This window comes from Gracilinanus agilis, chromosome 4 (genome assembly GCF_016433145.1).
Source record: "Gracilinanus agilis isolate LMUSP501 chromosome 4, AgileGrace, whole genome shotgun sequence".
Taxonomy (NCBI): Eukaryota; Metazoa; Chordata; class Mammalia; order Didelphimorphia; family Didelphidae; genus Gracilinanus; species Gracilinanus agilis.
Window position 1 is genome coordinate 474,892,448 of NC_058133.1, and position 71,503 is coordinate 474,963,950.

Below are 71,503 nucleotides of genomic sequence, written 5' to 3' on the forward strand. Positions count from 1 at the left end.
AAAGGAGATTCCCAAATGGGATGGAAAATGGTTTAATATTACTTGTGAAATCCTCCATTCATTTAACCACTCTGAATCTCTTTCCTTTTTTGCACAATGGAAATATCTACTTCCACAGGAATATTGTGAGATCAAATGAGATGTCTGTTAAGTATTTTGTACTGACAAAATGCCACGCAACAATCATTCATTAATGTATCTCTTGCCTTCCTTACTTGGCTTGGGTTGCAAAATGAAACCACAATCCAGAAATGGGAGGAAATAAGTGTATGATGGCTAGCTACTCTATAGTAGTGGCCATTCACCATTACCATATTCCAGATCAATTATACAAGGTTCTTCCAATAGGATGAAGTGGAAGGGAACATCAAAAAGGATAATATAATCAGGATTTATTAAATCCCCAAGAAGAGATAAACAAAGGTTCATACCTGACTTTTTTTTTTTAATTCTTGCCCTTCTGTCTTAGAATCCATATTGTATATTGTATATTGGTTCTAAGGCAGAAGAGTGGTAAGGGCTAGGCAATGGGGGGTTATGTGACTTGCCCCCAGGGTCACACAGCTAAGAAGTAGCTGAGGTCAGATTTGAACCCAAAACCTCCTGTCTCTCAAGCCATCTGTCTCCTAATACCTGACTTCTAAAACTTTATACTTTTAAAAGAAAACAGATGAAACCTAGTTAAGTAAAAATATTGGGCAGTATCAACAAATATTAAATATTTGATTGTCAGAGAAGTCCAAGGTACTACTGTATAAGACAGTGTACTAAGAGCTGAGGAGAAATATATGCTGGATATGGCATGGTTCCTATTGTTAGGAAGTTACAATTAGTAGACTGAAACAAAACATGAACATAAACAATGAAAGAAGAATGAAAAGGAAATGACAGTTCATAAGAGAGAGGTCTGTCCCAGGAACGACAGGTAGAAATCAGTGGAAGCTACATGGAAGGGAAGGGGCTTAAGCAGTCCTTTTTATTTCAGTAATTAAATTCACAGGATTACCTGGACTGGACCCTAGGTCATCTTGTCCAAAATCCACATTTTGTAAAGAAACTGTGGCAACAGAAGGCAAGAGCAATCAGCTAGCAGGTGTGGAAGCCCATACATTAAAGTGACCAGGACCTGAACTAGTAGGTGGCAGGAGAAATGGGACAAATAAAATCAAAACACAGGTATTATTTCATAGGTAGAACCAAGTTAAAGTGGTTGAATGGGCATAAGTGAAGAAAACAATTTTGACTATGTGATTGTGAGTCTCAGGAACAGGAATGGTTTGTAGTGATGACAGAAACAGAGAAGTCAGCAAAGGATAGCAAACAGACACTGTTGGGCTTAAAGTAACTATAGGACTTACAAGTAGAATGTAAGTTCTTAGTACATAGCAGATACTTAAGAAATGCTTGATTGGTAGTTAGCTATATGGGGCTGGAACTTGGATGAAATGTCAGGTCAGAGATGTGTCATCAGAGTAAGAACAGTTGAAGTCACAAGACACAATCAGTTTGAAAAGGGGAAAACAGCATAGAACAACGTTAAGGACTGAGCCTTTCAGAATGTCTTGAGTTTAGGAGGTAGAGGAACAAAGCCCAAAGGGAATGTCTCAGTTGATTTTTCCAGAAGGTATTTATCAAGGTGGGTACTAGTGATACTTTAAAGTAGTTTTAGGAAAAGTCAGATTTTGTAGTTTACTTCTGAAATACTCATTTTTCATGTCTTTTAAGTCTTTTAAATGGTCAACTACCTCTATGAAGTAGTTCCCAAATCTACATCAAATCCTCCTTATCTCCACCTGGATATGCCACTAGTATTTCATACTCCACATGTCCAAACATCCTATCCCCTTCTTTCCATCTGTTCAGGAAGTCACCACCCTTCTGGTCACCCATATTTACAACTTAGGATCAATACTCTTCAGTCACCCTCCATATTGCTTCGAACTCAATTGATTCTCCCTCTCTATCCTTCACACCTGCCCCTCTCTATAGTCACACTAACTTGGATCTTCTTCACTAGCCTGGACTTTTTAAAAGCAGTTCAATTTGTCTCCCTACCCACAGCCCCTCACCTATCTATTCTTTACCAAATGGATATTCCTGAGGTATAGGTCTTGCTGTGTCACTAACCTGTCCAAGAAACTTCAGTGGCTTTTCTTCCTAGCATAAAATACAACTTCCTTTGGTATTTCTACAAGCCCTTCCTAAAGGGCCTATCATTATAGCCTGATTAAACATCACAACCATCACAAGCTCTATTTTCCATATTGGTCTATGTACCATTTCCTGTATATATTCCTTTTCTCATTTGTGGGTAAAGGCATCCTTCATTTCTGAAATGCTCTTTCTCATTCCTGCCTCTTGAACTTGGACCTCCAAGCAGACTTCTAGGATCAGCTCACGCTACCTCATACAAAATGGCTTTCCTGATTGTCTCAGTGATTGTTAGTATCTAGTATCCCCTCAACAAAGTATGTTGTATTTATTTCATATTCACTTATCAGTGCACAATTTTTCCCTCTTGAATATGTAAGTTCCCTGAGGAGAGTATTACATTTTTTCTTTGTATTCCCATCAAAAAGCACAATTTTGAGGCCCTTAAGAAATGCTAGTTGATAGAGATGGGAGGTCCTAGGTTTGAATCTAGCCTCAGACACTTCCCTGCTGTGTGACCTTGGGCAAGTCACTTGACCCCCCATTGCCTACCCTTGCCACTCTTCTGCCTTGGAGCCAGTGCACAGTATTGACTCCAAGGCAGAAGGTAAGGGTTTAAAAAAAAAAAAAAAGAAATGCTAGTTGAATTAAAGTCAAAGAATAAATAATGTTGAAAAAGATCAACAAAGTCCAGCAATAAATACACACCGGCTTCACCACCATCACTCCTTTCTAGGAGAGGAGGGGAATTATTTCAACAAGAATGATATCATACAGGATAAACAAAGGATCCAGCTTTATTCACTGTCAGAATTTGGGAAAGAAGTGGAGCCCTACATAGAAAAAAGTCCAGTGGGGGGGGGGGGAATCACACTGGAAAAAAGGGCAAATCTGAGGAAGAAAGGGGTGGCTCAGGCCCAAGGGGCAACAGTTCCTCTGATTGGTCCAGAAGACAGGGAGAGTCTCAGAGGAGCATGGTAGATTGTAGAGAAATTTGGCCCTACTGAGGAAGAGGACCCCGCAGAGGACCACGAGGAGGTACTGGGGGTCGGGGAGAAGGCCGAGGTGGAGGAAGAGGTCCTCTCTGATAGCCATAGGGTGGAGGTCGAGGGGGACCGCTGTATCCATGGGGGGGCATTAATGGAGGAGGTCCTCGCATCCCATGGGGGGGCATGGGGCCTGGGTGACCTAAGTGAGAAAAAGAGAGAGATTAGAGAAAACAAGAAGCATAAAATACATCAATGTATGATATATGTGCACAAATATTTGAGGGGAAAGGATCTTAGAAAGGAGAAAGTATGAGATGTGATGGGAGGGAGTGAAATTCACTCACCCATGGGAGATCCAAAAGGGGGTCCTCGGGGTGGCATTCCCATAGGAGGGGGACCAGGATGAGGCATTCCTGGTGGTGGTCGAGGAGGAGGCTGTCCCCCTGAGCCTGGGGGCCCTGCATGGGGGTGTCCCAAGCCATGGGGACCATGGTGGGCGAGCTGCATCTGAGACATGCCTAGACAAGAGAAAAACAAATTAAATGGAGGGGGGGAAAGAGCTAAGATAATAGAAAGGAAAAGAGGAACAGAAACTCAAGGGTCTAAGAGAAAAAAGTAGAGGGGTAAGATTCATGCAGAGAATAAAGTTGGTAGGAAATGGGCCTTATCCATACTATCTTCTTCCAAGAGAAATACAAAATCTGAGGAGTTAAAATATATAAAATATCTCCTGCTCTCACAAGTTCTCCCTAAGAAATCATGTACCATCTCAGAATTAGAATTAGGAATTAGGGGGCTGAAAGGATAGGAGGAACAAGGGAGGAACCATGGGTACAAGATATGGACAAAAAGAGAAAGAAGGAGAACAGTAGTCAAGACATAAGCCTCTCCATTTCCCTATATGTCCTATTTGTTCCAAGCAGAGGACACCTACCAGGATGAGGCATCCCGCCTGGTGGGAATGGATGGGGATGTGAGTGTCCATGTCCAGGATGTCCAGCTCCAGGGGTTCCTGCTGATGGAGGGCCATGGGCTCCAGCTCCAGGAGGCATAGGTGGGGGAGGCATTGCTGGGGGTATTCCTGGAGGAAGGGCTCCAGGAGGTGGCACTGGAGGTGGGAATGAGCCTGGTGGGGGCATACCTAAGAAGAAATTGGGGAAAAAAAAAAAAAAGAAGTTTGTATGGGAAAAAGGTCAAGTCCCAAAAAATCAGTCTCACCAAAGCCTTATCTCCACCTATCACCTAAAAGAATGAACCTTCCTTCTCCACAAATTACATATACAGTAAGAGGCAATTTAAATGAAACATCTACATCCTCCCCCAAGAAACTCTACCACATTTACTCTCTCAGAGCCTTCCAACTCCAGAATCCCATCTCTTTTTCCTTGCTATATAATGAGGATCTGTTCTCTCTTGGTCCCTCCAACCTTTACACTGCCCCTCATTCCCACAAACCCAGCTCTTATTTTACCTGGTGGAGGAAGCCCAGAACCCAGAGAAGAAACGACAGGATTAGGGGCAGAGGGTGGGGGTGGTGCATCAGCAAAGAGCTGATGAGGCCGATCTGCCTGAGACAACGGGTTCTGTGCTGCCAGAAGTCGCTCAGCTGCAGAGCCATGACGTTCACCCTTAGAGTCCTTCTTGAAGGCATAAGATACTGTGATAGGTCGATTACATAGGTATTGCCCATTCATGGCTTCAATTGCTGCATCAGAAGCATCAAATGATGCAAAATTAATAAAGGCATAGCCCTTGGAGTTTCCTGTGTCAGGGTCCCGCATTATCTTGGGAGTCTGCAAGATAACCCCAAAGGCGCTGAAAGTATCATAGAGCAACTTCTCATCAATCTCAGGATCTAAGTTCCCTATGAAAATGTTGGCCCCCACATCTAGGTTCTTGTTGTGAGCTGATGCTTTGTTCACGCGTATTGGCTTCCCATACAGCTTGATCATATTCATGATCTTAATGGCATAGTCAGCATCCTCCTCACTCAGGAATTCCACAAATCCATAGCCTGGAGAAAGTAATGGATAGAAGGCTAGATTAGAAGGTGTGTACTATCTAATAAGAGTCAAAAACTAAGACCTAACTTGCCCCCATCCACCCCCACCAAAAATAGGCCCAGCATTTACACATGCAAAAGAGAAAACAGTCAGGGTAAAACAATAGCATGTTCTTCATCATAACAGAGAAATTCAAATTCAAATAAACTACATGCTAGAGAAAGTTTCAAAGAGACTGAGAAAGTAACATACCCACACTTGACACTTGCATAGGCTTTTACAATTTACAAAGTGAATTCAGTTGTTATTCCATTCAAGCTCCTAATTGGACAACCTTATATATGGGCAGCTAGGCGGTGAAGTGGAGTGCCAGGCCTAGAGTCAGGTACACTAATCTTCCTAAGTTCAAATCTGCCTAGTATGAACCTGGACAAGTCATTTAACCCTGTCTGTCTCCATTCCTCATCTGTAAAAGGAGCAGGAGAAGGAAATGGCCAATATATGCCAAGAAAACCCCAAATGGGGTCGGGAAGAGTCTGACACGGTGAACAACAACAAACAACATATTTTGAGGTTGGGAGCACTGAAGCTCCAGCAGGAGCCTTCACATGCCCCCTCCTTACCTTGGTGCTGACCCGTGACCCTGTCTTTGGGCATGTGGGTGTTGACCACGGGTCCAGCCTGTAGAAAGAGTTCCCACAGCAGAGGCTCACTGACTTTCTCGTCCAGGCCCCCCACATACACGGTGGCATCTGGGGTGGGAAGGAGAAACGGAGGTAGATCAGGGGCGCGAGGAAAGGGCCGAGGAAAGGAGCCCGAGGACTGGGGGTGCTTGCCTTGGTCGAGAAGGGAGAGCGGCGCGGCCGGCCGAAGTGAAGGACCAGCGGGAGCCGACCACAGAATGTGCGGCTTCTCTCATGGGGAAACAGCGAACCTTACAAGGCCCCTCCGCCGCCTCCGGAGGCTTTCCAAAGGGCAGGGGAACGGGGACGTGGGAAACCCGAGGAACCCTCCTTTCCCGCACCCTCGGCCAAACAGACTGCTATCCGGGCGCGGAGACCCCTCCGAAGCGGCGACGCCCCTCCCCTCCCCCTCGCCCCGGGCCCTCTAGACAAGCGGAGCTCAGGCCTGACCGGGCGCGATCCGGGGACTCCCGCTGTACAAACTCACCCTGATTCCGTTCGGAGATGGGCCCGGCCGCCATACTGAAAGTGCTCCCGCCGTCTCCAAGCAGCGGATCCGTACCCTGAACGTTTCCGGTTCCGGGGCAGCGGTAGGGGAGGGGCTGCCGGGGGAGGATGGGCGAGAGACGCGGCAGCGACCATCTTGGAAGCACCGAGCGGTAGCCGCCATGTTGGCTGAGGTGGCTTGAGCAGCCTGAGGGCGTGCTGGGAGTCAGTCACGTAGTGTCTGGGCGGAAGCGCCAGCGAGAGCCCGCTCGCACGTGATTTGAGGGAGATAATAAATAACTGTTTCTTCCCCACCCTACTCCCGACCACGAACCACAGAAATCTAAACGTAATAAAGCTTTATTTTTCAACATAACTAATCACATGGTCATAACAAGCTGACTTCTCAGTTTAACCCCGAGAAAGCTGTGAGGACGATCCCCAAACCAAGGTTAAATGTGGTCAAGCCCTAGAGAAGCGGCTCCCAGCTCACCAGTACCAAAAGGTTCCCTTTCGTCCTAACATGGAGGCGCCCCACTGTTGCCATGGCAACAAGGGTCCTCCCTTCCCGAGTGCGTAGGCATCCAGGGATGAGGCGAGGAAGTGCGGTGGGGAAACGGGATGGGGATGGGGGGAAGGAGTGGGTAGGGGTTGAAGCTGGAAATAGCTTAGAGGTCATCTAGTCCAAACTGTCGTTCTACAATTGGGTAAACTGAGTCCCGGAGAGGTTTAGTCACCCTGAAGGGGCCCTAAAGTTGGCATTTGTGCAAAAAGCTGCAGCTTCTAGTGCTGCTGCCACCACCTCTGCCCCCATGCCTTTCCTCAGGTTTAGAGTCGTCCACGGCCCCTCCCTCCACCTCAATCTTTCCTGCAGCCAAAGTCACTGCCCCCCAGCCACAACCTGGCTCCTGGTTCTTCCATACCAAACCCACCTACTCCTCTTGTTAGCTCTGCCCTCCATCGGTTCCCACCCATGTGAGGTCTGGACAAAAGGCCCTTCCCTCTGATGCCCTGCCTGGAGCCTTAGCTGGCACACAGGGTGCCATACCCCCTGCTCGTCCTGACATCCACCTTGTGGCCTCCACTTTGGGAGAGATGTTAAAGTGCCAGATGCTGTGGTCCAGCGCCAGGAGACAGCAAAGGTGCAGATGGGTCTAGAGGCAGGAAGAACTGGATTCCAATCCAGCCTCAGCTATGAGACTTTGGGCAAGTCACTTTAAACTCTATGCCTATTACAGTAAACAAGTATAATTCTGTAAATGGGCTATAAATGGAGGTTTATAACAGCACCTACTGCACAGGTTTGTTGTAAAGATCAAAACGAGCTAACATTTGTAAAGCACTTGGCACTGGGCCCAGAACATGGTAGGTAGTATATAGAAATGCTTCTTCCCTTCCAATCTTCTCTGGATATAAGAGTACAGTAGAAGGATGGGCATTAAACACTCCGTAACTTCTTTTCTGCTTTTCCTACATGAGGGAGCAAAGGGAGCTAGTACCAAAAACCCTGGTCTGGGCATCAGATGTAAAGGTCAGCCCTCTGACCTTTGTCTGTCTGTCTGTCTGTCTGTCTGTCTGTCTGTCTCTCTCTCTCTCTCTCACACACACACACACACACACACACACACACACACACACACACACATATCCTTGGTTAATGCTCTCCCTCTTTGGACCATTTGATCTTTCTTTTTCTGTCCCTTGGACTTGAGCACAAAACTGCTCATCTGTCCCAGTTCTAGAGAAAGTAACTAGCATTAAGCACTGAGGCCTTGCCCAGAGTCACCCAGTTAACAATGAATAGTGGTGTGACCCTTTAAGCCTTGCCATACATGAAGGTTTACATACATTATCTCATGTAAGCCTTGTTTTAAGCTGCTACCTCAAGTAGTCGCCTCCATTTACAGGATGGAGCAACAACTAGTATCAAAGGTAGGATTCAAACCAAGGCCTTCCTGCCTCAAGTTCTGCATTCTATCCATTCTGTCAAGCTGAGACATCACATGCACATGGGGCACATTGTGTATATTCATCGCTTGTATTTGACCTGATCATTCAGCTAGCATTTATTAAGTAATTATGTGTTGAGCGCTATGCTAAAAGTTAAGGATATAAAGAAAGACAAAAAACTCTCAAAAGAGTTCATAGTCTAATGGGTAGACAACATGCAAACAACTATGTACAAATAAATTATATACAGAATAAATTGGGGGTGATCTCAGAAGGCACTAAAATTAATAACTGGGGAAAATGTCTTGAAGAAAAGAGTTTAGCTTACTTCTAACTCAAAACATATTCCACTATCCCATTAGAAATTTGGTTGGATTCCCTCAAGTTCCTAAGTGTGTATCATGTTCACATCAAACTATTTCTGTAACAATGCAAATGACTCCATATTGGGATTTAAGGAATAAACTCTTTGTCACCCAATCCAGAACTATCCCTATTCCATTTGTTTTCCTCAGCTAAAGGCTTGGTCCTTTACTACTTCCCAGGAACTTCTCAATCTTGCGGGAGACCTAAGATTTGAAACTCCAAGAATTTAGATCTTAGCTTACTTCTCATAGTTTGAGCTTGACCCCAACACAATTGAAACTCTTCTACATTATTCCCTAAAAAGTCACAGAAAAATCTTTCTAATCAAGACCACATATTACTATGTACATGGCCCCACCTGTAATTGAGACCCACCATAATTTTCACTTGGTCCTTTCTCCCCATTGTCTGAAACTGATATTTGGTGTTGGATAATAAATGGCCAATCCGTTGGATGAAGAGATATCTCTGCTCATATATCATTCCCACAGCACAGGACTTTTTAGGCCTGTTTTCCCAACCTTAACCTACCACTCATTCCCACATTTCTCTCTCAGAAGCAAAACCCACAGCTTGTATGAATATTGTTCATTTATGGTTTCTGTAAATAGAATGCCACCACAAATAAATACTTAGAAATGGAGGAATACCTCCCCATCCCCCTCAGAGGGCTGGGGCCAGATTATGAAAGAGCTGGTTTTAAATTTGACCCCAAACATTTAACTAGTTTTGTGACTCTGGGCAAGTCACTTAAACTCAGTTTCCTCTACTATAAAACTGGGATGAAAATAGCATCATCTACTGTGCAGGTTCATATGAGAATCAAATGAAAAAATATTTGTAAAAAGTGCTTAGCATAGTGCCTGCCATATAGTAAGAGCTATTCCCTTTCTTCTCTTCTTTCTCCATTTATTTCCATGGGGAACTGTAAAGAGAAGAATTAGAAATTAAGAATGAGAGGCAGGCAGGACAATTAGGAGGAAGTTGCTGGGGCCATGTTGGTAAGGGTCCCAACCAGCTGCTTTACTTCAAATACTACACAACTATAAACCCTCAAAGGATGGGGATGGTCCTTAGGAGAAAGTAGGTTAATCCCCTAAAAAATAATTATAAGAAAAATAATTTTCAGCACAAAACTGCCTCTGGGGAATTAGAGGAAGGAGCAAGTGTCAATGTTGGGATTGACTAGAATTATAGTGTTTCAGAGCTGGAAATAGCTGCAAACATATTCTAGTCAACATACACTATCCCAAATGTCTTAGTACAATTTTAAGCCCTTAAAGCTTAAATCAGACTTAGGATACCTGGTACAAAATAATATTACTTTACAGATTAAGAAAATGAGGTCAAGAAAAGTGATTTGCCCAAGGTCACACTGATTCAGAGCCAAGACAAGAATACTCAGCTCTCTTGAGCCTTAGTCCTATGCTCTTCCCAATACACCGAACAGACAGCTAGCTCATTTTAGAATAAGACTAGATCTCTAAGGTCCCTTCCAGATCAAAATCTGATCCTGGGCATATGGGTTGTGGGGAGGGCAAGAACATAAGTTGAATCCTGTTAAGCTTGTTTGGTAGTTAGAGAAATTAGGAGGGTGGAGGTTAAGGCAAAGTGAAGATCTGTCAGATCAAAGAAACCTCTGATCTTAGAATAAGAAGCCGTTTTCCTCTGCCCTGTCTAACTCAAGGGGAAGAAGAGGGTCAGACATCTCATCGAGATGGAGTCGGGGGAGTATCTGGGTCTTTGGTCTTCGTATGATCACTGGTTGATGACCTTGATGACCATGTCCTCAGCAGGCCCTGGAGCAGGGCCAACTCATCCAAGAGTCCAGAGATTGTTGGGGCTGACAGACCTCTCTAAAGGGGAAATGAAGACAAAGAAAAGATCATTGTAAGTTTGTGTGGCCACCCCACCTACCCAAACCCTTCACTATTTCTAGTATCTCCTCAAATCGTCTTGAAGTTCTAGATTTCACCAGACTGTTCCAGCATTATGATATCTTATATAAAGATGTAAGTATCTTACATTTAATTATTGCTTCTCTGAATAAGCTTTCAAAGGATGTTTCATTTCTTGTCTTTGTCTTTCTGGTGCCTGGCACATAATAGGTTGCTTGTTGATTGATCGCTTAACCTGCCTTCCCCACCAACAGCCCTGCCCAATTCCTTCTTTTGACCTCTACTTGCCGCCCTACATTTTTGCCTTACCTGGACCTCAGGCCGTCCCCTCAGGTAGCAGCGTCTCCAGAGTCTGATCTGGGGCCCAAGGAATCCAGGTAACAGAAGCCCCGGAGGCAAAGGGGAGGCCCCCCAATGAGGAGGGAGTCCCCACTCTTGGTCAGCCAGGCTATCAGAGGATGTATTGTGTCGAGGGAGCCATCGTGAAGAGGACATCAGTGAGGAAAAACCATCCCGCCAAGGACAAAGCTGGTTCAGTGGGGTCAGAGTCCCCCGAGAAAAAAGGAATATGGATCGAGGAGGGCCAGGAGCCACTGAAGTTGGCTACAGAGAAGTGGGGAGTCACCTCATTACCAAGCAATTCAATCCATTTAGAGTTTCTGCATCTTTCTCTGGCTTCATATACCCTCCCCACTGATTAGGGCTAAGACTTCAAAAGGACAAATGGAGGAAATACCCAATTTGGAGTGGCTTCTTCATAGGCTAAGTGAGAAACTTGAGAGCAAGGAAGAAGATAACCAAAATGCTTTTCATCTCTCTCTAGAGTTTTTGTCCCCATAGGGGAAGCTTGGGACCATGAAAGTCAGGAGTGAAAACACAAAATATTGTTTCCTCCCTCCCAGTTCTCTCCTCTACCTCCCTTACAATGAGACTTACCTGTTCTCTAGAGGAACAGGAATCTGAGTGGTGTGGTTCATAGCAGGGATTATAGAATTGTAGTATCTGCTGATGACTATATCGCAGACTCCAGTCCCATACTGTCAGTGGTCTGGGGACAAGGTCTCCAACTGGAGGAGCCTGAGGAGATCCTGGTGTATAAACCTGGGTATAAGAGCTGAACTAAACAGAAGAAGAAGAAAAAAAGGATGACCAGGTTTCCAAAACTCTCCACTTTCAGCTCAGATCAAAGGAGTAGTCTGCTAAAACAATGCTTATCCACACCACCCCTCACCCCCTCAAAAAAGTTCTTGGAGTTTTGGTGACTAGAGGGCTCTTTCTGACAAAGCTCATGCAGTCACTGATCAGGCATCTTCCCTTTCTTTCTAGCCTCCTCTCATTTTCTTACCATCCAGCAAAAAAGCACATGATTAAAATTCAGAGAGTAGCCAAGGAAGAGCCAAGAGAGAGCACCGCTGACCTGCCCATTCTGCTTTCCTCGTTCCCAGGGGGTGTCTCTCAGGAAAGTAGGGGTGTCAGGAACCCGGACACTATCATGAAGGGCGAGGAGGAAGAACTCAGAGAATTCAAACTCCGATGGAAACTGATGGAGCAGCTGCCAGAGGCAATCAAGGAAAAGAAGGAACACTGGGGCCTAGAGTTGGGGGGTTTAAAAGTTAAAGGATATTATTAGAGAGCAGTGATAAGGATTAGAAAATAAAGGGGCATTCAGAAAAGAAGAGGACAGAAATTTCAAGGGGAGAAAGGTTAGGACAATTGGGAAGCAGGGAGTGTTGGGAGGCTCTTAGACTCTAGACCTTTTCCTGCCCACATCTGTTGAACACTTTTCCAAGGCCATCCGCCTCATTTTGATGATCTCCTCCTCTAATCCAAATCAACTTCACTATTCCCTTACCTTTTCAATTTGGTCTAATTCCCTCTCACCTCCTCACTTCCCCCAGACCCTCCCAGACGAGTCAGGAAGGGATGTCCAGATGCCACCCACTCTCGTTGGACAATGGTCTGGAGACCATGCAAGGTCCGAGCTCCAGGATCAGAGAGCAGCTGAACAAGTGAAGAGAGGAGGCCATTGAGGTCACGGTCACTTTGTTCTGGGAGATAAAGAGAGAGATCCACGGGTCAGGTAGAGAGAAAAGACATTATGAAGTTGAGAGGGAATGGATGCAAGTGAAGGGGCCAGAGAAGAAGAATAAAGGATAAATAAATCAAGGGAAAAGGAAAAGCCAGACACAGAAAAAGCTAAGATGAAGGCTGAGTAAGGCTTGATAGAGCATACAGAATGAAGGAGAAAGAGATGAAAGTACAGGTATGGGAGAAATTCAATTTTTCCTGCTTTCCTGTTGTGCTTCCTCATGCCCAACCGAAACTGATGCAGGAAGGATAGGAGATCCCAAGAATAACTTCTAAGTTGTTGGACAGAAGAGAACGGAACTTGGGAGAGAGCAGATGGACCTCGGCGTCCTTCCCTGGAAAGACTCTAATCTTGTGCCATAGACAGAAAGGCAGAGGAAGAGCTAGGAAAATCCAGAGACTCACCTTGAAGGACTACAGACCGGACCCTGGAAGTCACTAGCACTGAGATGTCACTGGCCTTTCGAAGACAGGACCTGATAAGAAGAGAGTTAGAAAAGTTCTGCTGGTCATCATGGTGAAGCTGGGAAATTGATTTTAGCATCTTGCCATCTTTTTCTGCCAGGAAAACGAAAATGGGAAGAAGCAAATAGCTAAGTCTGGAGGGAGTCTAGAGTTCACAGAAGACTATGGAGGGGGTCTAAGTTAATGGAAGACTGGAGCAAGGTATACAGATTATAGGAAGGGATGATCACCTGACATGGTCCAGCCATCTTGTTCCCTCCAGAGCTGAAAGCCATTTCTCCTCAGCTACAGTAGCATCTGCTTGAGAAGAGTCAGAGGAATGAAGAGGATCAGGAAAGTGGAAGATTCAGGAAGATTCAGGTTCAAAGGGTTAAGAAGAATAGAATCAGTGATCAGAAAGAGTAAGAGGGTCTTCAGGATCCCACTGAGGGACCCCATCCTTTTCAAAAAACAAAATGGTTAACTGATCGTTGGGACAATGGTCACATTCCAATTAGGTCAAAGAAGTCAACCTCACCTGGCAAGCAAAGGGCCCGAAGCCTCAAGTGGGCAAGCTGGATATCTGCAAGGGTGGGTAACTCATCCACGGCATCCACCAGGACAATATCTGAATGCCCAGCTTGGAGTAGTAACTCCACTGCCCTGTGGGTGCAAGGAAGAAGCATGAGGAACTTTGGCTGTCCTCAGACTCTCAACCCCTGATTCCTCCCCCTCAAACCTCTCTCGTACCTGATATCCTCCCTGTTCGGATCACTGGCTTCATAAAAGCCACTGGAGCGGAGAAGATCACTGCCTCCAGGGTGATGCCAGGATAGGCGCTACGAATGGAGGTTTCGGGTCATTATAGGGAAGAAAGACTCCTTGCCCCCCCTTCCCACTTGTCCCAGAGAGCCCCAAACCCACTACCCTGACCCCGATCCCCACACTGACCGGTCCACGGCCCTGATGGAAGTGAGAAAACGCCTTTCTGACTTCACTGTCCAATGTCCGTCGAGGGACCCAGAAGTATCGAGGGAGACTGTGGAGTTGAAGGTTGGTTCAATGACCTCATAACATGTCAATTGTGTTATAATTTGAAAGGAAAGGTCTCTAGAGGGGTCTCAGGTTGTAAGAGAATGATGCGTTAAGGGGCTACCAGGAAGGTATCTCCGGGAGGCAGAGCTTGAATGTTTAGCCTCAGTTTGGTTAAAGATTGGCTGCGCATGCCTACTAGGAGGTAGAGATGTGTGGCTGGTGGATTCACCTGGTAGATACATCAAACCGCTCATTTACTGTGCTGACCCTCCAGCCTCTGGCCCCTTGCCTCCTCCGTTCAGCCTCCCAGTCCTCAGGAGTCTCTAAGAGAGGCACAGGGGGCTCCCTGGAGCCCAGACCACAACCTAGAGAAAGGGAAAAAGAGAAGTACCAATGGGCTCACCCTCTGTCTCCAACCAAACTGGATCCCCACTCCCTGTTTCCATCAACCTCTTAGCTTTCCTCTATCCACCCCAAATCATTCTTCACCTCCCCAAGATCCTCCTTCACTCACAAGCTTTGCTCAGAATCATTCCTTCATAATGTTGGGCTGGACTGTTCTGCTCTCTAGCCTGGACAATCGCCATGGCCACCTGTGCAAGAAATAACCACCCCACCCCCTTTGGCTTAGACCAGAACGGTAAATAGAAGGGAACAGGATTTAGGTTTCTTCCCATTTCTTATCAGAGTAAAATAACAGCCCCTATTGAACTATGAGCTGGCTAAGACATATGAAGAAGAGTTAGAAAAGTCTGTGGCAGGGGTTCTTCACCCGGGGTCTACAAGCCCACATTTTTCAGGGGATCCACAAACCTGGATCTGCATTAACCTCTAACTGAAAGTCTTCATTTACTTCAACTATGAATTAAAGGGAGAAAAAAAAGCACTTTTATCTCACAAGGGGTCCAAAGGTTTTACTCCTCTGGCAAAGGGGCTCATTAATACAAAAAATGTTAAAAAAAAAAAAAAAAGTCTGGTCTAAAGGATAGATAAGAGAAATCCCTATTCGGGATCAAATGGGATAACAGAAGTAGAATGCTTTGCAAACCTTAAAGCACTAGGTAAGTGCTAGCTATTTTAATAATAATAATAAGCAATTAATTATACCCCAAGGGATTTTGATGGAGTTGCCTGGTAAAGGGAGTAATAGGGAAGGAGTGAGTCCTTTTAGGGATTATAGGGGTGTCTTACCCTAAAGGCAAGGGGCTCCAGTCCCCCATCTCCAAAGCCAACTCTCAGAAGCCGGAAGTCTCGTCCATGAATTAGAATTTCATCAGGAATGAACTTGAGCAGAGACCCTGGACGAAGAATCTGGGGCCTGCCTGGGCCATTTACTGAAGTCAAGTGTCAAGGGTCAGAAAAAAGTACACCAAAGAAACAAGGGGCTCTCTCTACCCCAGGGAAAGTCTTCCAGCCCCATCCTACTCCTACCCCAGGAGACTAGAGAGAGGGGCTCTCCTCCCCCTTCTAGTTGCACCCTGCCACCCAGCTTCTAGAAAGGGGCTACTCTTTTCAATTACCAGCTTCCAACCGGCCAATGTTGCTGAGAGAAAAATCATAGTCACTGTTCAGTACGGAGTCCTAGGGGGAGAATGAGGCAGAGGAGATGTAAAAAGGACACTCTCCTGACATCTAAGTTCCCTTCCAATTCTAAATCCATGATCCTATGGTTTTTTTCCCCAGAAACTCCCCCACCCAGAGGCTGTCAGATCCTGATCCTCCCAGACCAACTCTAAAAATTACTCCAGCAAAAGGCACCTGTGCAAAAGCTTTCTGCCTCATCCACTCCAAAACAGGTTTTATTATTATTAATGAATTATTATTACTTATTAATGCTTCTTGCCTCCCCTTCTTATTTTACTCCACCTGTCCCCTTCAGATTTTTATCCATCTCACCTGTCTCGCTTGCCAGCCTTGGGGGCAGAATAATACTCTTAGGTTGGTACACATCAGAGTCCCAGGCAGTTCAGGTTCTAGTCCCCTTCTCACGCCTGGTGCCCAAGCCAAGACCCTTTCCCCTAATGAGGAAGGAGAAGAGTGGGGAGTGAATGAATCCTATAGGGTGAAAGTATTCCCTTCTCAACAACCCTCCTTCCACCTTCCTTAAGCACACAACCTTCTCCCCCTTCTCCCCTCTACAAGAACAAAAAGGATGCTGAGGGAAGGAGAAGTTTCTTCCTCAACCCGAGCTCCTTGAGAAAACAAGGGGCCATTGAAAGGGTCTTTCATTCCTTCATACATGCCCACCATCTTGTAGGTGAGTAAGGGAACCTGAAATCCAAGCTCACAGTGAGCCTCTGAACAGAGAAGGGGATGTTCTGAGCAAGGAAAGGGGGGATCACAGTGGGATGAAGACCTGCAGGAGGAGGGCAGGGAAGATCGAAAATTGAGGACATCTCCTAGAGGCAGGAGTATTGAAGAGCCCTCGGTACCTGGAAGGCATCGAAGAGCTGGGCAACTGCTAGTCTGTGGACTCCTTGGCTCATCCATTCGGCTCACCTGCATGGACTTCGGACGTAAGTGCTGAAAAAAAAGTTAATTACAGAGCTTATCCCCGTCCCCCACTTCACCATTTCCCCAGCCCCCAAGTTGAGGGGTGGGGCAGCATGCAGAGTCTAGGGTGAGGGGTACAACCACCAGTTCTTTCCCAAGCCAGTCTTCAGATATTCAAAGGAAACTTCGGGGTGGGTGGGAGTGGTGGCTGGCAAGCAGCATAAGGAGAAGAACTGGTTAATGGATAATGAAAGAGTGAACTTGAGACTCAGAAGACATGCAGAGACATTGGGAGATCCAGCCACATTCAGCTTGAACTTATACCCAAGTCAGATACACCCTCGGTTTCAGAGCTCCCACCCTAGCCTCCCTGCCACCCCCTTGCAGCTCCCCTTCCTCTTACCCCCATCTCTGGCTCCTTCTGTGGTGGAATGTTGAAACTCCGGCCCCGGCCCCCCCACCACATCTCCCTGGCTCCATTCAGGGGAACTGAGGGATGAGGAGGGGGTGAGGGGTGGCTAGGGAGACTCAGAGAAGTCTTGGCCCAACTGAAAGAAGGTTGAGTCCTGGGGAAGGGAAGAGATGGGGACTGTGGGGTGGGGAGGGGAGAAGGCAAAGAAGCAGCTTTGGACAGAATTCTTTTCTGGGGTAAAGGAGAGAGGGCTTTGGTTAGGGAGGGGGGAACAACTCAGGGTACTCTGGAAACTTCAGACTACTCCGGAGATTGTTGGGGGGGGGGTTTGGAAATGAGATGCCCTGCCCCTTAAAGGGGAATACACATGATTTGCGGAAAGTTTGGAGAAGAATTTTAAGAGAGTAGGCTGGAAAAATAATTTGAAGAAAGAGAGAGACAGACAGAGAGAGAGAGGGAGAGACAGACAGAGAGACAGAGACAGAGACAGACAGAGAGAGAGAGAGAGAGAGAGAGAGAGAGACTGACTGAGACTGTGTGAAGACTTGCTCACTTCTGTCTTCTTCCTACTGACCAGCCCAGAGAATCCTTGACGGAAGCCAAGGGGAACCCAGACAATAAAACAGAACTATATGAACTCATAATTTAGCCCACTTCTTTTGTGGGGTGAAAGTGTCTCACTCAATCTGGGCTCCTTCTTGAGGCACAATTCTTTTGCATGTCTCTGTGTGCAGCCCTGTGTTCTGAAGCACCCCTCCTTCCCCCAAATTTGACAAGAAGTTGCTATGGGTGAGGGAAAGAGGTTGTGCCCCTGGAGATTTCCCATCAGGCTCAGAGACCCAAGGATGGGATATCAAGGGAGACTAAGGCAGAAAGAAAAAAGAATATACCCTGACTGTGTGGTTAGTCATACAGAAGTGGGGGATAAGGACTGAGCCAAGGAGATAAAACAAACTCACGTGTGGGACAGACTGTTCCTCCCCCCAGGTCTTCCTTTCCCAGTACCCTGCAACCAATTGGGAACTAGAGCAGCCTTCAGACATCCTCCCCCTTCCTCCCCCTCCCAACTGCTGTACACTGGATACCCCCACAATCAATGATTCATGTTCTGGGCAGTGTGGGCTGAGGGCCAGGAAACCTCTCCATACAAGTGGGTCGAGGTCCCTGGGGACAGGCTCTGGGGCAGGGAATTGGAGGGGCTGGAGATGGATGGAGAAAAGTGGGCACATGGATCCAAGATGAACATAAAAATAAGATGCAAAATGAGATTTAAATGAGTGGCTATTTTGAGTCCCTAGAAACAAATAACACAAGTTGGGAAACAGGGATTCTGAAGCCCGGGGTTTTTTCCATGCCACCCCATCTCTCCTACTTGTCCCCTCCCCTTTTCTCTCTTCGACCTTAAATGTTTCCTGCCTTGGCTACAGTTGTGGAAATCCTGAAGCTATTATGGAGCCTGAGACAAGGAGTCAGTTTGGGGGGATTGACTCCACACCTGCACAAATGCTGGCAGTGCACTTGCTGTGGCTCTCAAATCTTCAGAGTTGCAGGAGGCACCAGAGTCAGTTTCTTGAAGGTATCAGTGAAGAAAGAGGTACCAAATACTTGTGTATTTCTCACCTCCCACACCTAAAATGCCCGTCTGTACCCCTCCATCCTCCCAAGGCTGTCCACCAGCAGTAGCTCTATCCTTATAAGGGGAAAAGCTGCTCCAGGGAAAGAAGAGGAAGAGCAAGGAATCATGGTAAAGGTGGTGGTGGGGGTAAGATTAGCCACTGGCCAGAAATAGAAAGAAAACAAGGCTGGGAGTGAACAGCAGCACTGTGTCTGGTGATTTTTGCCTCCCTGCAAGATGAAGTCTGGTTGTCGGAACCCAGAGGACACGCTACTCTCCCGTCCCCATCCCCACTCCCCAGGTACCACCTACTACCACTTTCCCTGGTCCTTCTCTAGTCACATCCGAGCGGAGAAGGGGGAGTGGGAGGATGAAGGGGGTGGAGCTCAGTGAGTCATCTGATGAGTCACAGACCCAGATATAAGCACAGAAACCAGGCCAGACCAGCCTGCCCCCACCCAATCACTATCGGCCAGCTCCAGTTTTCCCTAGTCTAGGACACTGTCCCCCTTCCCCCTCTTAGTGTCTAGAAGAGTAGGGATGGAAGGACACGAAACTGGGGAGATTATAGAATTATTTGACTCAAAGTCACAACCTCAGGCTTTAAGTGATTGTCCTTTCTCCAGCTGAAAAGTGAGATTGCTGGGCCTGGGTGACTCATTCTGGAGCTGCTGTGCACTTGACTACAGGGAAAGGCAGGAAAAAATAACAAAGTGGTATGAGGAAAAAGTGAGCTGCCCAGTGAAGGTCATGATTCAGCTGTGTGTGTTGGGGTGAGGGGGGTCCATCCCCTAATGTAAAATAGTTGCATTAAGCTTCCACTTTTCTACTTGGACCAAACTTTACCTCTCTTTGCTTCTGAGGAGGAGGAAGAATGAACTCTTAATCAGAGAAATTTATCCTCCACTAGAACCCTTCCCACTCTCCCATCTTCCACCATTGCCGAAACCAACCTGGAGCTACTATAATGAAATGTGCCTTACTTTGGGATAGAGCTAACCCCTTACTTCAGCCTACTTTGTCAAGTACATCCATCAAGGGATCTCTAGCCTATCTGCAAATGTGTGGCTGGTTGGAGAGGTTATAGAGTGACTTATTTAAGACCATTTCTTATGTACCAAGGTACTGGGAATCTGAAGAGTGACATCCCATTTTCTGAACACATGATCCAAAGCCATTTGCTTTTTAATTTTTTTAATTTTTATTGGTCTGTGAGCTCTAGGGTTTGCATAAATAAGGAATCAGTAAGGGGGAGAGAAGGTAGCACCTGTCCCCCCAACCCCACCCCTTTCACCTCTGGCTCTTTTACAGCAATGAGTTTAGGAGAGATTTGACACCTCCCCCCTTACTCCCATTCCCCAAATTGTCCATTTTAAAACCCTTTTACAGATTTTTGTCAATTAAAAGCTAAACCAACTAAATTAAGAGGGAAAAAAAATCTGGATTAAATCTCATACAACTCTCAAGCACAATCAGCAGGGCAATGAGGGAATTTTAAAAAGAGGAGATACTAGAGGAATTCTAGGACTGTTCCTACACAACATCCTAGAATCACATGGATAAGATCAAGTAAATGAGAGGGTAAATAGCAAGGGTCATAGGTCAAGAGGAAAGGAAAATATAACCTTGAAAAGCTCTTCATTCTCAGAACCCCTGAAGCCCTGTTCTGCAAGAGTATAAGTGCACTTGTAAGACTGAAAGATGGGGGCATCCCTAAATTTGGTTAAAGAATTTCTGCTTTCCACATATACACCCCTCTCAAATTCAAGTGAGCTCCAGAGATTAAGACAGGGCACCCACCTTCACACCCAAAATACTAGTGATACTTCCCACCCACCCCCACTTTCTAAAGGCCTTCCTGCTAGAGAACAAAAACCCACTGTCATGTTCTCGTGGATATCATGATCCCATCCTCTCCCTCCCCCCCAAAATCTTTCACCCATCTTCCCCTGTAGAAAAATAGCTATAACTCTCAGGACCCCTCCTCACATTAAGGGAGGGGGAGTCTCTTAATGCCTCTATAATTACCTTTTTCCATTTAAAAAAATAACTTAATTTTTAAGAAAAATCCACAGGGTTTGAAGGTACCCAACCTACATCCCAACCCATCCTCAGTCTGCAAACTTGAGAAACTTTTTTTTTTTTGAGGGGGTGAGGAAAGGGAATAAAATTTAAATTACATCTTTATTGAAAAAATACAACACATGCCATGGAGAATTTTGTATTCATTTCATTTCTGTTCTCTTTCAAATTTAAAAACAAAATGGTGTCAAACTAGAATCTAACTAGAGTTCAAATTCAAAAGAACTATAGGGTACTTTTTGTTTGGAGGCAGGGATGAGGCTTGACGTTTCCTTAGGTTTTTTTTTTTCTCTTGGGATCTGCCTCCATCTCTCTAGGTCAAGCCTACACTATCAGTTTAGGAAGATGACAGAGGAACCATGAAAAAAACACTGGGAGGGGGGGAGTGTGTGTGTGTGTGTGGGGAAATGGCCAGGCAGGAGGAGACATGAAAATTTCAAGGTCAGATTCTCCACCAGGGAAACACACCCCATTTGTCTTTGGGTACTTTTGCTTATTTAAAACCAAATAACGATTTTTTTCAAGAGTCTAAGATACAAGAGCCAGAGGCAGTAATGTTCCAGAAAACAGCAAAGTCAGACTGACAAGAAGGGTCTTTGTAACTGAGAAATGGAAGGAAAATAGAGAAATACTTCATCTAGCTATATGCAACCCTGACATTTAGAAGTTTTACTCCCCCTTCCCCAACCACACTCATCATATAGTGGGGTAAAGAACCCCTCTTAATACAAATTCTCCAGCTGCATCTGCCAGCAGAAAGCCCTTATCTTTGCCCCCTAGGTGTCAGGGGGGAAAACTTGGAATAAAAACAGGGAAGACTCCATCTTAGAGCCTGGGAGGTGAGAAAGCATCTCAGAAACTCCAAAATAGAGAAAAACTAAGTTTCCACCAGCACTCCAGATGCTAGCTGTAGTTAGTTATTCCTCTTCTGTGAACAAATCCAGGAATGGATGCAATTGCATAGTTGACATCTTTAAGAAAAGTCAAAGTGAAGATGGGACCAAGAAAGGTCCTAGTTTAAAGCTTTTGGAAGTGGTCAGGGCCAGAATCACCTCTGTCCTGGCTTGTGCTTTGTGCAAACTGCAAAGGTCCCCTACCCCCATTCCCAAGGAGAGGGAGTTGAGGGGGCCAGGGAAAGGGATTAATCAAAATATTAATCAGTTCGCTGGGAGGAAAGTCTGTGGTTGTAACTCCAAAATGCCATGCTTCCCTAATTCCACTTCTTGTACAAATTACCTCCACCTCTAAAGATCTCTTCAGTCCTATTATCAAAAATATCCTTTTGTAAATTATTTTTATTTATTTTCATTTAAAAATAAACTACCCAGAAATCTATGGTCAGCTGTGGCTCAACAAAAGAAGCCTAGATGTTAAGTTCACTCCCCAGAAGTGAAGAGGAAGGAGAAATGGCCACACAATTAGAAAAAGAAATCTTTTTGTGTTTTTCTTCTTTTTAAAACAAGTTACTTCATAAAATAATTTTTCATTCTACTTTAAAGCAATGATATAGGATGGGAATAGTAGGTTTACGGTTTTTTAGGGTTTGTTTTTAAACAGTCTTGCCAGTTATCTCCCTTTCACCCACCAAGTCAAGCCCATAGTCCCACCCAATAACTTTCGTTATTGATATGGCCAAAAATCATGATCTCTATAAGCTATCTCTGCAAAATCCATCCAGAGAAAACCCCAAACAAATAGAAGTTGGTCTTCTGCCTAAATCTCTCCACAAAATGCTTTAAAACTAAGATAATTAAAATTAAAAATAAATCATGACCCCATCAACTAGCAGCTACCTGAACCCAGCTGAACTGTGACCCAGAAAAGGGTAGGAAAGGACAAGCAACAATCCTCCCAAACTGGAATAAATGACACAGATTTTGTAAATTTTTTTAAAAGAGGAAACAGAACCATAGGAAAATTTCCTTCCATCTATCAGTAATAATAAACTTCGTGATTTCAACTAAATACTGCCCCTTTTCCCCAACCCAACTAGTCATTTGTCTTGTCCTGCTAGCTTCTTCCAGGGAGAATTTCTGCCCCAGTCTCTCTACCTGAATCCAAACCACTTGTTAGTTTATTTTAATCTCCACTCTGGCATACTTTTCCAACCTACGAAGAGCTTTGGTCTTTTATTCCACCAACTTCAAGTCTACTAGCCTTATGATGTCCCAATAGCTAACTGTCCCTTCTTCATACCCCAACAGGGATAAGATGGGTTAGTAGGTGGAATCACAACAATGTCCCCATTTGCTTCTCCAACCTGGACAAACCCAGTTCCATGGAGGCTTCCACTGTCTTCGAGGAACTGCCTTAGTCCCCCTTACCCAGCCCTGGCCAGCTCCTAGCTGCCTGGGCTAACCATCCCCCCAACACCCTGATGCCTGGGTCGGCTCCCACAGAAGTTATTGCATTAGCCCCACCACAGTGGGCTGGGTCATGATGAGCCAATCAGTTGCGATTACCTCTCTTTGTTTTGCCCCCTTTACCCTCCCAGCTTCCAACCCCATTCAGAATCTGTGAACCAACAGCTCTCCACCCCTTTCTTGTTCCCTCCGCCTCAGTTCCTCCCGGTAGCAGCAGGAACAGAAGTTGCTGGTCTCAGGGTGTCCGTAGAAGCTGCAGTTCGGTTGTTTGCACTTGGTCTGGGTCAGAGGAAGCCCCAAGTCTTCTACAGTTCCCCCACCCCATCCACCATCACCATCTGGCTCGGGGGGCTCCCTGTAGCCATTACTGTAGCTGTCCGCCACACGAAAGGGGGAGGGTAACAGTGATTCCCCTTGGTTTCCATCCACAGAATGACTGTTTCTCTCCAAGGAAGGAACTGGGTCCTGATTGGGGTAGGGCCGACCTGAGGTGCACTGTCTAGGGAAGGTAGCATAAGAGGGGAGTCCTCCACAGGGACCGCCTGCCACCTGCCTCCCAAGGTCCTGGCAATGGACACCCCCTCCAGCAGGCCTAGGGATAGTGAAGCTCCCAGGGTGGTTGGGAGAGAGTGAAGCTTTGGACTCTGGTGGGGAGGGGTTCAGGAGCTCTTCTTCCCCATCTGGCTCTGGTTTCTTTGCTGGGGGGGGTCCACTTCCACCCCCTCCATTCATTTTTCTCTCTGCCTCTTTTTGCTTCTGTTCAGCCTGGAATCTTTCTTCGGCATCTGCCAGGTAGCGCTGGATCATCTCCTCCTGATACTGGTGTCGATGACTCATCTTCAGGTTTCCAGCAAAAATAAACTTGCGTTCCCCCTGCATTGCAATTCTCATAATGCTCAAGCTCAGCCTCACCTCCTGGCTATACTTGCTCCCTCCATCTCCTGGAGACTCAGGTATAGGCTTTTCAGATCCACTGACATCCCCAGATGTATCCTCCTTGCTGCCCTTCCAGCCCTTAAGCGATCCTTTCTTCTTCTTCTCCAGTGTGTCATTGCCACTGGGTTGCACCCCAGGCCCCACCCCAATCCCAACAGGCTTGGCACCCTTGCCGTGCATTAGGCCCCCCATGTTCTTCTTGAGTTTACTGCCCAAGGTCTTGCCAAAACTGCCCAACTTGTTGGCGACTGAATCTGCTCTCTTCTTATCTTTCTCCCGATCTCGCTTTGGCTTCTCTTTCCGCCCACCTCCCCCATTGCTGGTGGAGTTGCTGCCAACTGATTCCTTGTCAGATTCCCCAGATTCAGGGGTAGATCGGGGTTCATCCCCAGCTGAGGCTGTGGGAGACTCAGGTTGAGCCAAAGGAGCCTGGGAAAGACAAAAGCAGGAGATTTATCCCACATTTCCACCTACCTCCTTCCCATCCCTATCCCCAATTTCCTCAGCAATTTTCTGCAATGGAGGTAGAAAGGGTTAGTTTGTCCTCTTTAGTTAATCACTGAGGATTGTAACTGTTGTGACAGGTAAGGAGCTGTTCCTAATTTTTTTTTAAAACCCTTACCTTTTGTCTTAGAATCAATACTGTGTTCCAAGAAAACTTGCCCAGGGTCACACAGCTAGAAAGTGTCTGAGGCCAGATCTGAACCTAGGACCTGGTTCTTAAATCACTGAGTCACTCAGCTGCCCCACTGTTCCTAGTTTTTAACTTCAATCCCACCAACCATATTTGGACCTCCTGGGTAGCCCAGTCTCCTGCTAGAGCCTAGATGTTCCTAAAGGATTCTAAACACCTGGCTTGTCTGTGTATAAGTGATGGTAGGGCTAAATTTACATGTATCTTCCCCACTCTGACAATCTTTGCCTTTTCACATCCTAAAAGAAAGCTTTGCTTGACTAGCCCCAACCATGTTGGTTTATTCTTTACTTCTTCATTTCATTACTTATATACTGTTTTCAGCCCATCAATATACATTTTTTTCATATGCTTCAGATTATGTTCTAAAACTGAGACTAGAAGCTTCTTGAGATCAAGAACTGTATCTTGTCCCTCCAAAATTCAATACAAAGTTCTCAACTAGCTGGGGGGTCCAGGCCAAAGTATGGACACCTTTAAGATCAACACCAACAACAATGAAGCCAAATAAAATGTTTAATTGTTGGGGGGCATATGGAAGAAAATGGACTGGAAAGCAGAGAGGCTAAATGTGCTTTATGTGCCCCGTCCAGAGCTAAACAACTTTCTCCCATCTAACCTAGGTTTCTCCTACAGCACTGGGTTCTTCCACTGGTGAAAGATGAGGCCTGATCATAAGGATAGGGAAGTTCACCTGTGTATCAGAAGGTAAAGAGATCCATTTCACATTCATGTAGCTATGGAGCAGGTGTAATTTTGCTTCCAGGGACAGGGTCACACTGAAGGAAGAAAAAAAAAAAGGAATATAAAAACAAGGTGAATGGGATTATAGTCTCAGCGTTTTTCAAATTCATAACAAATAAAAAAAATTTTAAAATAATAAAGTGAAAGACAAGTATATATATATATATATACACGGAATTGTACTAGGTCAGGTGAACTAGGTCATCACTCAGATGTGGGGTATATTAAGGGACTAGGGGAAAGATTTGAGTATTGTTCTAAATTTATTCTAAATTCTCAATTCTTCAGATTCCAGGGTGGGGGCTAGGGGGAGCACAGTGTTTAGAGAGCTAGAAAACCTATTTTATTCTTCCTCTATTTTATTCATATGTTCTCCAACCTTGTGGGTAGAGGGCTACAAAAACAGACATGAGAGATTTGGGATTTTGCTTCTCTTGTTATTTAAATTAAGGCCATGAACCTACACTGGACGATTTTGGCTATTTTTAATCCACCCTCATTTTTCTCTTTGTTGGGGCAGACAAATTATAAAATCACCTAAGCAACACTACAGTTTTAGTATTAGCCTCCAGCCCTCCATCTACCTGAAGAGATCTGGGATACTGCAGGCAGTATTGTAGAGCCCTTTTCAGTTGGGCAGACTTATTGCAGAGGTGCTGAGGAGTATGTAGAGATATTTGTGAAGGTCTCAGAAACAGAGAGAGAATCTATTTGCCTGACCTGGCCAGCTTGATGTTGTCACTTTCATCCTTGCCCCACTCCCAGCTCTTTCCAGGGTCCACCGAAAAGTGCAAGGGTAGCAACTTGTGTTCAGAGTCTGTGAGTGGGATCACTGCTGGGGAAGGAGAGAGAAGCAGGGAAGCAAAGAAACAAGTCACTGAGAAGCCTCGGAGTAACTAGACACGTAGCAGCCTGCACTGAAAGGAAAAGTGAATAATTACCATATCTACCAGACTAGTCTCCACTCAATTATCTGTTTTTGGGGGGTTTTTTTTGAGTTAACTTCTTCCTGCCTCAAAGAGCCGGCTGCCCACAGTCAGTGAATAATCAATGGGGATCGCTTACTGCCTCTGAATTAGCCTGTCAGGCAGTTTGTATTGAGAGAACAAACTCATTTAGACATAAATTTAAGCAAAATGCATTTAATAAAGTCCCATAACCCAATTACTCTGATGTATAGGGTTCTGTTCCATGAGGGAGTAGGAAGTTCGACTTTGATAGCATACTGGATGCCCCAATGTCCTTAAGACTTTTAAAGCCTGATCTAATATTCACTTCTACTGCCAAGAATCGCTTTAGCTGAAGCTTTTCCTTAATCTCTCATTTCAATTCCTCCAAAAGGAAATGAGGTATTGTAAAAGAAGGAAGATGGAAAGAGGCCAGAGACACAGACACCATCATCATCACCTTGCTCCTTGGAGTTCTCTTTCTGCTCCATAGACACCAGGGCAGAGAAATGAGCCTGATCATAGGCTAATACCAGGGGTGATCGATGACACCTGCTGGCTGGGACCTCCAAGGGCAGATAGATCCCCCCAAAGGGAATTGGGGCAAATGCTGTAGGAAAAACATCAAGGAAAAAACCATTAAGTCTATTAATTCGCTTTGCCTAGGACCATGGTGGTAAACCTACGGCACGCATGCTAGAGGGGACACTCAGTGACATGCACCATCACCCCAGCACAGAGTTTGCCAGAATTTATTAGAAAGTCAGAGGGAGACAGGGCCAGGCTGTTCAGCTCCCTCTCTCCATGAGCACAAGAGGATATTTCTTACATGACATGCCCCTCTGCCCAGCAGCCCAATGTGAGCACTTCCTCCCTCCCCTATCTAGGGGTGAGGGAGCAACTCCCATGTGGTGTGAGGGTGCAGTCTGGGCACTCAGCCTCTAAAAAGTTCACCATCATTGGCCTAAGAGATACTTTCTGCTACTACCTGGGCATCCCCACAAAGACTAGTTAATATTTGTCTCTCCCAGAAAGTCTTCACTTATTCATTCCAACCAGTCTATTTCTTCTTAGTATTTGTATTCCTCAGTGTGTCACATGTTCCCATCTCCCCTGCCCTCTCAAGGACTCAGCATCTACCTCTCTATAGAATTCATTTTAGAGCACAGATTAACTAAATGACTCACCTTCTCCACCTGAGTCCCTGAGCATGGTGTCTGCCACTACAACAATTGGCCTTTTAAGCACATGTGCAAGGACAAAGACATGGAACTCCTCTAGGCTCTCATATACGGGCTCTTCTGAGCTCTCCACCCTGAAATCACAGGAGCAGAAAAATCAATCTGTGAAGACTGAATACTCTTATTAAGACATGAAATGAAAATATTAGGGTACAGTGGCAAAGTTCTGGACTAGGATTCAAGATACCTTTTTTCTAGACCTGGTGTGACTTGAGGTGAGCCACATCACATCTGGAAGCTTCCCCCCACTCTTCTCAATAAACCAATGGTCAGGCTGGATTCTCTACAGTCCCCTCTACAGCCAGCAGCATTCTATGATTTGAGAGTTTTCCTCCTTCCCGAGTTATTGTGGTCTAAGCTTAAATGTAGCTCAGTCTAGCAGGTTCAAGATTCCCACCCCCACCCCCCATTCAACTGCAATAGGCACTAGTGAACCATAAAAATCTAATTAAAACTATTCTAATAAGTGAAGAATAAAAACATATCACAAAAATAAAAAAGGATATAAAACACAATTCCCTTTTGGTTAGACACAGAGAAAACTCCCAGCAGGCCAACTGAAAAACATTTAACTTTTCCTCACCTTCAGGGAAATCCTTTCATAATTCAAACCAATAGGTAAGAAAAAGTCTGGTGGTGGCCAGCAGGAAGGGAGGGGGTTGGGGTGAGAGGGGTGGGGGTGTGCTGAGGACCTTCCCCCTTCCCCCTTCCCCCACCCCCCACCACCACTAGCACAAGGCCTTGGGGTCAAAATCCCAATTTTTTTCTGGGATACCTTTAACCATCAAAACAACTTCAAAACAATACTAGGAACTAAGGAAAAGCCTCTAACTCAATATAAAACCTTTAGCAATATCAACAATTTAAAACAAAGAAAAAACACGATCAGGGATAGTTCATGAACATTTTATGGGATACAATAATAAGTGATGTCCAGGGAAAACTCAATGAAAATAAAATGGTCAAGAGAATGTTGTGTCTTATGTTATCACTGGTGCCCATCATAGGTCTCTTGTATGCAATCTGTCTGGAGGCCTAAGCTAAAACCACAACTTGATTCTGGTTTAGTGTTTCCAGGCCTGCCAACCAAAACCTCTCTTTAGAAGCCCCAAAAGGGGAACAGTTCCAAGTTTTGTCCTTTAAAAACATCTGAGGGTCTATCAGAGTTTTTCATAGGAGATGGTTAAAGACTTCCCTTCACTTTTATCCAGGGGCCGGAATCACTGTTAAGGTTGCCCAAAACTGTTGTCCCTACATTTAAGTTCCCATTCCCCAAAAGATACACTCTTAGTTCACAATTTTTGGCTACCAAAGAGGAATCTGCTATAAATATTGATATACAGATAGCTTCTTTTACACTTAATTTCTTTGGAGTATAGGCCTGGTAGAAGTGTGGTTGGGACAAAGAATATAAGCACAGTGTTTCCTTCTGAGAATGGTTCCAAACTGCTGTCCAAAATGGCCAGACGGATTCACAGCTCCACCATATTAGTGTGCCTCTTTTCTGACAGCCCCTCCAAAATCTGTCATCCTTGCCAATCTTATTGGTGAGGTGGGAATCTCAGAACTGTTCTAATTATTAATGAGTTAGAATATTTCCTCATAAGGTCATCTGGATTTCTTCCTCTGTTCATATATAATTTGGCCATTTTTATACGGAGGGAGTAAATATTACATATTTGAATCGGATTCAAATATATCTTACTGCATATATGAGACCATTATCAGAGTAACTTGCTGCAAAGATTTTTCCCAGAGGCTCATTTCCTTTATAATTTTTACATTAGATTTGTGCAAAACTTTTCAAATTTTATTGAGTGTGATCCTCTCTATTACTTTTAATCATGAATTTTTCTCCTATTCATAGATCTGAAAAGTACTTTTTACCTTGGTCTTCTAATTTATTTTTTAAAGATATAATCTCTTAGTTAGATTATGTAGCCATTTGGAGTCAATCTTGTTATATGTATAAAATGCTGGTTTAAAACTTATTTTCAGCCAGAGTGCTTTCCAGTTTTCCCAACTGTTTTTGTCCAATAGTGAGTACTTACCAGAGTAATTTAGGTCTCTGAGTTTATCAAACACTATTCTCTATGTGTTTGTTTGCTTCTATATGTTGGACATCTAATTTCTTTCATTGATATCTCTCCTGTGCTCTCCTCTCTCTCTTTCTCTCTGGCTTTCAGTCTTTCTCTCTTTTAACTAGTACCAAGTCATTTTAATGATCACTGCTTTTTATTAATACAGTTTAACATCTGGTACTGATAAACCTACCTGTCTTCCCTTCCTACTTTTTTTCATTATTTGTTCTTGAGATTCTTAACCTTTTGTTCCACATATGAATTTCATTATTTTTTTTCTAGCTCTAAACTATTCTTTTGGTAGTTTGGCTCTGGATAAGTAAAATGATATAGGTGGTATTATCATTTTTATTATATTGATCCAACCTACCCATGAGAAATTAAGATTTCTCCAATTAAATGTCTGTTTCTGCAATGCATTTTTGTCATAGGATTCAGACACTTCCCCAAATTTTATGGCTTCTATAGTTATTTTGAATGGAATTTCTCTTTTTAGCACTGGATTTTGTTGATAATATAAAGGAATGTTGACAGTTATGTGGACTTATTTTATAATCCTGAAACTTTGTTGAAATTACTTTAATTTTTAGTTGACTTTCTAGGGGGTTTCTAAGTAAATCATGTAATTATTTGTTTCCTCTTTGCATATGCTTATTCTCTCAATTTCTTTTCCTTGAATTATTGCTAGCTAAAACTAGCATTTCTAAAACTATGTTAAATAGTAGGGGTGTTTAGTGGACACTTGCTTTATCCTTGATTTTATTAGGAAGGCTTCTAATTTTTCTCCATTAAATATATTTGCTCTTGGACTTAAATAGTTATTTAAAATATTAAGGAAAGTCCACTTATTCCTATACTTTTTGTTTGTTTGTTTTAAAACCCTTACCTTCCATCTTAGAGTCAATACTGTGTATTGGCTCCAAGGCAGAAGAGTGGTAAGGATAGGCAATGGGGGTCAAGTGACTTGCCCAGGGTCACACAGTTAGGAAGTGTCTGAGGCCAGACTTGAACCTAGGACCTCCCGTCTCTAGGCTTGGTTCTCAATCCACTGAGCTACCCAGCTGCCCCACTATACTTTTTAATAGAAAAGGTTGTTGGGTTTTGTCAAAAATCTTTTCAGCATCTATTGTGGTTTTTATTATATATGTATTATTAACATGGTATAGTATATTTAGCCTCTACTACATTGAATAAACCTTACATTCCTTGAATAAATCTAACATCATAATTTTTCTAATATGTTATAACCCATTTGCTAATAATACTTCATTTTTTAAATTGTCGATGTTCATTACTAGTTCACTTTCTCTGTTTTGCCTCTCTGGGATTTAGGCATGAAAATCACATATTGAATGATACTGAAAGGAAAAGTGCTTTCTTTTCTTATTTTTTCAAATAGTTTTTGTAGTAATCAATTACCCTTTGAATACTTAACAGAATTTACTTGTAAATCCACATGTTATTGGAAGTTTTCTTCTCCTCTGAGAGTATATTCAGGGCTTGTTAAGTTTCCTTTTCTGGTATTAAGTTATTTAGAGTTTGTTCTTTTATTAAACTGGGTATTATTTAATTTTGAAAGTATTCATATATTTCCTCTAAGTTATCAGTTTTGTAAGCATATAATTGCAAGAAATAGTTGGTTTTTTTTAATATTTTTTTTAAACCCTTGTACTTCAGTGTATTGTCTCATAGGTGGAAGATTGGTAAGGGTGGGCAATGGGGGTCAAGTGACTTGCCCAGGGTCACACAGCTGGGAAGTGGCTGAGGCCGGGTTTGAACATAGGACCTCCTGTCTCTAGGCCTGACTCTCACTCCACTGAGCTACCCAGCTGCCCCCAGGAAATAGTTTTTTATAATGTCCTTCATTTCCTCTTCAATTGTCTAGTTCTCTTTTTTCATTTTTAATCTAAACAATTCAGCTTTCCTCTTTCTTTTTAAAACTTCAGGTTAGCTAATTGTTTTATCTATTTTATTTACCACCCCCCCCATGAAAAAGAAAAAACAGCTGAGGTTTTATGAATTTCATGGTTTTTTGTTTACAATTTTATTAATCTCTTCCTTAGTTTTGAAATTACAAGCTTTTTAATTTATTGCTTTTAAAGTTTTTAAAATTCCATACCCAATGATTTGTTCTCTTTTTCCTGACAAAAAGTCTACAAGAAATGTCATTTTCCCCTTCAGGATTATTTTAACAATATTCCATGTCTTGTTATCATAATTTCCTTGACGAAATTTCTAAAAATATCCTGATAACTATTTTAGCAAAATGGGATTTCCCTTGTAATCTCACATGTTTTATTTTACACATTTGAAAACAATATTCTGAGGAGGGATCCATAGGTTTCACCAGCCTGTCTAAAGGATTCATGACTCTATCCCCCTCTCAAAAAGGTTAAGAAGTCTATCTTAGCTGGAGGAAGATGGCCACTATTATCAATTTGCCAGTCAAAGGCAGGTCAAGATCCATATAGGTGTATACTTACACTGATAGTTCAAAGGTACAAACATAAGTAATTCGACGAATAGGAGGCATAAAAATGCCTACATGTAAAATATAGATTCTCTGAACCCCCAAAAATTCAATAAGCCTTTATGTTTCCTTTTTAATTGGTCAATTAAGCAAGTGTCAATAGTTTGTTGTGAACTACATCATCAGGGTTCTCCCTATCTAATGTATCCCTAAGAATGTAACTGAATGGGTTGGCCCTTAAATTTTCTTTGCACTCCTCATCTTTGATATGTGCCATTATCCATCCAATCTAAGGCTTCTGCTGCAATGGACTCATCTGGCCAAGTTTCATTTCTTCATTAATATAATAGTAGAATGCCCTCAGTAAATAGAGTTTTTTTTTTCAGGTCTTTGCTCAGTCAGTCCACCATTATTACATGCCTGCTAAGTACTAAATATTGTCCTAAGCACTAGCCTAATAACAGGCAGGCACCTAAACATCTAAGGAGATTATTAGATACTAGTAGTCAGGTTATAATTGTACCAAGAGTCTGTTAACAGCTTCAAAAGGATAATCCAATTACTATTGGAGATTTTGAGGGACAAAACATGACAGAAGATGGATATGGGTATTAAGACTCCCTGTTTGGGTTTTAGTTGTGGTAGCTAATTGTGGGGGGAGTTTATCATGGATATGGATATTATGAATTTTGGGGGATCAGTACCAATCTAGGATCTTACAGTAGCTTTTATGACAGTTATTGTGGGAAGAGCTAAATGAAAGTCACTGAAGTTGCCTGAAACATCCCATAAAGTTAATACTGAAAAATCCTGGAGGACAGAGGAAAGGCATTTCCTCACTAGGAATGGAGATGAAGGAAGCTGGCATACTCCATTATACAGATTCCCTTTTTAATACCTCTGTGCTCCCAGTGGTGAAAGCAGAAAGAACCTGGTGATTAAGAGCAAAATACTGGTTAGTTGAATAAAGTAGTTATGCTAATTGCAACAGCTGTCAAGATCAGGAGATATAAATGATGACACTGTGGTGACTGCTTCAAGTCCTGGAATAGTACAGAGCCTTCTAAAGGAAATCCATAACTCAAGATAATCCCCATAGTTTAACAATTTGTGCAGAAAAAGCAAAGACACCAAAAGAATTCTCTTATGCAAGACTATACAATACAGCTGAATGAAAAGCCTATCAAGTAAGTCCCTCAGTACATACATTTTGGTTAGATTTAGATTTGGAAATTATACAGCTGCTCCCTGAAATAAATTTTACCTTTTTAATAAATTTAGACAATGGATAATGCAGCTAGGTGGAATAGAGCAGCTGGTCTGAAGTAAGGAAGACCTGAGTTCTGATCTGGCCTCAGACATTTACTAGCTGTGTGATCCTGGGCAAGTCACTTAACCCCATTTGCCTCCATTTCCTCATCTCTAAAATGAGCTGGGGAAAGAAATGGCACACTACTCCAATCTCTTTACTGAGAAAATCCCAAATAGGGTTACAAAGAGTTGGACAGGACTGAAACAACCGAAAAATAGCAACAACCACCACCATTTAGATCTATTTATATTGCAGAAATAGGGTAGTAGAGAAAAGACCCTGGCGCCAGGAAGATGTAAGTTCAAGCCCTATCTCTGACATATACTCTCTTTGTAACCCATGGTAAATTATTTAACTTCAAAATGCTATAAGCAACTCTCTAAGACTGCATTTTCCAGAGAAGATACCAATTTTGCATTGATAGAGTTTTTTCATCAGGAATTTCCTATGCCAATGAAATTACAGGTTCAGTCCCTATTCTTATTCAAGAGGTGGTACTATATAGCTATGAATCACAAAATACCCTAATTTCCAAAGAGTCAAAACTGCTGGTGAGTGGAAGGGCAATGGAGAGCTAAGCAGTGAGTATAAATCAGAAGCAGCATATTACATACAAGCAATGACTTATAAAAATATCCATTATGATCTAAGAGAAATATGATCAGAATAAAAGATGGGAATATTGGTTTATGTTGTTAAAGGGAGTAGCCACATCAATAAGATCGAATGATTTAACTATTAAAGTAGGTCAGTCCACAAACACAAGACAGGCTCTGTCTTTCTCTTTCTAACTCATCTATCTAACTAGTCCTCTCTCTCATTTACTCCTACTAAGCTATAAACTCCTGGAAGGCAGAGGCTTTCATGTGGTCACTCACTCTCTTCCTGAACCCCATTGATCAAAAGTGACCTCTCTTTCAGGAAAGCTGACCTAGATTAACCTCAACTTAACTTTACATCTCCTTCTGCATTCATGTAACCAGTCTATATTACTTGCATGTTAAAAACAAAACAAAACAAAAACTTGTGTTGGGTTTTTTTGTTTGTTTTCAACTGTGTACAGTTTTCACTGGATGGAACATTCCTATTGCAAGGGCGAGGGCTCTTTCCCTCTCCAGAGGAGAACTCTGCAGTCAAAAAGCCCTCAGAAAAAAATGGAAAATTGACTATTTCCTACCACCACCACTCTCCCCCGCCCCCACCCCCAACATACCCTCCACAGCTGGTTCCGTTGGTACCTATATGCATTCGGGGTTCACTTGAGGCAAGCTTGATGAGCTCGTTCCACTCTTTTTGCCATTCCTCCTCTGTATACACAAGCCCAGACTATGAGAAAAAGACAGAAAAGGGGGGTAGTGGTTAAGATGTTTTCTCCCAAGGACTCCATCTATATCTAACATAACTCTTGGAGGTTATTTTATGTCTCTATGTCCTCTTCATATTCATTCATAATTTATACTACAAAATTCAACTCAACTATTCAAGTGAATGGCAAAGTGACCTTTGCCAAAAATAATATAATGAATGATAATACAAAAATATTATTTATTGGTTTGAGGATGTCATATGGTGATTATAGGAACAGATCTACAATAAAAATTATTCAGAGAATTCAAAAAATTTTGTACTCCTTAAGTAGATATCTATCAGAGAAAAAACAGATATATTCCTTGCTCATCACTGTGACTTCCACCCTTCCAAAATCACTCAGTAACCTCTTCTCCTTCTACCTGTACTCTAAATAGTATTTATCACTTTATCCAGATCCAGAGTTGTTTTCTAGGTCCTTTCTCTCTCTTCCTTCTATTTTCCTTCCTTTCTCAAGGAGTTCAGTACCTGACTCAGTCACAGAATCAAGAATTTAGAATTGGAAGAGACCTCAGCAGTCACCTAGTCTGACGCTTAACTGAAAGGAATTCCCATTATAACATTACAAATAATTTTTATTTTTTATTATTCTAAGTCTGACAAATACAAATGTGAACTTTTTTAATACTAAAAAGAATAAAGATAACTATATAAAATTATAAACACTTATTATTATGTATGTATGTATAGATCCCTTTTTTTAAAAAAGTATTTATAATAAACTTAATGGGTTAATTTCAAATCTGTCCTGCTGTCTATCTCCCCCCTGAACTTCATTCTGTTTTCTTCTGTGCATTTTTAAAAATGCTCTACTCTCTCATTTTCTTTTTTAGAAAGAAATTTTTCTTCAGCCTTATTGCTAACTCCATGTTAACCACAAACTAAATTCCAGCATCCACTGACTTTTTTGGTAAACTTCCCTTTAACAAATAAGCATAACCAAATTAAACAAATCCATTCATTAGCCACATCTTAAAATAGATATCTCATTCTATACTGAAGTATATGACTTTTTTGTCTGGAGGTGGGTAGCACATTCCATCATTGGTCTTCTAGACTCCTAGTTAGTTACTGTATTAATCAGAGTTCTTAAGGCTTTCAAAGTCCTTTTTCTTTACATTATATATACACTGTTCTCTTGATTCTGCTCAGTACATTCTATATCAATTCATAAAACGGCTTCCCTGAAACTGTCCTTTTCATAGTTTCTTACAATACTGATATTCCATTATATTCATATGCTGTAATTTATTCAACAACTCGATTTATGGGCACACTGTTTCAAGTTCTCTGCTACAACAAACAGTAATATAAATGTTTTTGTACATACATACAATGTTGAGGTGTTGAAGTGTTTTTATCTGCATTTCTATTATTAGTGATGTGGATAATTTTTTTGTCATATTGTGTGGAGTGGTTGTTGATACTTTGAATTTCTTTTCTTAACTGTATTTTCATAGCCTCTGATCTAGAGACATTGATCTCTTTGATGTTCCTCAAACAAGACATTCCATCTCCTGACTCAGAATGCTTTCTATGGCTATCCTTTATACCTGTAATACTCTCTTTCCTTATCTCTGCCTCTTGGCTTTATTCAAGTCTGAGGTAAAATCCCACCTTTTATAAGAATTGTTCTCAGTTCTCCTTAATCTTACTGCTTTCCCTCTGGATTTTATTCCCAATTTATTCTGTATATATCTTGTTTGTACACAATTGTGAGCACCCTAAGAACAGGGTCTGGTTTTTGCCTTTCAATATACTGACAGCACTTAGCACAGTGCCTGGTACATAGTAGCCACTTAATAAATGCTAAATGCTAGTTATCGACAGCACCCTAAGTTCCAAAAGACCTCTCCATCTAACTTGCAGTTGAAACTTTCCATATGTGTTATCTCCCCCAATAGAATCTGAACTTCTAGAGAGCAGTCTTAAAGGTCTTACTTTATTTGTACCCTCCGTTCTTAGCAAATAATAAAAACTTATTAATACTTACTTTTTTATTCATTCATTTCCTGCTCCTCTAACTTGTGACATGGCCCTTTATATGTGGGTCATAGATCCACCTGGAGTTTATCTTGATATACAGTTTGAGATGTTGATCTATGCTTAATTTCTGCCAGACTGCTTTCCAGATTCCTCAGGATGTTTTGTCAGCTTATCTTTATCCACTTCTAGTTTAGGTATCAAGAACATATTTGTATTCTAGAAGGAATTTAGTGGGATCTTTTAACTTCATATTTTTTGCATATCCCATTAGAAGTATTCTTTGAATATCTGGTAGAATTCATTTGTAAATTCACTTGGTTCTTTTTTTTCCTTTCTTTGAGATGTTATGTATGCCTTTAATATCTTTTCCTGAAACTGGGCTGTTTAAATTCTGTATTTTTTGTTCCATTAAAATGAGTATTCTATAGTTTTGTAAACATTCATTTATTTCATTACTGATTTTTCTTGACATATAATTGAATAAAATAATTTCAAATAATTTCCTTTAGTCATTTGTTGTGAATTATCTTTTCTTATTTTGACAATAATGATCAATAAAACAGAACAAAACCACACCTGACCCACTGTTTATCTTATGTAGGGTCCCCCAAAAAATCTTAGTGCAGTTTTGAGCTTTGATAACTTCAGAAGTATAAATGCTAAAAACTTATAAAAAACATGTGAAAAAAGGTTAGTTGTTTAAAAAATTTTATATTAATTTTTAAGAGCCAATATACAGACTGTCTTGTTGTATGTCATTCTAAACTAATTTTAAACTTTGTAAAAACTTTCATCAGCAGCTGTTGCTCAGTAACTGAAAGGATGGAATTTGTTACCCTACCTTTAAGATCATTCAAAGGACAAGGTTTTGATACATACACAACAGATTCCAAAAGAAAACATCTAACGGGAGATTGATGAGGTGATAACTTCAGAATGGAGAATAAAGAAATTAAAAAGAAAGAATAATAACCTGTGATTTGGGGCAAAAAGAAAGGAAAATGAGGTACAATGGGGTGAAATCAGATTCAATGAGAGATGACGAATATTATGTAAATTCTTTTGCTTTTACCAATTTCTTCTTTAAAAAGAATGGGGCAAAAAGAAGAAAAAGTACAAGAAGACAAGATGAAGAGAAATATAAAATTATCGATCATAACCATGAATGTAAATGGTATGAACTTACCCATAAAAAAAGGTTATTAGAATACATTGGAAAGCAGAATTTACCAATATTTGTTTACAAGAAACACAACTGAAACATAAAGATTCACACAGAATTAAGGAGCTGGAGCAAAATCTATTATGCTACAGGTGAACTAAAAATAAGGGAGTAGCAAAAAAGATCTAAATATGGTAATAATAAAAAGAGATATGATGACATAAGCAGGAAAACTATATAATACTTAAAGGGCCCAGAGAAAATAAATCAGTATCATTTAATATTTATGGGGGGCAGCTAGGTGGCTCAGTGTATTGAGAGTCAAACCTAGAGATGGGAGGTCCTAGGTTCAAATCTGATCTCAGACACTTCCTAGCTGGGTGACCCTGGGCAAGTCACTTAACCCCCATTGCCTAGCCCTTACTGCTCTTTTGCCTTAGAACCAATACATTGTATTGATTCTAAGATGGAAGGTAAGGGTTTAAAAAATTTTTTTAATATATATGTACCAAATACCATTTAAATAGTTCAAGGAAAAGTTGAACAAATTTCAGAAAGAAATATACAATAAAACTATAATTGTGGCGGACCTCAATATATACCTTTCAGATCTAGACCAAACTACTTTCTTTTTTGCTCTCTTACCTTCTTTCTTAGTGTCATTTCTAAAACAGAAGAGCAGCAAGAGCTAGGTAATAGGGATTAAGTGGCTTGCCTCAGGGTCACACAGTTAGGAAGTATCTGAGGTGAGATTTGAACCCAGCTCTTCCTGACTCCAGGCCTGGCACTCTATCCACTGGGCTACCTCACTGCCCCTAGAAAAATCTAACAAAAAGAAAAACTAGAAAGAATTTAAGACCCTGAATAGAAATACAGAAAACTTAGGTATGACAGATCTCTGTTGATTACTGAATGAAAATAGGAAGGAATTTACATCTTTCTATTGTGTAACATCTTTTCTTTTAAAATTATTTTCTATTTAGTATTTGTTTATTTAAATCTTTTCTTTTAAATTTTGAATTCTAAATTCTCTCTCTCCTTCCCACCAACTCTGCCACCCACTGAGAAGGCAAGTAATATAGCAATTGTACATGTGAAATCATGCTAAATTTATTCCCATATAAGCCATATTTCTTTTTAAAGCAAGAAAAACAAAGGAAGCAAGAAAATTATACTTCAATTTACACTAGTGTTCATCAGTTCTCTCTTTGGAGGTAGACAGCTTTTTTTCATGAATCCTTTGGAATTGTTTTGGATCATGAATTGATCAGAGTAGTGTAAAAGTGAAATTTGGGAAATGCCATCTAAAAGTGTATATATTTCTATGGACAGGGGAAATGTATCAAAACTACATTTCCCGTGATCCAACATGGTCCAACTGGTTTCCGTTTCCGGGTTTTGGGGCATGGGGAGGCCTATGTCTTGACGCAGGGAAGGGTTTATAATCTCCTGGGTTAGGAGGGAGTGGGCTCTTAGCTAGCAGACTCGGAGACAGTAATGGAGGCGGCAGTTTTGAATGCTTACAAGCGTGTGGTCTAATAACTTATCTATCAGCATGGCTTTAATTAAAATAATAATATATATATTTATACCAGCCTTTATCATTTTTCATATTTATAGTAGCCAAGTCTTTCACAGTTGATCATGGATTATTACCACATTGTTTTTACTGTGCACAATATCTTCAGGTTCTTTTTACTTCATTTTGCATGCCAAAATTTGTTCAGCCATTCCACAATTGATGAACATATCCTCAATTTCTAATTCTTTGCCACCACAAAAAGAGCTGCTATAAATATTTTTGTGCATATTGATCCTTTTCCTTTTTCTTTGATCTTTTTGGGAGATAGCCCAAGTAGTGGTATTGCTGGATCAAAGGGTACATACAGTTTTATAGTCCTTTGGACCAAGTTCCAAACTGTTTTGTAGAATGGATGGACCCGTTTACTACTCTACCAATAATTCTTTTCATAATTTTCTTGCCTCCTTTTTTCCTCTACCATTCTTAACTCTTTTTTTAAGTCTCCTAGGAATTCTTGTTGGTCTTGTTGGTCTTACAATTATTTCATTTTCCTTTGAGGTATTATAGCTATTTTCACATTGTTGTCATATTCTGAGTTTACGACTTGGACTTCCTTGTCACAAAGGTAGTTTTTTTTTGTTGTTTTTTTTGTAAAGTCCTTTGAATTTTATATTAAAGTTGGGCTCTGTTCATCTAGTGGTGGAGAGACACTATCCTAAACTTCAGGGTTTTTTGTGTGTTATTTTTAGAGCTAGTTCTGGAAGTCTACAAGTTTTTAGTGCTTCCCAAGTGGTATGAACCAGGGAGAAGTAGGGTTACTGCTCTCAAGGTCTACACTTTGGTCTTTACCCAGTGTGGAGCTATCTTAAAGGTCCATAAATTAAGATTTTTTAAAAAGTAATTTTAGGGAAAGATATTCCAGTAGCCTAGACCAGGAAAGCAGACCTTCTGGAGAAAATGATGTAAGGATCATGATGATTCCAAGAGGACTAAAAAGATGACAGCAATAGAAAATGCCCCCAGAAATCCGACACTACATCATGAGATTCTAAGTAAACCTTTGGATATAATGAACTAAACTATGGCAGTTAAGTCATCCATCCCCTTTTTGGTGTGTTTTGACTGCAGAGTAGGATCCTCACCTGCCATGGTATATAGGTTGGGTTAGGTGAAGCAGTCAATTTTCAGGGCTTTTCTAGCCCTTTTCTAGCCACTTCCTCATATGAGGAGGTAAGCATTGCAGTCCTTTGAAAAGGTTGCTCCGACACCCAGGAGGATGACAAATTCCACTTCTGCTTCGGGTCCAGTGAGAAGAGGACCCAATGCTCTGGGAGCCTGTGTGCAAGATTATGACTACACCTTCCAATGCAATAGCATCTGCGGCTTTGTCACTTTCATCAGGTGAAGATGGGATTAACCCTGTCCATTTTTTGATTTAATCACCAGAAGAGTATACACTCCACTTACACTTGAGTGGGGGAGGTCTGTAACCCATGTGTGCAAAAGTAGATGAGGAATCAGAATTGACTGACTGCCCCCTGGGCAGTCCTAAGCAAAGCTTTAGTTGTAATTGGTACATATAAAATGGAAGAAAGGCACAAGAAGTGATGAAAGGAATGGTCTTTAAAAGTGGTCAGAACTTCTTGGGATGCTCTCTTTCACCTTGAACTGGACCCTGGAGGAGCTCTGGTTGAGGACCTTGGACTGCTTTCTTTTTGAACTACCATATGGGTGAGTGAAAAAGACTGACTCCTTCCTGGATTTTCTGAAGGGACTATCCTCAAGAGAGGCCTCCCCTCTTGGGAGAAGCTTTGTGGCTGAAGCCCTTGCTTTATTCATTACCAAGCCCTTGGCTCAAGGCTGAGGCCCCTCCAGCTGAGGACTAATTAGCCCTGCTTGGGTTGAGCCAGGGGTCGGGAGCAAAATACTAAGAGCAACGGTCGGCAACCTTTTTGGCCTTGAGAGCCATAAACACCTGTAGAAGGAGGAGGATGGAGGCAGAAGGCACTGGAATATGGGGAAGGGGCTGAAGGGCCCCCTGGGGCACATCCTGGGGCTCTGCCCGGACAGGCCGGTCGGGAGGTGGAGCCAGATATGGCTTGAGAGCCACACGTTGCCGACCCCTGACTTAGAGTGTTAAGATTAGAAATCTTGCCCTATCCTCTCTCTGATTTTCTTACTTTCACTCTCTCTTCCTATTTGTAAATAAACTACCATAAAAGTCATTCTGATTTGAGTCTTTCATTTGGAATTAAGTACTTAATTCCTGGTGACCCTACTATCTGATAAATTTAGTCCAACCTTTTATTTTTACCCCTTACACATTTCTCCCCCTTAAAATCACCATAGGACTTTGAGGCAGCAGTAAAATGATAAAATAATGATAGTAAAATGAAATGTCTTTTGACTTGGGCATAAATTGGATTTAAGTGATGCAGAGTTGCATGTAGTCACTGGGTCTCACACTCTCTTCCAAAGTCATCAAAGTCCAGTGGGAAGACAAAAGTCAAGAAGACTGGTGATGGCTTGGGATGCAGTAGATGACCTTGGCTTCTCTGATATCTAACCAGGCTCTAAGCTCTGCACAGCACCTGCTTCTGCCACCTTCATGGCACATTGGAACAAACAGTTCACACTGACTCTGCAGAGGAAGTCTTCACAATGCTTCAGGTAGACAAACTCCTAACTCAATGAGTTTGAGATCTGTCACTTCTCTTCAACCTGATTTAACCCTCCCTTGAAAATCATTTTAACAGGGTGTAGCTGCTGCATGCTACAGCATTTTGAGCCACAGGTGAGAGTCAGGTAGAAGCTGGACACCAAAGTTGAAAAAGTCCTGAAAAAGAGGCTCAGCAGCCCTCACACCAGAGTAATAGTCTTCCCTGAACACCATATACATGCCTAATCTGATTAACCATTAAATATTGTCAAGCAAAACACATCAACACCTTTGTAAATATCTTTCTGTAACTCTAGTCTCTCTCCTCTTTGCCAAGAAGAAGAAGGCATGTTTTACCATCAGTATTCTGAAGCCATGACTGATCTAAGCTTTGGCTAGACCTCTGAAGTATTTCAAAGTTGTTTTCCTTTTCATTATTGTCATCATCACGTAATCATGATTCCCTATCATGTTCATGTTCCCCTACTTCTGCTCACTTCATTATACATCTATCTTCCTAAGTTTCTCTGAATAGGCCATATTTGCCATTTATTATAGAACAAAAATAATACATCGTATTCATATACCACATTTTTTAAAAATTTTTTAAAACCCTAATATCTTTTATATATCCTTCTATATTAATTTTTTTTAATTTGTTACAGGGCTAGGCAATGGGGGTTAAGTGACTTGCCCAGGGTCACACAGCTAGGAAGTGTCCAAGGCCATATTTGAACCTAGGACCTCCCATCTCTAGGCCTGGCTCTCAATCCAGCTGCCCCCCACCCTTTTTTTTTTTTAAACCCTTACCTTCCGTCTTGAAGTCAATACTGTGTATTGGCTCCAAGGCAGAAGAGTGGTAAGGGTGGGCAATGGGGGTCAAGTGACTTGTCCAGGGTCACACAGCTGGGAAGTGTCTGAGGTCAGATTTGAACCTAGGGGGCAGCTGGGTAGCTCAGTGGATTGAGAGTCAGGCCTAGAGATGGGAGGCCATATACCACATTTTGTTCAGCCATTCTCAAATGATAATCATTCATTGTTTTTAATTCTTTACTGCAACAAAAAATATTGCCGTAAAACCTTATTCATTTTTAAAACTAAACTCATAATGCCTATTCCAAACCTTATCTCACATCAAGACAGTACTACCACTTCTTCACCCCTCTTCCTCACAGCAAAAGAATCTTACTTTATATTTGAGAAAATGAAGGCCCCCTAATATGAGGCTCCCCCTTCTCCCCAATTCCACCTCTCAAATATTATCATTCTCTATTCTTCTCTCTTTTGCTCCCATCTCAAACAGAGTCAGCCTCCTTCTTGCCAAGTTCAACCACTCTACTTGTACCCTTCCAAGAACTTGTTTGAAGATGATTCCCACTCTTTCTAACCTCCAGTTTCTCTTTATACCCTGCCTACAATATATCCAGATTTCCTCTAGCCTTAAAAAAAAAAAAATCAACCTCCACTTGATCTTGCAATCCTTCTCAAGCTATGACCATATAGTTTTTTCCTTTTCACTGGTAAACTTCTTCTTCTTTTTTTTTTTTAGTATATATTTTTTTATTATTTTAAACCCTTAACTTCTGTGTATTGACTTATAGGTGGAAGAGTGGTAAGGGTAGGCAATGGGGGTCAAGTGACTTGCCCAGGGTCACACAGATGGGAAGTGTCTGAGGCCGGATTTGAACCTAGGACCTCCCATCTCCAGGCCTGGCTCTCAATCCACTGAGCCATCCAGCTGCCCCTTCACTGATAAACTTCTAAAAAAACCTGTCAACAATCACTATCTATACTTTGTCATATCCCATTCACTTCTCAATATATTCCAATTTGGCTTCTAACACTCATCTGAACATTGCTCACTCCAAGGTTACCAATGATTTTGTAATTTGCTAAATCCCATGGTTTCCTTGGGCTTCATCTTTTTTGTCCACTCCCTCCTCCTCCATATGCTCTTCACTCTGTATTTTCATAACATTATTCTCTACTGGTTCACTCCTTACCTGCCTGACAGTTGTTTTATTTTTCCAACTCCCTTTGTTAAACCATCATTCTTGTCTTAGCGATCTCCTTTTCATTGTTACAAGGCTTTGTACAGGCCCCTCTTATCTTCTCTCTTGGCTTTATTCTCTTTTGTGATCTCATCAGTTCCTAAGGATTCAATTATCATTCTATGTTGATAATACCTAATCTATAGATCTAATTCTCTCCCTTAAGCTCCAGTCCTACATTATCAACCAATAGACAGATATTTCTATCTGGACACTCCACAGGTTTCTCAAACCCATCATTTCCATATCAGAACTCATTTTCTCTCCCCTTGCAGTCTGCCCTTGAATCCACTCATTTCCTTACTTCTGTCCAGGGTATCACTATTGTTCTAGTCACCCAGCTTTGCAGTCTAGAAGTTTTCCCTTTCCCTCATTCCCTTTATCCAATGTATAGCCAATTTCTATCAATTTTAACTCTTAAGGTAATTTCTCACATCTTGCCCCTTCTCTTAACTCACACCAAACTACCCTAATTCAAGGCCCTCATCATCTCTTAACCAGACTTTTCAACAGTCTCTTCTTTAATCTTCCTACTTGCAAGTTTCTCTCTATACAAATCCTCCATACAGCTACATGATATCCCTAATGCCTGGAGTGCTAACCATATCATTATTCTCCTGCTTAAGAAATTTCAATGGCTCCCCATTGTCTCTAGAATAAAATACCAACATTGTTCAACATTTAAAGCCCTTCACAATATGGCTCCAACTTATCTTTCCAATTTTTTACATTATTTCCCCTCACTCTATATTTCAACCAAATCAACCTATTCAATGGTCCTTAAACATGACATTTTGTTTTCAACCATTGCCTCCACATAGGCTATTCCCAGTGCCTAGAATAATAGTTACTAATAACTAACATTTGTTGGCACTTACTATGTACTACTATGCCAAGCACTTTACAATTATTATTCCATTCAATACTCAAAACAATCCTGAGAGGTAGGGGCTCCTATTATTATACTCATTTTACAAATGAAGAAACTGAGGGAAACAGAGTTTAAGAGGCTTGCCCAGGATCACATAGCTAGTACATGTCTAAGGTCAGAACTGAATTCAGGTCCTGCTGACTCCAAGCCCAGCACACTAGATGTACTGCACTACCTTCCTCACCTCGACATCCCTGGAGTACCTAGGTTCCTTCAGGTTTATTTCATCTTTGTCTTTGTACCACCAGCAGGAATTATAGTGCCCAGCACATAGTAAGTAACTAATAAATGTTACTTGACTGAATTAACTGATGACAGAGAAAGTCTCCCTAGGGGTCAAGTTTTTCTTCAATTAAAAATAAGCAAGAGGAAACTGAGAGGCAGTACTGGATAATGGAAAGAAAGCCAGTTCTAGAGTCAGAAAGACCTAGATCCACTGTCTTTCTTCTTTTGTATACTGGCTATGGGATGATCCACCCAAACAACTCTCTAAAACTAAGCTAGTCTGCACTAGGGAAAGGAATTTCGAAAAGAAAAACTTCTCATACTGATAAGATCAGTGTGTCTGGGCCAAAAGATGTGGAAAAAAATTTAAGCAAACAACCCATAATTAAAATATATGTAGTCGATTATGCTGCTAAACACACACATAATGGTGTTCCTTCTTCCTTTTACCCTAATCTCAACTACTAAATAAATCTTAGCCACTAGGGGGAGTATCTTCCCAGATTACTAGCTCCTATTAATTTCCATTCATCTAATCCTTAGAGCAACAAAGGAAAAATCATCTGAGAAACACATCAATTAAAAAAAAATAATTCCAAGTGGTGATTTTTTTGGAAAGGAGAAATATAAATCACTCCAATCTTTAAAATAGGAACACAGAACAAAAGCTGTTCAATAAGCACAAGAAGCAAACAACATATTCCAGAGTGAAATTACAATCAATTAAAGGAGAAAGAGGAGAGAAATGGGGAACCAAAAGAAAGAAGAGAGGGAAACAATAACAACAACAAAATACTGATAGAAGGGGCAGCTAGGTGGCTCAGGAATTGAGAGCCAGGCCTAGAGATAGGAGACACTTCCTAACTGTGTAACCCTGGTCAAGTCACTTAACCCACATTGCCTAGCTCTAACACCTTTTCTGCCTTGGGAACTAATACAAAATATTAATTCTAAGACAGAAGGTAAGGATGTAAAAAAATACTGATAGAGGCACAGATCACAGAGTGAATGAGACAGGCAGAAAGTGAGAAAAAGAAATGAAAGATAGATGGGGAAGATAAAGATGGAGAGGCTTATTAAGTTTATACAAATGTACCACTTAAGGGGGAGTCCAGTATTATATATAATCAATGAGCCTACTTGGTTGGCTAAATGGTTACTGAAAACTTGAAAAAGCATAGTTTTAACTCATACAAAAAGTTCTTTTTTTGCCAAAATAATACCCTCTTTAAGTAAAGGAAATTCCTCACTGGAAGATCTCTAAACCAATGAAATCAGGTGTTTAATCCAAAAAATTCTTTTAAATTGGCATTTCCAAACTTTGTTCTTTGTTTATAAGTCTCAAAAGTGTGAGTGCTCCAAAAATCTTCTCACTTTTCACAGAAAAAAAAACAAACAAACAAACAAAAAAAAACCCTACTTCTCAGCTTCCTGAAAAGTAGAAAGTGCCATGTTTCATTTTACAGAGATTATCTTTCATGAAATAAAATCAATAATTTAAATTAAAAACATATAGCTGTTTTATTTTTATAGCTAAAGGCATAAATTATATCATTTCTTAGAAACTTCGTCATCGACAAGCACCTGAGTACCTATGATGTGGTGGTTCCTCTCTCCTGCCTTTTGCTCTAAGAATCTCTACCCTAGAGGATAATCTGGATTTTGTACCTTTGCAGGTAGGAAAATATATCTGCCTTAGGAGATTTGCCTCTACAACACTGGGAAGGTTTTTCCATTCAGATTCTCCTACCTCCTTATTTTGCTGTGTTTGTTGCCACCTCCAACGCCGTTTGAGTGCCTCCTTCTCTATTCCCTTCTCCATCAGTGAGTAAAGTGCCTTACGCAGCATTAGGTCCCGATCATGGAAACCCCACATCCCTATAGAAGGAGAGAACTTGAGAAGGAAAAAAGGCAATGGCAAGTACTGATTGATTTTGCTTGGAAAAACTGCACGAAGCAAAGTGGGCTGAGCCACAGGTTCAAAAACCATGAACCAGGGAGCAAGTGAATAGAATAAAGATCTGTGTTCCCCCTGACAACCCCCAACCCATTCTAACCATCATGTTTTCAGGAAGGGCAGACCCTAATTTACAGGTTGTGAAACTTGTAGAAGGGCTTCGTCTCTATAAACCCCAATTAGTGAATCTTTACAACTAAACAAAGTGCAACATACTAAAACAAAAATCAGAAAAACTAATATACGAGCAATATTTAATGCTGTGCAAGAGCTGCATGTATTTGAAAGTTTGGGTTGTCCCTAAAGTGGGGCAATTCTATACTAAACATAAAAGACATACAGAAACATAATTTTACACAGACTTATGGACTGCTGGGAAACCACAGAAGCAGAAAGACAGGTCTGTCATGCAGCTATATGAGATGGAGGAGACTGAGAAAGGGAAGGGAAAATGGTTCTTTGGGCAGATGAAGACTAAGAGAGCTGCAAACAGGGGCTGCTATTTTAACCCAAAGAATAATTTTTATGGATTCACAGTGCAGTTGATTATATACATGAAAAAGAGGAAAAGACAGATCTAGTTTTCACCTTAGGTAGTATGAAGGGTTGAGATATGGAGGATGACCCAGCTTACTGCAGATATGCTCCCTAATGGAGCCTACACTCTGCCTCTTTTCTTCATACTATCTCTGAAAGCACAATTGGTCACTGATCACCAGTAATCAATTCTAATTCCCTGACCTGGTTGGCGTAAAACAAAAGTCAGATGGTGATACACACATGAAATCAGACTCAATGGCTCCTCTCTCCATGAACACATATCTTCACATATCCTTCATATCTCAGAAATTCAGTTGCTTCTTTTAATGAAAATACTATCTGCTCTTGGGCACTACAGGTTTTCTTCCTGTTCCCAAACAAGAGCCCTTGGAGGAGGCCAGAGACCAGGCCAGGACTCACCAAGAGAGGCTGCATGCAGAAGGCAGTTTCCATCTCCTGTTGTTGCTAGGGGCAGCAGTCTTTGGCAGGTAGGGTCCACACTTACCCACCAGTTTAGACGCCCTGTAGAAACATAAAGGATGGCAAGAAATAGAAAAAATAGATAAAATAATAATTCTTTCCATCAAACCCTATGTTTCTTTGCTCCTGCCAAAACTGACTCAAATTAAAATATGGATAATCCCCTAAAGCATGGATCACTTTTTTACTCTTAAATCCCTCAGGAGTCAGCCTAATGCAACAAAGTTCAAATGCTTAGAAGGAAATGCTAATAGGGCTAAGGCTGTGGATTCAATGCCTATGTGGGCTCATTAGTCTTGATGTTATAAGACCCAAGAAAGCAGCTTTACCTTACTCAGCTACTTGGCAAACATATACTATTTACTGTAATATGATCAACAAAATCTATCATCAGTACCAGACAGAAAGGGTTCTAACAATATCAACAGCATAATTTTCTTTTTTTTTATTATCAATATCTTTTGTTTTATAGCATCTTCATTCCCCAATATGTCCCTCCCTCTTCTCCCAAAGACTTTAGTTCATCAATAATGAACACAGCAATAAAATCCAACATGAATATGCAGTGCACCACAACCACAGTCCCTCTCTCAAGGAAAAAAAAAAAAAAAAAAAAGGAACTGTATTCTTATAGTAGCATCACTTTCATAAATGGCAGTATATTATCACATGGTTCAAATTTAATAAGACCAAATTCTATAAAGTGCCAACAAAAACTAGTCTCATTGTATGATACTGGAAATTTGAGGGTCCTTGAACTAATTTTGAGGTCCCTGTTTAAACTTCCTGTGGACAGTTAGGGCTTTTTCAAACTACATTTCCCATGATTCCTCTTGCATAATCACATAGACAGGAAGTGTAATAACACAGAGAGAAGAATAAAAAGGAAGTGCCTGGAAGGGCATTGCTCTCTTTTCCCGCTGAAGCAGCAGAGTGGTGGAGGTAGTATGGTGGGTCTTTCAAACTAACTCTTAATATGGCACTTGGCTTCATTTTTCAAATGGATACCAATAAATCCTTTAAAACCCTAATATTTTTAAATTTATCCTTTTATATTCATTTTATTTCTTACAATTGCTTTGTAATTAATTCACAGGAAATATAGCCTAATTTTGTGGATTATCCATTGGGATTTCTAATCCATGACTGGAATCACCCTCTACCCCAAACTCAGCATACTCCCATCTGCCTCCCTCTATCATACCAAGCTCATTTTAAAAACAACCTATGTCAAACATAACTAGGAAGGTAAATCTGTTCATTGAGAAAAATCATAGCCACAGTGATCCTTAGGGGATTCCTATGTGATAAGTAACAATTTCTCCTTTCCACATATGCAATCTGTATTCACTTTGTACACTGCTTTTAAGCCCTTCTAAGGCTTTCCCTTGTCTACTGACTGAAAGCTTCTAGAAGGCAAAATGGTGTTTGTCTCTACCTTCCTCTATTCATTCCAAAGCATTCAGGATTGGATTTCATACATTTTTGGGTATATAAGGGAAAATTCAATAGGTAGTATTTTGTTGCCTATCAACTTTGAACATGATTAAATTGCACCCTACGAACTGAACCTAAAGGCTATAAGCCTAATCTAGAAGTAACATATAAGCCCTATTCCTCTCCTAGGAAGAAGAATAATGGGAAGAACGACATGGATGAAGGGCCTCCCTTGCTGACCTGCTTGTTCCAGAGCAACCAACATGGACTGTTCAATGAGGTCCCTTTCAATGAAGCTGCGGAAGTCTTCAGTGAATACAGTGAGGTCTGGGAGCTGGAAGGCACAGATGGGCATCTCCAGGGGGTGCTCACTGCTCCCTCCAGTTCCACCACTAGAGGAGACATGGGATCGGGCTAAAGAAACAATGCTGGAACTGGCATGAGAGATGCCTCGAGACAAGCGCTTCTCTGCAAAATAAACAAACAAATAAATAAATAAAATAAAAATGGATTCCCTTTAGAACATAAGACCTCACTCTCCAACCAGAAAAATTACAAATATTATCGGAAGTGGTATTCTTCCCAATGGGAAAGAAACTGCTATTCTCATAGACTTAAGTAGGGCTTCAAAACTTCCCCTTCCACAGGCCAAAAGGGATGAGGGGCAAGGGGGAAAGGGGTCAGGATATAGAATGACGAGTACTGATCACCCCTCTGAAAAAAACAGAAACAATACTCCAGGCCCTAGAGCCTTGAAGTTAACACCAATGAACTGACCAAACACTCATTCTTTCTCCTTTAGAATTTGCCTAGGTCTTTCAAACTTCCCTAAGACTGGGTCCTTCCCACTTCTACTTGCCACTCACCAACAAGGTCACTGGCCATTCCAAGACACAGACAGAACAAAGTCTTTGGACTCTGATGGGGAGCTTCTCTTAAAAGATTGGAGGGGAGGGGCAGCTTGGTGGCTCAGTGGAGTGAGAGCCAGGCCTAGAGATAGGAGATCCTGGGCTCAAATTTGCCTCAGACATTTCCTAGCTATGTGACTCTGAGCAAGTCACTTAACCCCCATTGCCCAGCCCTTACCACTCTTCTGCCTTGGAACCAATATACAATATTGCTTCCAAGAGAGAAGGTAAGAAAAAATTTTTAATTATTTAGGCAAAGATTCTCCTAGACTATACTCAAGGTCTTAAGGATAATTAATGAAGAACTTTCATTTTGGGGGGGGAAGGGAGGGAAAGAAAATTGATAGTTCTATTTAGAAACTCATCTCATTAGCCCTATCTCCTTTTGTTTACTCTATTTACCTATTCCCTGGTACATCTTTCTATCAACAGTTTTACACATAGTCAATTCATGATTTTACATGAAATTATATTTCAGGAAAGCAATATATGGATAATCAAAAAAAATTCTTATGTGGCATTTATATGGTTTAGTCCAATATATTTGTCTAATTATATACAATTAATTTCCACCCCTGAACAAACACAGGCAAAAAAGCAATGTGACACAGAACTGTGATGAGGGTGGTAACAGGGGGAAATGGCTTTTTTTTTTTAGGCAATGAGGGTCAAGTGACTTGCCCAGGGTCACACAGTTAGGAAGTGTCTGAGGCCAGACTTGAACCTAGGACCTCCCGTCTCTAGGCCTGGCTCTCAATCCACTGAGCTACCCAGCTGCCCCCGGAAATGGCTTTTAAAGAAAATTTGCCATAAAAAATATGCAAAATGTTGTCAAGTGTTGACTATAGTTATAATCATTTATAATACCTTAAAGTTGTTGCAATTCTTTGAGTTTTTTCCTCCCTATGTATTCTATCTTTACTAGTAGCTCAAAAAGTTCTAAAAGAAAGTTTAAGAATTATACTTCTTTCTTCTCCATCTCCCATAAAGCTTAAAACAGAGCCTCAAATACAAGTCACCCCAAATGGCAGGAATACACTGATTTTGACTGGGAGGTCTTACATGCCTCATGCACTGAGGCACTTGGAAGAGAAAAAATGACACCCAGAGGACTCAGCTGGCTACTGACAAAATGCAAGAGATATATTACTAAATCCCCTTTCTGTTTCCAGTTACTCTTTGTCCCTCCCTTATTGCATCTACATACTTCTGTACCTTGAATAATGTCATCCTGACGATGGAGGGTGGGCCGGAGAGGGCGGGTGGGCTCCCTTTCAGAAGGTCCCTTCTCAGGAGGTCTGGGGCCACCACGACCCTCACTGAAGGGTGGAGGCAGGTTCCCAGCATGGACCTGTCGAAGCTGTTCAAAATCACTGAGGGCTGCACTTACATCCCAATTTTTTCCTAGACAAGAGACAATACAGAGGGAAAATTGGTCATCTCAGAATCAAGTAAATAAAGGGAAAGTCATGGAGTAAAATGCTAGAGGGCAACTTTAATGGGTTAAAGAGCATTCCTTTACTTAGAATGCTTCTTAGCATTAATGTGTACAATTTGCAGGATTTAGGCTGCATTGATTAACATATTTCACAAATGTTCTATTAACTATCATTTTTACAGAGTTTATATTATCTAAAAACATGTGGTTCTTCTCATGACCCACCAAACACTGAGCCAAGAAGAATAAATGTCCTTACTCCCCACTTTCATTTTTTGATTGCACCTTTGCTACAAGGGACTCCACAACATCCCTTCCTCTGAGGTTTCCTCCATCATTCTTTACCACGCAGCTGAAAACCTTCTCAAAGTCTATCAAGTTTCAAGTTGTTCCTCCTTTATCATGAAGTCCTATACTTGGCTCACAGCTTCCCTTCAGCCCACTTTCTGACCTCATACACAAAGACTTCAAAAGCTGACATCCTCTCAAACACAATGGCCCCTCAATTCATCAATCTCCTAAGCACCAATTACTTCCAACTAATACCTCAGCCATACCCAGGGATGGAACCCATTTTATTCACAACTGTTCCACCTCTCTGACCTGAAATTCTGAAATTATTTTCTTCATTAATCTAAAAGGTTAGCTGCTAAAAACAGAAGGTGGGATCTGAGCCATGTTCTGGAGAAAGCCAGCCTCACTAAGAGGTATAGGTAAGGGGGTAATGCATTCTAAGTAAGGGTGTCCACTAGTTCCAAGGCACAGAAAAAGGAGATTAATTTCATATTGGAGGACCTGCAAGTAGACCTGTGTGGCTAAAGTATTCAGAAGGGATTAAAGGGTAAGAACTCCAGAAAGACAGAAATTAGGTAGGTTATGAAGAGCTCTAAGTGTCAAAAAGAGGAATTTCTTTTTAACTCTGGAGCTCATCTGGCCCAGTCAGGCCTGTGAGTTTGAAAAATCACCTAGAAACTACATGGAAGATGGACTGAAAAAGGAAAAAACTTGAGAAAGGAAAACCAGTCTGAAGGATATTCCAACATTCCTGGAGAAAAGTAATGAAGGACTTAACTAGGATTGGTAAAAATGAAGATGTATACAGGAAGTAAGAAGGTAGAAATGATAGGACCTGACAAAAAATGTGGGTGAATATAAGTGAAGAATCAAGAATGATACCCAGTTTGATAGCCTAGGTGACCTAGAAGATAATGGTGCCACCCTCCCATTAATGAGGTCTTCCTAAAACCTCCATTTTGGGGAAAGGCCCAAACTAACCATTCATCATTCTTCAGACTTGATCAACATGATTCAAATGCCTTCTGACTCTACTCCTTCAGTCCTTGGAGAATGGCCCAATTAGGCATCCCTAATTCTCTGGACTTAGTCACTACCCCCTCAAATGGTAACTTCTTTTGTTTTTCAGATCTTCTTTTTTACTATATATTCTATACTATATATATTCTAGTATACAAGTATATATAAGCTCCTTGAGGACAGGAATTTCTTTTTGTTTATATTTGCATCCCCAGCACTTAACACAATGTCTGGCACATAGAGTAAGCAATTAATAAGTGTTTGCTAACAGAAATATGCAAGTGTGGAAAAGAGAATGGATTTAGAGGGAAAGATGTTTTGGACAACTGAGTTTGAAAATGCCTATGAGACAGACATCTAGTTTGAAGTGTCCAAGAGGCATCTGGTGATACATAGTTGCTCAACAAAAAGACTAGGAATGGATTTCTAGATCTGAGAATCATCTACAGAGATGATCATTTGGACTCACTGGGACTAAAGAGATAGTGAGATAGGCTAGAACAGTGGTATCAAACTCAAATAGATCATTTTCCTTAACCTTCCTCTCCCTCCTCCCCTCCCCCAGTATATTTCTCTTTCCTTTTCTTTCCTTTCTTCTTATTAAGATCATCAAGATATATGTCAATAACATTTATTAAACTCCTACTACATGCAAGGCACTGTTATATGTGCTGGGGATACAAATAAGGGAAAAAAGTCACTGCCCTCAAGGAACTTATAATCTAATGGTTGAAGATAATAAACTAAAAAAAAAAATGGAAGGGGAGAAAGTACACTTCATTAGGATATGGTAAAGAAATTAAAGAAATCCTATAGTTGTGCAGTCAGGTGAAAACTGAAATGTTTGAGATGAGCTCTCTCATTAAAGAGAGGTTTGCCATTTATGGCTCTACAGGCCTACTATATTCTTTGCTTTCTGGAATACTGTAGTCTAAACTTTTTGATCTTTTACTGTGATGGCTACATATGATCTGCTGCTTGGTAACTGAATTCTATCCTCCTGGCTACTTACTATAGTTTTTATTTGACCAGAAAGCTTTGGGCTTTGACTGGAATTCTCTGGACGTTTTTATCTTAAGGTTTCCTTCAAGAAGTGACCACTGGATTTTTTTCTGTTTCCACTTTGCCCTTTGGTTCTAGGACATCCTGGCAGTTTCCTTTTGACATTTCTTGAAAACTGATATTTAGGTCTCTTTTGGGTATGGCTTTCAGAGTTCAATGATTCTGAAATTCTCTCTCCTCAATGTTTTCTAGGTCAGTACTTTTTGCAGTAGAATACCTTACATTCTCTTCTTCTAGTTTTCTTCAGTCTTCTGTTTTAAATATTTCTTTTTGACTCATGGAGCCATTAGCTTCTAATTGGTTCATTCCAATTTTCAAATACTTGGCTGCTCAGGCAAGTTTTTGTACTTCTTATACTAAGCTATTGATTTCCTTTCCATTTCTCTCTTTTATTTCCAGCTCATTCCTTTTATTATTTTTTCAATTACATATAGAAAATAATTTTAACAATTGCTTTCTGACTTTTTGCAATCCAAGTTCTCTCCCTCCCTCCTTCCCCTCTCACCTCCTCTCCCCAGGCAGTAAACAATCTGATATATATATTATTATAGTGCTCTCATGCAATACAAATTTCCCTATTATTCCTCATGTTGTAAAAGAAGAGATATATTGCACATGTAAGAAAAAATTCATGAAGGAAATAAGGCAAGAAATGGCATGGTTCAATCTGCATTTAAAGTCTGATAATTCCTTGTATTTTCCAATTCTTTCTTCCATAGCTCTCATTTCTTCTCTAATTTTCTTCTTCCAGTCCTCTCATTTAATTTATAAAAATATTTTCAACTACTAAAAAAAATTATTGCTTTATCTCTTTTAGTAATTCTATTTGAATTTGTACTCAAATTGTATTTTTCTTTGGGTCTTTGTTTGTAGATAAGTTTTAGAGTCATCTTCTTCAGAATTTGTATCTTGAGCATCTTTGCCATAATAATAACTTTTTTAAAAAATGAAAATAGCTTTTTACATAGGACTTTGTTTAAATTATAGTTTTCTTATTTGAGAGTAATTTTAGGATAAGAAACTTGCTACCTCCTCCCAGAATCCAGAAAATGAGTTGTTTGGAGAAGGCGCCATGGAGATGCCTGCAAAAACCTCATACTGCACCAAAAGATCCATAATGAACTTTGGGATGTAGTGAAATTGAACTGTGGGGGAGTTGAATGCATTTATTATGAATGTAAACCCTTATGCCAAAGGGGACTGCCTCCTAATTGGTTTTTTTTGGTCAATGCTCCTAGTGATCATTGGTTTTGTTCTTTCTCTTTTATTTCCCTTTTATCCCCAAATTATTGCAATTTCCCCTTAGAAAGTGCAATATTGTAAGTACTTCTAGAAGATCTTTAGAGGTATAAGCTGGTTATGTTTAAATGATCCATTGGGGAGATCCCCAAAGGATCACAGGGGGATTGTGAAATTAATTTCTGCCCCCTAAAAACTATGATTCCCAGCACCCCATTCTCCTCCTGTCATTATGTGCTAATGTAGACAGGAAATAATCCCCTCCCCTTCCTATAGTAGTAGCGAAGGCCAAAGGTCTTTTTAAACAGGCAAGAGAGTCTAGTCACATGGTTCTATTTTGTTAGATAATTGTCCTTTAATTCCTTTACTTCCAGTGATTATTAATACACCTTATGAAATATATTACTTGGAGTATTGGATTTTAATAGAAATCCTACATTTTAAAGAAGGAAGGAGAAATGCTTTCTCATTATGTCTTCTTTAGAGCCAAGGTTGGTCACTATCATCAGAAAGATTCCATTTGCTTTGTCATGATCCTTTCCATTTATATAATTGATAAGTCAACAATTCACCAAGTACTTATACAGTGCCTGGCATTGTGCTAAAGTCTAGGAATATAAAAATAAGTCATAAGCAAGACAGTCCCTGCCCTTGAGCAACATACATTCTCAATGGGGGGAGAACAACACATAAAAGGAGGGTGGGAAGGGGAGGGGACACTACAAAGTAGAGACAGAGCAATCAGAAAAAGAGTTCCAAGAGGAAGCCTGGACACTTTCTTTAAAATGGAGGCTCTGAGAGGTACCAATCAATCAAGAGGAAGGAGTGTGCCAAAAGTAAATGAGGCAAGAACTGCAGCACAGAGTGAGGAACAGAGAAATGAAGTCCCTGAGTATATTGTTTTCCTGACTGTTTACTTCTCTTTGCATCAGTTCATATAAGTGATCTCACTCTTCTCTGTATTCATTATATTCAATGAAAAGCTAAACAAAGGAGACTGTAGTTTATCCTAGAGAGAACAGAGAGTCACTGATGCTTTTTGAGCAGAGGTCCTGTGCTTTAAAAATAACAATTTGGCAGCTATGGAGAATGAATGAGAGGAGAATAATTAGGAGGTTTTTACAGCATTCACCTACTTCAAGAGGCAGAGCATACAACCAAGAAAAGGTCTTGTGAGTGAAGAGAAGTAAGAGGTTTTATATGGAACAGTATCTAAAACCACATGGCCTTTGTTATATCAGAAAGGATCTGACAGCAATCAAGGACTAATGAGAACCGTAACAGTGAGGCACAAAACTGGAAAATATATAGTTTCAGATTTCACCACACAAAAAAGTGATATGCTTTGAAATAAAATTTGAGGTCCTTCATTTTAGAAAGATCTTCCATTGTTGACTCCACCACAGATGAACTAGGAAAGCTAATAGGATTTTGGCCAAAATTCACTGACATTCGTCTTTTTAAAAATGAAGTATTAAGAATAAGGCAAGGGGCAGCTGGGTAGCTCAGTGGAGTGAGAGTCAGGTCTAGAGACTCTAGAGGTCCTGGGTTCAAACCCGGCCTCAGCCACTTCCCAGCTGTGTGACCCTGGGCAAGTCACTTGACCCCCATTGCCCACCCTTACCAATCTTCCACCTGTGAGACAATACACCGAAGTACAAGGGTTTAAAAAAAAAAAAAAGAATAAGGCAAGCCTCTGCTAAAGGATTTAGTCACTGTCCTAATCTAGAGTGATACCATGCCCACTCAGGCTGGAGTCAGCTCTAGTACCCTCAAAGGTTGCTTGTTCAACAAGTCAAGCAATATTCTGAGCTTCTCAGCAAGAAAAGTCCTTTATCCATAGCAGTTTGTTCAAATCTATTATACCAGGGTGGTGATTGTTAAGCTTTGTCTAGAGGACCTCAATCTAAGTCACAGAAGAGGTAAGCACTGGTAACAGGCTGATTCTCCCAAAAGTCAAGGTAGAGAATAGAAATCTCAAAAGTACACCCCAACATAAATAAGTATATACAAAATAAATGCAAGTTACATTGAGGGAGGTGAGAAGAGTACTTAGCAACTAAGATCCAGAAAGGTTATACTTAGGTATCATTTGAGCCAAGTTCTGAAGCTCACAAGAGAGTCTAAGAGGCAGAAGAAAGGTGGCAGTGCATTCCAGACATCAGGGAAATCCAGTGCTCAGAAATAAGAGATTGGGAAGTATGTGTGAGGAAAAGCAAGAAGCCCAATTTGGCTGGGCTTTACAGTGAATAAAGTTGGAAATGCTGGTTGGGACAAGTTGTGAAGGCCTGAACAAAGGAGTTTAAACTTCTAAAAGCAAAAGGAAGACAGTAGAGTTTATTGAGTAGAAAGGACTCACATAATCAGATGTAGGCTTTAGGAAAATCAGGGAGGGGAAGAGACTTGGAGACCAATTAGAAGAATACTGAAATAGTCTGGGTGAGAAGTGATGAGCTGTCCAGATAAGGGTAGTGGCTGTGTGAATGGAGAGAAAAGAACAGAATAAAGAACAACATGATTCCTGTTCTATAGGCCCTTATAATCTAGGATGGTCACATGTGCCTGAAGACAGTCAAATAAAAACACATTCAACAATAATTCACACTAATTAAGGCAGAGGAAGGGAGTAAAAAGCATAATGACATAGAAAATGCTAAAAAGTGAATGATCAAAAAATTACATTTCAAGATACATTTTTTTTCACAGGAGATTTACTTTCTTTATACTTATGTTCTTCTTAAGCCAGTATGAAAATCAGCCCGCAGTTCTTGAGCACACGGTAACTTGAAGCAGAGGGAGGCAATTCAATACTGTTTTCAGTGATAGTGGGAGAGCCACTTTTCATTTTAAAATCATCGTTTTTAAGAAGAATTTAATGATTTTGTAGTTGGCTATATTTTACTTTAACAGTAAACTACCATGTGCCAATCCTTCTGCCATCTTCATATTTCACAAACCAGTCCAGCAAATAAAAAAACAATTCCCAATTCCTCACCTTCCAAAAGATCACGGGCCAACCCTGGTTCTGCTCCTGTAGAACGGACAAAATCTGACAAAACAGCATCCATGTCCAGGGTCATGTGATCATGAAATCCTCTCAGAGAGCTGGAGGAAGGTGGAACATAGATCAACACTCAGGCTTCCACCTAACAAGGAAATAAATGCACACATTTCAAATTTCACTATAAGAAAATCAGCTCAAACTTGAGGAATTTTGCAAATGGGGACTCTATACCAGCCCATTTATCCCTGTGGACTTTAAAAATAAAGTTTAAAAGTTAATTTGAGAAGTAAATTTAATTTTGCTAACTCATCTCCAATATATGACTACTACTTTGCCTTCTACTTCCCTAAAAAGTTGTCTTGACAGTCAACTCCTGAATGTATTAATGAACGGAAACAGTGGCACAAAGTATAGATCAATCATAGAAAAATTAAGCAGCAAATTTTAGATCTATCTGTAAAGGCAGGGCTTCCTTAGACTTTAGATTTAATGAAAGCAGAGAAGTGAAGAACTGAATCGATGGTTTTGAATTTTAAATTAAAGAAAACTTAGCAAGCAACTTTGCAAAGACAAGAGTAGGGAATCCAAAGGTATGTGGCAAAAGAGATTTTGTCCTACTAATTATTTTGTGAAAATAATTCTTTCCTAGTCCATTCAGATAAGTTCCGCCATAAAAGATCTTTTTTATAACTGATCTATTTTCTGAAGAAACTATGTCTTTGACGAACTAGCTGGGATCCAATCTACTTTCCTCCAAGGTTAACAGCCTGTCCCACAAAGGCAGTAGTACTACAATAAGAGGTGAATCTCTGATCCATTCCTACCAGTTCTGGCAGCTTTGCCAATTTCCATAGAAAGTACCTAGTTCATCAAGCTGCCCATGAGGGCTCTCCTGTTTGGAGCAAGTCAAAACAAAAATCCTCAGATACTCCCTTTAGAAAATCACCTCCTACTTATCTCAGAATCCCTAGAAGATGGAAGTGCATTAACTCAGAACTAATCCTTTTCATAGGCAACTCATTACTACTCCACCACTCCCCACAGTCCTCTGCCCAGATCCTGATTTTCCACATTCCTCAGAAATGTTTTGACCAAACCTGTGATCTCATCAGGGCAGGTGAGCTTCTGGTGGAGAACTTCCATTTGCAACTTGACTTGCCCAGGGTTGCAAAGCCAGTATGTAGTCAGAAATAGGACCTGAATTCTTCCTGATGCCTAGTTCATCTCTCTAGCTGTTACGTCACATCCCTTCTCTTCTGAATACTAGGCCAAATATACAGCAAAGAACTGAAATCACTGGAGTATAAGTACTATTCTCAAAGCAGGGGTTTAACCACTTGGTTACAAAACATTAAGGGGAATAGAGAAGGGCAGTAATGATATTCTCTTTCATAAACAAAGGTGGGGGGGGCAGTTAGGTGGCTCAGTGAATTGAGAGCCACATGAGAAGTCCTGGGTTCAAATCCAACCACAGATACTTTCTAGCAAGTCACTCAACCCCAATTCCAAACAGAAGGTAAGGGTTTAAAAACAAATAAAGCATAAAAGGCAGGTACCTAAAAGACTGAATTCCAAGTAAAGAAATTTTTACTTAACCTCATATTTTGGCATTAATGCTAATTAAGAAAACTCTAAAGTGGAAATAAACTACACTATATATAATTTCAAACAGTAGAAAATCCAAGTCATTTTGTCAGTTTTACCTTGTCTTGACTAATGAAGGAAGGTAAAAAGGCATTTGGCCATTATATACTATTTAAGATATTTTTTGATACTATTTATTGTGAGATCTGGTATATATAAAACAATCTCTTGCCCCTCTAACTGTGCAGAGACCTGGGGATGAACAAAGGAAAGGTATCTACTGATAACTGAGCCTAGGATATTCCTGTTATTATAACCCTATCAATGCATCAGAAGCAGGGAGGTCCAGAAACAGATCCTAATGAGGCCACTAAGGATGAGGTTTAAAGAGTAAAAGAAAGGACTTAATGTTGGATGGCATAATGGTTAATCAGATCAGAGAGACCATAAATTCCCTTTTAAGGAAGCAAAAAGAAGGGACATTTTTTGGCAGAAAAATACTAGATTATGTTGAGTGGCAGGCAGAAACCATACTGGGATTGAAAATTTGCCTTAAGAAATTTATGAATGGAACTGAGTGTGCTGCTTCTATTTCTGCTACCCATCATCATCCCAAAACAAGAAGAGTACCTTAGTTCCTGGGGTTTCCTCATCCTGGAACATCCCTCTGCCATACAAGAGCCATTTCCCATTGCTGAGTACCACTAAGAACCTCTATTTTGGGTGGGGACCCAGGCCAGCCAACTTCCAATTCCCACTGAACTCTCTGCTGCTGACTTTTTGGATTTTGATACACAATGTCTTTCCCCATGCTGGAGCACCAATAAATATGAAGACTGACAAGGAATGAAAAAATAACCTCTAGAAAAGGAGCTAACACAATAATAAATATTTTGGAGGAAAGAAAATAAAGAAAGGATAAAGTAACATGATATTCTATATGTAAGACTTCCTAAAATGACAAAAATCTAATAGGTTCTAAAAAGCAAAAAAAGCAAAAATTAGGAAAGAAATTAAAGTTCTCAAGGAAATTAATGAAACAAATGAGAATAGGGAATTTAGAACAAACAATGGAGAGAAAACTCTCCATTATAACAAATTCTCTGAGATTCATAAAGCAAAAACAGAAGAAAAGCCAACTGAACGAAATTACAAAACAAGATTATTATAATATAAGATCTCTACAAACCAAGGATAGTAAGCCTAAAGATAGGCTATAAAGAGATAATCAGGGGCAGCTAGGTGGTTCAGTGGATAGAGAGCCAGGCCCAGAGACAGGAGGTTCTGGGTTGAAATTTGGACTCAGGCACTTCCTAGCTGTGTGATCCTCCCTGGGGAAGTCACTTAACCCCACTGCTTAGCCCTTACTGCTCTTTTGCCCTGGAACCAAAACACTGAGTTGACTCTAAGATGGAATTATAAGTATTCTAATAAAAACCATTCTGACAGGAAAATTGCCCTGACATATTAAAAGTAAAATGCCAAATACAGATGTAGAAAATCCATGGAACTCTGATAGAGAAAAACCCAAGAAGAGTTATGGTCAGACTTCAGAAGTCCAAAAAACAAAAATATTACATAAAAGTAAGAAAAGCAATTAATTTACATACCAAGGGAAATCAGTCAGAATAACCAAATAACAGGGGGGAAATGAAAAGCAAGCAATTTGTCTACCCAAAATAATTTCCTATAAAACTGAACTTAATTAGTCATGAAAACACAATGGATTTCATCCAGCAATAGGGAGAAATTCAATTTATTCTTCAAAAGAAACCAGAAGTGGACAGGGAATTCAATAAAAAGAAATATAACAATAATATATTTAGTAAGTAGGCTAATGTTACAAAAGGTGAAGAAATAAGATAAATATTGCATAAGTCTGTACTAAGAAAAATCAATCAATCATTTATCATTTATTAAGCATCTACAACTGATCAGAAGAAGAGAGCCTAAAGACACAATGACTTCAATCACCTCTGGTATCAAAAGTTCTAGCTCTTCACCATAGATTTCAACTGTCCTTTCCTTATCTTTCTATGATTTTGTACTCATTATTACTCTACCTAGAATGTTCTTGCTGCCTCCTTTCTAATAACCACTGTCCCAATCTCCTCAATTAAAGTCTTGGCTGACAAATGTCTTTCTATTCTATATACTCCAATAATATAGGTACATGTTTTTATAACTACATTACTTTATGTATGGTTTTTTTCCCATAAATACTGTGTACCAGTTCTGTTGCAATTGCTTTTCTAGGATTTGAGGATTTCCAAGGAAACAGCAGACTGGCCAATAATCCTTTTTTTGGCACATTTTCATTCACACAAGGGATGGAACATAAGATATCTGGGAAGTCAGTACGTTAGGGGGGCTGTGGAAAGGAAAGACACTTGTGAATTACACTCACAATTGGTTTTCCAGATGGGTAATATATATCTATAACACAGAAGTAGAATTCAGGCCTGGATGAGATCATCTAAAAGATCAATGACCATGTGAGAGATGGTCCTCTTAATTTAGTTAACATGCAGGTTTTGCCAAGCTTTCACTATTCCAAATGCAGTGTTGGCATGTCTGAGTTCCAATCCACACAATCGCTTCCTAATGTGGAAAAGGATCAGGTATTTTTTAGGGAAAGGTAGGGTCTTGCTCAGGCCTGATTAGAAGATATGATGGGTAGGCATCAACTAGCTAGGAAGCTGGAAATTTACAGCAAAGAAAATGCTATATATTCCAGAATGGGCAATAAAGTACCAGTTGTACCAGAGAGGAGAAAGGATCATATCAGGAACAGAGACAGTTGCAAGAATGGCTAGGCATTACTCATCTCCCCAATCCCTATGGAAGTTTTTCTGGCCTGAGTAATACATATTGAAAAAATGTATTTCAGTAATTGCCTTGGGTAACAAAAATTATTTTTTACAGTCGTTTGTGAAGGTGTCTGTGTTTGTATATACATATGCATACATGGGTATATATATATATAAGCCCATGTAAATAAATCAATAATGCATTCCAAAGATTAATTTGGAAACATGATGTAGCTGGCTTTAGGGCATAACTGGGCATCCTTTTCTATGTTGTAATCCTCAAATAAAAACTCCACCTTTTCTTTTTTAAATACTTTCAAAACTTTTTCAGTTATAGATTCATATGCTAAGGTAGGAAGGACTTTATCTAGCCCAAGCCCCTCATCTTATATATAAAGAAATGAAGTTATCTGCTCAAGATCACAGTGTTGGGCCTAAAAACTCATTACTTCTAACTTGGAGGTCAGGTCACTTCCACTATACAATGCTGGCTTAGGGCATACCTCTTTTCAGTTAGCTCAGATCAGATTTTTTAATGATGTAATCAATTCAAAGGATAAAATTCCCTAGGCCAATCCTAACTACTACACAATACTCACTACTTTCTATTTCAATAACAAAAACAGATTCCTTGCAGCTGCACATATTATATTAATACAAATTCAGTAGAGGATCCTGGGGCTTCCTTGACAATCTGGTAGCCAAACAAAACCATTAAACACTACAAGGATCATACAGATTGACCACAGATTCCATTAGCTTGCTGTAGTCTCAACTATCTGGAATCAATTAACAAGCATTAAATGCTTATTATATGACAGATTTTGTACTAAGTAGGAATACAAAGAATAGCAAAATACAAAGGTAAAAAATCTGCTCTCTGAGATTAACAATCTTATCCAATCCATTTCTCTTCAAATCATAAGAACTACCATGACTACAAGCTCTTTAAGACTTTATCAATGCGACTATAGGCAATTCATATAAACTCACCAAGTCTCAGTTACCTTATTTATAAAATTGGGGGTGGGTAGGGTGATAAATTAGACAATATTTTTTTTATCTTAAAAAGTTATTATTGTTATAGACTACTTCCAATTGAGTATTTATAATGTCTAATTAAATCCAGTTGCAATATCACATTTGTCAAGAGGTACCTGGCACACTGTGGGCAACTAATATGTAAAAAGTATTAGGCCTGATAGGCCTGCAATCAGGAAAGCTTCTTTCTCTTCCTGAGGTCAAATCTGGTCTCAGACACTTAATAGTTATATGAACCTGGGCTAGTTACTTAATCCTATTTGTCTCAGTTTCACAATCCTTAAAATGAGCTGGAGAAGGAAATGGTAAACCTCTCCAGTATCTTTACCAAGAAAACTCCAAATGAAATACATAGATAATTCAAAAACCAATATATCTCACTAGAATAGATAGTTCAACATTTTCTTTTCTCTGGTGAAGATACAAACTAGCAACAAAAATGTGGGGAGGATAATAGGAGAAAGAAGTAAAGCATTAGACAAAGGTCTAGATAATCCATTTACTAGGTACTGATCATGAAAACCAGTAGTCAATCAAGCAGCAATCATTTTGTAAATGCATTTGAGATTTTAATTGCCAAAGTATAGCCTCTTAGAATCACAGAACAAAATACAACACTCATCCCTATTGAAAACACTATAAAGTATTGGAATAGATGGTCCTTTGCTAAAAATAATAAACTGTATATATTTAAAACCACCAGCAAGCATCATCTGCAAAGGGGATAAGTTAGAAGCCTTCCCAAAAAGATCAGGAGTGAAGCAAGGATGCCCATTATCACCTCTATTATTTAACACTGTTCTAGAAATGCTAGCAGTAGCAATTAGAGAAGAAAAAGAACTTGAAGGGATTAAAGCAGGCAATGAGGAGACTAAACTATCACTCCTTGTAGATGATATGATAGTCTACTTAAAGAATCTTAGAGGATCAACTAAAAAGCTAGTGGAAATAATCAACAATTTTAGCAAAGTTGCAAGATACAAAAAAACCCCACATAAATCATCAGCATTGCTATATATTTCCAACACAACTCAGCAGCAAGAGTTAGAAAGAGAAATTCCATTTAAAATCACCCTAGACAATATAAAATATTTAGGAATCTATTTGCCAAGACCAACACAGGAATTATATGAACACAACTACAAAACACTTTCCATACAATTAAAACTAGATCTAAATAATTGGAAAAACATTAATTGCTCATGGGTAGGATGAGCTAATATAATAAAAATGACAATTCTACCCAAATTAATTTACTTATTTAGTGTCATACCTATCAAATTACCAAGAAACTTTTTTTATTGAATTAGAAAAAAAAATAACAAAGTTTGTTTGAAAGAACAAAAGATCAAGAATATCAAGGGAACTCATGAAAAAAAATGTGAAGGATGGAGGTCTAGCAGTACCAGATCTTAAAATGTACTTATAAAGCGGTGGTCATCAAAACAATATGGTACTGGCTAAGAGACAGAAGATCAATAGAATAGAGTAGAGGTAAATGATCTCAGCAAGATAGTATACGATAATACCAAAGATCCCAGCTTTGGGGACAAAAACTGCTGGGAAAATTGGAAAACAGTATGGGAGAGATTAGGTTTAGATCAACTTCTCACACTCTACACCAAGATAAATTCAGAATGGGCAAATGACTTCAATATAAAGAAGGAAACTATAAGTAAATTAGGTGAACATAGAATAGTATACCTATCAGATCTATGGGAAAGGAAAGAATTTAAGACCAAGCAAGAGAGAGATTACAAAATGTAAAATGAATAATTCTGATTACATTAAATTAAAAAGATTTTGTACAAACAAAATCAATACAATCAAAATTAGAAGGGAAGCAACAAACAGGGGGAAAAAAATCTTTAAATCAATTGTACAAAAAAAATCAAGCCAACACCCAATTGATAAAAGGGCAAGGGGCATGAATAGGCAGTTTTCAGATAAAGAAATCAAAACTATCAATAAGAAGTACATGAAAAAAGTGTTCTAAATCTCTCATAATTAAAGAAATGCAAATCAAAACAACTCTGAGGCACCACCTCCCACCTAGCAGACTGGCCAATATGACAGCAAAGGAAAGTAATAAATGTTGGAGGGGATGTGGCAAAATTGGGACACTAATGCATTGCTGGTGGAGTTGTGAATTGATCCAATCATTCTGGAAGGCAATTTGGAACTATTCCCAAAGGGCTTTTAAAAACTACCTGCCCTTTGATCCAGCCATACCACTGCTGGGTTTGTACCCCCAAAGAGATAATAAGGAAGAATACGTGTATAAAAATATTTGTAGCTGTGATCTTTGTCATGGCAAAAAATTGGAAAATGAGGGGATATCCATCGATTGGGGAATGGCTGAACAAATTGTGATATTTCCTGGTGATGGAATACTATTGTGCTGAAAGGAATGATGAATTGGAAGAATTCCATGTGAACTGGAAAGGCCTCCAGAAATTGATGCAGATCGAAAGGAGCAGAACCAGGAGAACATTGTACACAGAGGCACAATTGAATGTAATGGACTTCTCTGCTAGTAGCAATGTAACAATCCAGGACAATTCTGAGGGACTTATGAGAAAACACTATCCACACCCAGAGAAAGAACTGTGGAAATAGGTTTTGAACAATGATACATGTAAAGCCCAGTGAAATTACTAGTTGGCTCCTGAAGGGGGGAGAGAGGAGGGGAGGGAAAGAACGTGAATTGTAACCATGGAAAAAGTCCTTAAACAAATCAATTAATTAATTTTAAAAGAGAATCACAGAATTTCTACATGGCGAGGGTCCTCAGATGTCATCCTGACTCTATATATAACTCAAGGATTCCCACAACCACATATTCAACAAGTGCTAGCATGTGCTTCACATCTGTCAGGGAGAGGAAATTCATCACATTCTGAGGCAACCTATTCTACTTTTGGATAATTTTTATTGTTGGAAAGTTTTTCCTTACATCAAGTCTAAATCTGCCTCCCTACAACTTTCACCCACTGCTAGTTCTTTCTGATTCTTTTTTTTTTTTTTTTAAACCCTTAACTTCTGTGTATTGGCTCATAGGTGGAAGAATGGGAAGGGTGGACAATGGGGGTCAAATGACTTGCCCAGGGTCACATAGCTGAGAAGTGTCTGAGGCCAAATTTGAACCTAGGACCTCCCATCTCTAGGCCTGACTCTCAATCCACTGAGCTACCCAGCTGCCCCTCTGATTCTTTTCAAAAGTATTTTCCTAAGGTTATGAATTAGAAGTATAAACCAAAAACAAAATTCAAAATCCCAACAGGCCAGGGGACTTGGCATGGCATATAAGAATCAGCTAGAACTCAGAACTCTACCCTCTCCCACAGGTATCTCACACTCCATTCTCTTTCTTGCCTTTCTATCTCCAGCTCATTTCCAAACAATTCACTTCTTGCTAGGACTTTGTCATCTCCAAAGGCAGGAGGTAACTAGTAAACATTCTAAGTCCCAAGCTGAACTTCTTTGGTCAAATTTACTTGTGTCTTTCCTCTCCCTATCCCTCAGCTCTAGTTATACATCATGGATTACATCCCGACCCCCATCTCACCCCAATAGGTGAAGATATATATGACAGCTCTTGTTACATCACCACAATACCTGGTCTGAACTTCTCAAATTCCAAAAAGCAATCTCCAAGCCAATGTCTAAGGTACTGGTTAAAGTGACAAGATCACTAAGAATCTGCCCAGCATACAAGACTGTTAAGTATTGATTTTTATCAAATAAAATGTGTAGTACTCTGCACACAAGGCACACTTAATAGATATCTGCTGACTGATACACTGATACATTTTTAGAATGACAGAATCCAAATTTAATTTGAAGGATTGAAAGTGATAATTTTTCCATCAGATTTCACATAGTACTCTATTTTGTGTTTCTCCAACAATTTATGTATACTTGGGCTTGGCCAAGATCATGTACTATAGCAATTATCTACATGTATGTGTTTTCCTTCCCTTACTAGATAGGGTTTACTAGAACAGAACCATTATCTTACCTGAACTTTGTGTTTCCCCTAGCACATATAGTGTACTAGGTAGAATAAGTACTTAATAAATGTTGTTTAGTCATTTTGGCCAACCCCATTTGGGATTTTCCTGGCAAAGATACTGGAATGGTTTGCCATTTCCTTTTCCAGATCATTTTACAAATGAGGAAACTGAGGCAAAGTTAGGTGACTTGCCCAGGATCATACAACTAGCAAGTGTCTGAGCATATTTGAACTCAGGAAGATAAGTCCTCTTGATTACAGACCTACCACTCTATCCATTGCATCAACTAGCTACCTAATGTTATTTTAATCAAATTAATCTTAGTTCTTCTCTAGACTAACCTTTTTAGTGCCTACTGGTCCCTCCAAACTTCCCAGTTCCTTCAACCAATCTTTATATTCACTACCTTTCTCATATCCACCTCCTTCTCACCAACTCGATCAATACCCTAGTTCAAAGCTATTAATGTATTTCCTAAAGTAAGGCACCCTACTATGATCTAAACAAGCACTAGTATTCATGCAAACTTAAAATATATTAACTTTTGTCTATCACATTACACTTTTGGCTCATAGTGAATCTGTAGTCCAAGCCTCTTTCTTAAAAAACAAAAAAAGTTTTTTAGTTTGTTTTAATCAGCCAAGATCGGCCTTTTCATCTTTCCACCATCTCCCCTTCCCCCCAAAAGATAACACAAGAAAAAACAAAACTCATTATAAACACATATAGTGAATCATAACAAATTTCTACGTTGGCCACATCCAAAATAAATTCGGTTCATTCTGCAGTCTAAGTGCTTTGTCTATCAGGAGGGTGAATAGCACGATTCATCATTAGTCATCCAGAATCCTAGTTGGTCATATGCTGATAAGAGTTAACACAATAGTATTTCATCACATTTATATACCATAAGTTATTTATCCATTTCTCCAATTTATAGGCATCTCCCCTCAGATTCTCATTCTTAGCCTAAAAAAGTTATATTTTTATATATGCTTAGAGTTTGTTTTGCTTAGAATTAATCTTTTCTTTAATTTGCCCTATCCCCTTTACATCCTATGAAAAATGTACTAATGAAATGTATTTCTGTACTCAACTGTGTATATATGTGTATATTTTCTTCTTTTGACCAATTCAGATGAAAGTGAGATTCAAATATCAGCTTTTCCCCCACCTCTCCTTCTTTGTTTATATAGAGCAAAGAATGTCTACCTATACATCCTGATTCTGGGAAATAATATTCCCTAATCTTCCTTTTCCTTCCCCACTCCCTTCCCAGTATATTCTTCCTGTCTCTTTCCATTCTTTTCTTAAAATCTTCAAGACAAAGACACTTCCAAGACTTCTCTAATGGGACTCCTTTTATGACCTTTGATGATGATATGGTTCAGAGGGGACACATGTATCATCTCCCCACATTAGAATATAAGTAGTTTATCATTATTTAGTTCCCTTGGGATTGTTTTTTCATATTCATTTTTCTATGTTAATCTTGACTCAGAAGGTATACTTCAAAATTTCCATACTAACCCCGTCTTTTCATCAGGAATACTTAGAAGTCTTCTATTTCATTAAGTTTATTTTTCCTCTGTATTATTATACTCAGTTTTGCTGGGTAAGTTATTCTTGGCTTTAAATGCATATGTTTTGCCTTCTGGAATACTATAGTCTAAGTTCTTTGCTCCTTTATAATATGGTTGCTAAATCATTTGTGACCATGACTATGGCCCTCTAAGTACTTGAATTCTTTCTTTCTGGATGTTTGCAGCATTCTTCTTTGACCTGGATACTCGGGATTTGGGCTATAATGTTCCTGAGAATTTTCATTTGGGAATTTCTTTTAAGGGTGACCAGTGAATTCTTTCTATTTCCACTTTGTTCTGTAGTTCTAAGAGATCTGGGCAATAATCTTTTAAGATTTCTTGAAATCTGCTGTCTAGGCTCTTTTTTTGGTCACAAAGTTCAGAAAGATAATCCAATGTTTCTTACATTTTTCTCCTCAATATGTTTTCCAGGTCATTTGTTTTTTCCTATGAGATATCTTAAATGTCTATTTTTTTAGCCATTTGATTTTGTCTTAGTATTTATTGTTGCTTCATAACTAGTCTATTTTAATTTCCAGAGTTTGGAAATTGCTTGGGCAAGGTTTTATACTTCTTACACAAAGATATTAATTTCCCTTAACAATTCTTTCTTCCGTAGTTCTCATTTCTTTTCCAATTTTTTCCTTAAGCATTTTTATTCCATTTACAAAAACATTTTTAACTTGCTTTTTTAATTCTTGCTAAATTTTTTCCAGGAATTCCAGTTGAATCTATGTCCAAGCTGTGTTTTCTTCTGAGGCTTTGCTTATAGATGTTTTTGAGTCATTCTCTTCTCTTTCATTTATTTTGTGTGTATGAAGTATTCAAAGAGGACTAGCGCTTCTGATGTGAGAGCTTAGTGAGCCCTTTTCAGAGCTATTCATTTGCTTTTGGTGTCTACCTTTCACCTAACTCACGGCCCCAAAGAAGCTATAGCATGCACAGTGGCTACACTCTGGTAAAACCATCTTCACAGGAGGGCTAAACCAGTTTGAGGGAAACAAAAGGGTCTGTTGTGTTTGGGGATGCCTACACCAAACAAGCAGGTAAAGACTTCCCCCAGCAGAATAGGAAGATGAAAAAATTTGTTCCAATGGCCAAGAAGGTGGTTGAAGCAGGTATTGTGAAGCAATTAGAGCTTGACCAGACATCAAAGACCACACTCACTCTATCCAGGCCATCTCCAGTCATCTTAACTTTTGTCTGGAGGAGTAAGGCTTATAATAACTTCATTCACCTCTGCCTCACTTAAATTCAATTCACCCTTTGATGTCATTAGTCCTCTTTGAAAAGAAAGACCAATAATATGACCCTGCCAGCATAATAGCTCATTATAGTGTGGTTCTTTTTTTTATTTGGTCACTCTTCCAGCCTGCTTCCTGACTTCAGACTTGATTTTACAGCTAACCTCAAGGGCACTTCTAGAAGAAAGGTCTGGAAGACAGTCATGTATTTTTCTTAGGGAAATGATTTTCACGCTATTCCAGGACCTCAAGGATAGGCTGAGAGACTTGTAAGCTTTCAGTGCTCCCAAAGTGGATTGATCCAAGGTCTATTTGCTGCCCTCTCTGGCCTAAGTTCCTAACTCAAGTTTGGGTCTATGCAAGAACAGATTTCTGATGGTCTCTACCCCTCTCAGCCAGCTGGAAAGCCTTGTTAGTTCAGATAGCATTGTAGCTTTCTCTTTGGTCTGGAATTCCTAC

The 71,503-nt window shown here is 40.4% G+C and overlaps 3 protein-coding genes across 3 annotated transcripts; all 3 read right to left on the reverse strand.

Annotated features, from left to right (window-relative positions):
* Positions 1 to 2,929: 2,929 nt before the first annotated feature.
* Positions 2,930 to 6,362, reverse strand: SF3B4 (splicing factor 3b subunit 4). Its single transcript, XM_044676087.1, has 6 exons — positions 6,314 to 6,362; positions 5,767 to 5,895; positions 4,612 to 5,154; positions 4,075 to 4,281; positions 3,485 to 3,658; positions 2,930 to 3,339 (listed from the first exon to the last, which is right to left on the reverse strand). The coding sequence occupies exons 1-6, from the start codon at positions 6,345 to 6,347 to the stop codon at positions 3,152 to 3,154; spliced, it is 1,275 nt and encodes a 424-aa protein (XP_044532022.1). The 5' UTR covers positions 6,348 to 6,362; the 3' UTR covers positions 2,930 to 3,151.
* A 3,809-nt stretch (positions 6,363 to 10,171) lies between these two features.
* On the reverse strand, positions 10,172 to 17,052 carry MTMR11 (myotubularin related protein 11). The gene is made up of 17 exons (XM_044676088.1): positions 16,990 to 17,052; positions 16,526 to 16,601; positions 15,990 to 16,111; positions 15,614 to 15,674; positions 15,285 to 15,427; positions 14,608 to 14,686; positions 14,323 to 14,458; positions 14,010 to 14,097; positions 13,809 to 13,897; positions 13,597 to 13,721; positions 13,310 to 13,376; positions 13,020 to 13,090; positions 12,408 to 12,574; positions 11,944 to 12,117; positions 11,463 to 11,645; positions 10,836 to 11,129; positions 10,172 to 10,484 (listed from the first exon to the last, which is right to left on the reverse strand). The coding sequence occupies exons 1-17, from the start codon at positions 17,050 to 17,052 to the stop codon at positions 10,338 to 10,340; spliced, it is 2,085 nt and encodes a 694-aa protein (XP_044532023.1). The 3' UTR covers positions 10,172 to 10,337.
* A 6,150-nt stretch (positions 17,053 to 23,202) lies between these two features.
* OTUD7B (OTU deubiquitinase 7B) lies at positions 23,203 to 58,845 on the reverse strand. The gene is made up of 11 exons (XM_044672598.1): positions 58,758 to 58,845; positions 51,925 to 52,113; positions 50,042 to 50,269; positions 48,305 to 48,406; positions 47,138 to 47,265; positions 34,697 to 34,809; positions 27,567 to 27,694; positions 26,840 to 26,989; positions 26,153 to 26,267; positions 25,383 to 25,467; positions 23,203 to 24,423 (listed from the first exon to the last, which is right to left on the reverse strand). The coding sequence occupies exons 1-11, from the start codon at positions 58,840 to 58,842 to the stop codon at positions 23,203 to 23,205; spliced, it is 2,544 nt and encodes an 847-aa protein (XP_044528533.1). The 5' UTR covers positions 58,843 to 58,845.
* Between the last annotated feature and the right edge of the window lie 12,658 nt (positions 58,846 to 71,503).

Coding starts and splice junctions, on each gene's coding strand:
- SF3B4 (XM_044676087.1), bottom strand. CDS start 6,347: ATGGCGGCCGGGCCCATCTCCGAACGGAATCAGG. Junction 5,896..6,313: donor CATCTCCGAACGGAATCAGG/GTGAGTTTGTAC, acceptor TTCCCACCCCAG/ATGCCACCGTGTATGTGGGG. Junction 3,340..3,484: donor CCCTTTTGGATCTCCCATGG/GTGAGTGAATTT, acceptor TTTCTCACTTAG/GTCACCCAGGCCCCATGCCC.
- MTMR11 (XM_044676088.1), bottom strand. CDS start 17,052: ATGTGGTGGGGGGGCCGGGGCCGGAGTTTCAACATTCCACCACAGAAG. Junction 13,722..13,808: donor CCGAACAGGGAGGATATCAG/GTACGAGAGAGG, acceptor TTGCACCCACAG/GGCAGTGGAGTTACTACTCC. Junction 11,646..11,943: donor GAGGAAAGCAGAATGGGCAG/GTCAGCGGTGCT, acceptor TCTTCTGTTTAG/TTCAGCTCTTATACCCAGGT.
- OTUD7B (XM_044672598.1), bottom strand. CDS start 58,842: ATGACCCTGGACATGGATGCTGTTTTGTCAGATTTTGTCCGTTCTACA. Junction 48,407..50,041: donor GGTTGCTCTGGAACAAGCAG/GTCAGCAAGGGA, acceptor ATGTTTCTACAG/GGCGTCTAAACTGGTGGGTA. Junction 26,268..26,839: donor AGAGAACTCCAAGGAGCAAG/GTGATGATGATG, acceptor CTCCTTCCCCAG/CAGTGATCCCACTCACAGAC.